The sequence below is a fragment of the Lissotriton helveticus genome, chromosome 4_1 (assembly GCF_964261635.1).
Source record: "Lissotriton helveticus chromosome 4_1, aLisHel1.1, whole genome shotgun sequence".
Classification (NCBI taxonomy): Eukaryota; Metazoa; Chordata; class Amphibia; order Caudata; family Salamandridae; genus Lissotriton; species Lissotriton helveticus.
The window spans coordinates 1,599,023,900-1,599,095,988 of NC_136063.1; positions in this window are offsets into that span (position 1 = coordinate 1,599,023,900).

Here is a 72,089-nt window from a genome sequence, read left to right on the forward strand (position 1 = left end):
CTTACTGGTCCAACATCATCAACACCTCCTTCTCCACAGGTTGTGTCCCAAACTCTCTTCAACTTGGTCAAATCACGCCTATCCCTAAAAATTCCACCTCAGACCCTATCTCTAACCTACCTCTTCTTTCCAGAGCCCTGGAAAAATGTGCTGTGCTTCAATTAGATAAACACATTAACAACTTCAACCTTCTTGACCCCTTGCAATCTGGCTTCAGAAAAGGCTGCAGCACGGAAACCGCCATGCTAAATATAATCAATGACATTCATGCTTCCCTTGACAACGGTGAATCCTGCCTACTCATTCTCCTCAACCTCTCGACTGCCTTTGATACAGTCAACCCCAACTCCCTTCTCAACTCACTCAAGTCCCGCTTTGGCCTTAATGGTCAGGTCCTTAAATTGTGCACCTCATTTCTCCAACACAGAACACAAGTCAAAATAAACGACTGTCTATCCAGCCCCTCTCCGGTTTCCCTAGGCATCCCCCAAGGTTCTATTCTCTCCCCTTCACTCTTTAACCTCTTTATGGAACCTCTTACCCTCATCCTGAAACAAGCAGGAATCAACTACCACCTCTATGCCGACGACACACAACTGTACTATAAGATTTGTTCCCACAGTGATGTACTTCATCTTAACCATACCTTAAACAAGATCCAACACTTGTTCCACTCCAACCAACCCAAACTCAATCCCAAGAAACAACGGACTCCCCGTCCAAACCTGGATCTCTGATCTCAATGCACTCAACTACTCGCTCTCTTTGTCCAACTCTGTAAAATCTCTTGGTTTTACCATTGACAAAAATCTAACCCTCAAAGACCACATAAAAAACTCTGCTAAAGGAGCTCTCTTCACTCTCCGTCACCTGAAGAAAATCAAACCCTTCATCCCACCTGAAGACTTCAAATGGGTTGTCCAATCCCTGGTATCCTCAAAAATCAACTATGGGAACGCTATCCTCACAGGAACCCTCAAAGTCCACCTAGCCCCACTCAGATCTGTGCTCCACCTAGCAGCCAGGTTCATCACTGGCTACAAATGCTTTGATCACATCTCCCCTGCCCTGAAGGCTCTCAACTGGCTGCCCGTTGATGGTAGATACTCCTATAAAACAGCATGCATCACACATAAAGTCCTGCACCAGAATGCCCCACTGTACCTCACAAACAAACTTGAATAAGCGGGCAGCTCCAAAACGATGAGGAGCACAAACACTTTCCTCCTCATCCCTCCCTTATTCAAAAAGAAAACCGCTCAATCGCCCTCCTTCTTTGGAAATGCGCCGATCGTCTAAAATGCCCTCCCTAAGGAATTGCGCTGCAACCCCTCCTTCATTGCCTTAAAAAAATACCTTAAACTGCACCTCCAAAGCAAATACTGGGGTCCTTAAATAATACCTCTGACCTCTGATGACCCTATCCTCCTCTACTTCACTTCCTCCCCTCATCTCTCCCCTCCCCCTTCTATCTCCCCCATCCTATGTAAAAATGTATGTAAATGTATCTGCTCTTGCTATGTCTCTGTTTATTAGACCTCAATGGAACGTTTGTTTTTATTTATTGTTTCATACTGTGCTTTTTTGAGCAACTCCTGCAATCTTGTTTTTCGCACATGTAAAGCACTCAGATACCCCCGGGTCTAGCCAACGCTATATAAAACCTTTCAAATGAATAAATATCATCCAGATAGGCGGATGCAAAAGATCGGTGTTCGCGGAGCACCATATTTATGAGGCGCTGGAAAGTAGCCGGTGCCCCGTGGAGGCCGAATGGGAGAACGGTGAACTCAAATAGCCCATCCGGTGTGGCGAATGCTGTTTTCTTCCTGTCTGCCTCTTTTTGGGGGACCTGCCAATAACCCTTCATGAGATATAGCGTGTGGATGTAGGCTGCCTCCCCCAGCTGTTCTATCAGCTCATCAACTCAGGGTATTGGATAGGCATCAAAGGTGGATATAGCATTAAGAGCAAGGAAGTCCATGGAAAACCTAGTGGAGCCATCTGGTTTGGGGACCATTACTATGGTCGCTGACCATTCGCTCTTGGATGGTCAGATGACCCCCATTTCTAGCATGTTTTGTACTTCCTTCCGGATGGACTGTCTTTTGGCTGCTGGTATGAGATATGGCCTTTGTTTTATGACTTTCCCCGGAATGGTCAAATTGGCATGTTCGGTTAGGGTCGTCCTTCCGGGGTTGTCAGAAAACAATGCCGTGAAAAGATGTAAGACGGAGTCAAGGGTGTGTTGTTGTTCTTCAGACAGCTCACTATTAACTACCAATTGGTCTAATGTCTGGGACAGATTCTGATGGGATGGTACATTAGATTAAGATAGGCAGCAGTAGGTATGGGACGTAGCCATTTTGTTAAGAGGTTGATGTGATATGTCTGCGTGCGTGAGGGCTTAACCTGTACCTCGTAGCTGGTGTTTCCTACCGTACCCACGATCTTATACGGACCCAACCACTCTGATTTGAGTTTACTAGTCGAAGAGGGCACTAATACCAAAACCCAATCGTTAACGGTCAGGGGCCTCCACTTCTTCCCTTTGTTGTAAAACTACTTTTGTTTCACCTGTCTCCTTTCCATGTTTGAATATGCAAGATCTCTTAACTTTCCTATTTTGCTCTTCAGATTCTGTGTGTACTCCAGGAAACCCCTGGTTTCCTCTGCCTCTTCCCTTTCCCACGCCCTCCTTGGTCATTTCTAGGAGTGACCTAGGTTGTTGTTCATAAAGCATCTCAAATGAAGAACACCCTAGGAAACTCTGGACTTGGCTCCTGACTACATAAAGGGCGAAAGGGAGAAGTGGGTTCCACTCATTCCCTTCATTCTGCAGCATTTTCTTCAGTATCATCTTCAGGGTCCCGTTGTGCCTCTCTACCAAACCATCATTTTGAGGGTGGTACACCGAGGTCTTTATGTGGCGAAAATTCAGGGTCTTACATACCTCTTTCATAAGGCGTGATACAAATGGGGTGCCTTGATCAGTCAAAATCTCCAGAGGGAACCCCACCCTAGAAAAGAGCTCAATGAGCTTCTCGGCTATGTTGATTGTAGTGGGGGCCCGGAGAGGAAAAGCCTGGGAGTATCTGGTCGAATAATCTACGATCACCAACGCATATAGGTGACCTTTCTTGGTTTTTGGTAGGGGCCCAATGAGGTCCATTCCCACCCTCTCGAAAGGGGTACCAATCATTGGAAGGGGTTGTAGGGGCACTGGAGGAGGACAATATGTTTTCTTCCTATGATAGGTGTCACACTCTGAACAATGCTTTTTTATATCCCCATATACGCCAGGCCAATAGAAGTGTCGCAACACGTTTTGTGTAGTTTTTTCAGCCCTTATGTGTCCTGCCCTAAGGTGAGAATGGGAAAAAAAAGAATCTGGTCCCTAAAAGCCATAGGAACAAGTGGCTGTGGTCCACTGTCCTTGGCGCTAATCCTGTACAACAAGCCTTTCTCAACTGAAAAATGAGGGTATAAGGGTGATGTGTTTGGGTGTCGGGCACTCTGCCATGCATTTTGTAGGGTTGGGTCATTCATCTGTGCAAACTTAAAGCTTCTATCTAGGATCAATGGTTCCGGGGAGATAAGAGCAGGTGCAGGGTTTTGTTTTTCTCCTCTATACTCTGCCCTATCCCGGGGCCTTTGCACAGTTTCAAGAAACAGGTCTAAGAAACCTGGGTTGTCTGTTCCAATTATCAGTTCCTATGGTAATTCTGACAACACCCCCACCCTCACTGCGTAGGACTTCCCTGTGTTAGGGGTGTAGATGATAACTGCCACCGTATAGGGTTTTACATCGCCGTGTACCCATCTGATATGTACTAGGACCTCCAGGATTATCTGGGTGGGTTTCACGAAGTCCCCCTGTATAACGGATTTCCTACACCCTGAATCCAAAAGGGCTTTCACTGTCCTCCCATTCACCTCCTTACTTACATAAAAGGCACTTCCCAACTCGGCCGTATACAGGATCTTGGGATATATCCCACTTTCATGGGTTCCTCCAAGGTCTGCTTTAGGGGACACACATGGGCTATGTGGCCCCATTCGCCACAGTCGAAGCACTGTGCCCCTTTGTACAGTGGTCCTTCAGGTTTCAGAGGCCTGGGGTGCATTGCATCCATGGGAGGTCTATAGGTTTTTTTTCCGTTCTTTGCTGTGGCTGTTCTATTTAGTTTCTCTGATTCTGACAGAACAGTTCGGGGTTGAGCACGAGAAAAAGTGGTGGCCATTTTGACCGCTTGCTCTTTGGTTATGTGAATGTGCTGCCGAAGCCATCAATGGGTGTTGTATAGCAAGGCCTCTAAATATTGCTCGAGATATATCTTGTCCATTATCTCATCCTTAGTTCTCTCGTCAGGTTTCAACCACTTATCCGCTGTGGACTTCAGGCGGAAGAACATGGTTTTGGGGTTCTCCCCAGGAGCACCTCTTTCCTTCCTGAACCATACGCGAAATGCCTCTGTGTCCAGTCCCAAATGGTCTAGGATAACTTCCTTGATTACTGCATATGGGGAGTTGCCGTTTGTGTTCGCTACCTGGTATGCGGCTTGTGCTTCGCCAGTCAGTATGGGGGCTAAGAAAAAAGGCCATTACTCAATCGGCCACCCACAGGCTCGGGCAGCCCTCTCGAAATTAAGAAGAAAGGCATTGGGGTCTTCTCCTGCTATGAATTTCTGTAATGCCACCCCAGAGCGCCCTTGGGGTTCCCTCATAGGCCTCGGGTTGACAGGTGTTCTGCCATCATTTTCTGGAGGATTTCTATCTGTGAGGCCATGGAGTCCTTTAAAGATCTCCCTCTGCTTGGGCCGAGGACGACTGATGTTCCACAGCCCATCCTAGTTTCTCTTGTCCTTGCACAAGTTGTTGGATGAGGGTGTCCATTATTGTGGTACTAACGGACAATGTGCCCGCATTCTCCACCACTTGTAAACTAGGGGAAGGATCGAGATCTAGAGCACATCGTGTTAGAGAAGGTTTTATTCGGCAATAACTTCTTCTTCTAACACAGGCCAGTGTTAACAGTCAGGGATAATCGTCGTATCCTGTTTTGGCTGGATGCGTCGCTCCTTCCTCTTCAGGTTGTAGAGCTCCCTCTCTTGGATGCATCTCTCTGGCACATAGAGAAAAGGGAGAACAGTGTCACTGCCTCAGAAATCAAGTGTAACGGGGTAGGGAGTGAGGGAACACCCGCGATGTGCTATAAATAACCGGAAGGTGTACTCGTGTAAGGAAAACGGGTGACCGGGGAACACAAAGACTGAGAAGAAGGAGCGCGGCTGGGCGAAGCAAGGAAACGTTGGCCTCCGGGTGTATCCAACGTCCTTGGGTCTTCTCCGGTTCTTCCCACTATCAGCGGTAGCGTCCGGTATTCCCTCTTTGGCATTCTCCTCGTCTCCACTCTCTTTTCTTCCTGGGTGATCACACACCCGTACAGTGGACTCGCAGAGTCTTATTGGTCCTGGGGCGATGACGTCTACACTGTGGATGGCGTTGGGGATGTCCGTCTTCCAGTTAAAGGAGCCCTATCCCATGCAAAATGTGTCTGCTACTTACGTGTTGTCAGGCGTAGGAGCCCAGTCGTTCTGCTCCTCTGGTCAGCTGTCTTGCTGTGGGGAAAGAAGAGGACTGTTGAGTGGAAGTACGTTCCACCAGGAGTCAGTTTGTTCACACCCCTCCCGTTCTAGAGGGGAATCGTGACAGTAATACTCGGTCATTAGTTAGAAATATAGAGAGTAGAAAGTATTCTGCAATTAATCATTATTTGTTTTCTTTTTTCAGGTTAACTTCTCCTTTCTGTTCCTGTCCTAATACCCTTTCCCTCACTTGCTCACCCTAATACGCTGTGGAATAATAGTTATCAGAATTGGGGAGGTGAATCACTTTGTGCATTGCCCTGATCCCGAGGAGTTCCTTTTCTCACGTCAATGAAAACCTCACAAATATGCCTTCGAGCAAATCAGTGTTGGTTGCGCTGTGCAAGGATAGTGCCTAATGGGCTAGTATCAACAACTACTTCTGTATAAGGCTTTGGATTGAAGTATGCCATTTCTGTAGCATTCTCAAAGGCTTGTTTGACTTTTTTCAAACTTTTCTTACATTCATGTGACCAATGAAATGAAACATTCTTTTCCACCAAGTCTCTCAATCGAGCAATTACAGTGCAAAGTCTTGTATATATCTGGAACAGTAACTAGACATGTCAAGAAATGAACACACCATAGAAACATTTTGCGGGGGTCAGCATTTCACAGCACTTGTACTTTAGCAGGGTTGTGTGTTATGCCCCATCAGAAAAGATATGGCCTAAGAATTTTAGCTGTGTCTTATGGAACTCACACTTGTCTACATTCAAAGTCAAACCTGCATCCAAAAGTAAACAACATACTTGTGTGAGAGCTTTATCATGCTCTTTTTGGGTAGTACATTCATGACAGGCAGTCTGATACATCGCATGACATCTTGAAAACATTCTGCCGCCGATGACACACCAAAACCTAGGGCCTGATTACGAGTTTGGTGGACAGGGTTTCTCTGTCACAAACGTGACAGACATCCTGTCCACCAAATTACAATTCCATTATGTCCTATGGAACTTGAAATACGGCGGACGGGATGTCCATCACGTTTGTGATGGAGTATCCACATACGCCAAACTCATAATCAGTTCCTTAGTCTTTTGTATTGAATTACAACATGTGTATAGAAGGTTGTAATGTACCTGCAATTTCCAACTGATGAAAACCTTTATTCAAATTAAGGCGAAAAAAGACCTTTGCACCATTTAATTGTGTTATCAAGTCGGCAATGTGTTAACATAGATGTCGATTTCGTTCAATTGCTTTGTTTGCTTGACACATGTCAACACATATGTGTAAAGATCCTTCACTGTCCTTTTTGGGCACTATGGAAGCAACCCATGGCGTTGGACCAGCAGAATGCTTAATGATATTGTGCATAACTTGTGATTAAAATTCTTTTTTAACAGCTTCTTGTAAATCAAAAGCAGTTCAAACAATTTATTTATTTATTTATTTATTTTTGAGATTTTTATTGCGCAAACAAATACCCTGGGGTGTCTCGGCGCATGTGTGAGCTAACAGGACCATGATAGTAGAATTCACTGGTCAAACAACCATGTCTTTACGAGCCTCCGGAAGCTCATCAGGTTGGGGGCATTTTTGATATTTAATGGAAGAAGGTTCCAGAGTTTTGGTGTGGCCACTAAAAAGCGACGGTCTCCCCAAGTTGCCGTTCTGGTGCGGGGTACAGGAAGAAGGCAAGTGTTGGCAGATCTCAACAGTCTTTTGGGGGTGTACAGCTGGAGTGCCTCAGTCAGGAATTTTGGTCCTGTTCCATGCACTGCCTTATAGGCAATGCAGAGGGCCTTGAACTTAATACGGCTCTCTACTCTGAGCCAGTGAAGCTGGCGGATGGCAAGAGTGGTAGGCTGGCGGCGAGGGATGTTTAAAAGAGTTCTAGCAGCCGCATTCTGCACCGACTGTAGCTTTGACAGCACCGATTTCTGGGTATTAAGGAAGAGGGCGTTTCCATAATCCATTTTGGAAAATACCAGAGTGGTAACTAAAGTCTTCCCGGCAGAGGAGGGGAGATAAGGCAGCAGTTTCTTTATTTTCTTTAGCATGAAGAAGGCAGAAGAGACAACCTTATTAACATGAAGGTTGAAGGTTAGTTTGCTATCGAAGATGACTCCCAAGTTCCTCGCTTTTACCACTGGGACAGGTGGGGAGCCCAGTTGTTTGGGCCACCAGATGGAAGACCATTGTGGGGCGAGGTTGCCAAAGGTCATAACCTCGGTTTTATCCGAGTTGAGCCTTAGGCAGTTGGAGGACATCCACGTGCTGACAGCAAGCATTGCTTCCTGAAAATTGGCTGCCACTGCTGTGCCGTTCTTTTGGATCGCCAGCACCAGTTGGGTATCGTCTGCGTAGGAAGTTAATCGCACCCCATAGGCCTTTATTACCCTCGCTAAGTCCGCTACGTAGATGTTGAATAACGTGGGACTTAGCGAGGAGCCCTGTGGTAGGCCACATGGTAGTGCAGAGACGGGAGAGTAGAAATTACCCAACTTGACTGTCTGAGTGCGGTCGGCCAGAAAAGATGAAATAACGTCTCTAGCCGAACCGTCAATCCCCAGAGCTGTGACACGGTCGACCAAAATAGCATGGTCGACCGTGTCAAATGCGGCGGACAGATCCAGAAGAATTAAAATGGCCGTTCCTCCCTGATCCATGATGGTTCTGATTTCATCAGAGGCTTTTATTAAAGCAGTCTCCGTCCCGTGTCCCTTCCTAAAGCCAAACTGCGTTTCGTCTAAGAGTTGGTACGTGTCGACGAACTCTGAGAGCTGTATATTCATCAGAGCTTCGCAAATTTTGGCCGGGAAGGGGAGACAGGCAATTGGTCTATAGCTGACCGGGGCGGAGGGATCCAGAGAGGGCTTCTTCAGAAGAGGCTTAATCACTGCCTTCTTCCACGGAGCTGGATAACATCCGGTTTGAAAGGCAGTGTTACAGATTTCCATGAGTGGGTGGGAAATCACCTCACTTAAATTAGCCATCACTGAGGGAGGGCATGGGTCCAGAGGAGATCCGGACTTGGTGATGGAAATAAGCCTGCTAATTTGATCTTCAGAGGTGTTAGCAAAAGAGGAGAGATGGTCATGGTTATTATGGGGAAGTTCCTTGTTGCTAGCAGTAGATCTAGCCCCTGTATCTCCAACAAAGGATGCATAGATATCTGCCACTTTAGTAGTAAAAAAGGTGGACAGTGCGTTACAGAACAGTTGGGAGGGTTCTGCTCCGAGACCCAATGGAGGTGTAGATAAGGAGTTGACCACTGAGAACAGTTCTCTGGCTGAATTCCTAGCGTTGTTTATTTGGCTCGAGAAAAAGATCATTTTCCGAGTGGTGATGGCCTTTTTGTATATGGTTAAGGCATCTTTATAAGACTGCTTAGCGGTGGGGCAATAGGATTTCCTCCAGTGTCTTTCTAAGTTCCGACAATGTTGTCGGTGAAGTCTCAGCTCTTCTGTATACCATGCCGCCGAAGGCGACCTTCTATTAGGTTGGATGGACTTTTCTGGAGCAACCTGATCAGCAGCATTCCTGATCCAATCTTGGAAATCAGAAGCTGAAGGGACAGGATTGGACCCTATAATAGGGGAGGATTTTGTCAAGATGTTTGCCATTTGAGGGATGTCAGCATTCTTCCAGGCACGAATTGCTGCCCTGGTAGAAGGTCTAGAAGCGGGGGGGCTGACTAGGCAAGTATCAATACCAAATATAATGGCCCTGTGGTCGGTCCAGGTAAGAGGCAAGGTGTCTAATATTGTAATAAGAGAATTGTTCGTGAACACGCCATCTAGAGTATGTCCCGCCTGGTGAGTAGGACCGTTTACCAATTGTTGGAGTCCTAGAGTAAGGAAATCAGCAGTGAGTTGGGCAGTGTCGTGATTTCCCTGTTCTTCCAAAGGGAAATTAAAATCTCCTAATACTGTGTAATCAGCAGAGCTTATTATGTAGTCATTTAGCTCAGAAAGGAACCCAAGAAAGGAGTTCCGAGGTCCAGAAGGTCGGTAGAGCAAAATGCCTTTAAAGGTTTGTTTGCAGTTAATGTTGATTGCAAAAGTTGCAGCTTCACAGTGGGTGGATGTAATGGGAACAAGCGTGGTATAATACTGATTCTTATAAATTATGGCGGAAAGGAATTAACTTATTATTTCATGTTGAGCATTCATGTTGTAGTTTACCGAAATCAGTCTCATACCAGCAGCTGTGCTGAAACTGAGGAGACAGGCACTTGAGGCTGTAACTTTAAGCTCTTGGATAGGTGCTTGTACCTTCGTTGTCTTGGGTTTCATTGTCACTACAAATGCACTATGACTTTTTAAGGGTGTTGATGAAGCCAATGTATACACTTTGGTTTTCGATTGCGTTAGCTGCAGTAATGGAGACAATTCATTATATTTGTTCTCAGGCATAATGTTGATCGATGCACTACTGTCAATAATGAAATGTATTGAACAACCATTTATTTTCAGTACAATCTTTGGACAGTGTTTAAATGACTTTGGTGCTCTGGCATGTCGACTTTCCTTTACTGACATTTTTCCTCACATGCGGCCAGTCCAACATGCACAGGCTTTTCTGAGGTAAACATCAACATGGCACAACCATCTTTTTCAATTTCACTTGGTACTTATACGGAAGAACTGTTTAACAATGGTTTAGATGGCAATCAACTTCGTCCAGTGTCAATTTGTCTTGACTGATTTCACTGCTTTGCTTTGTGGGTGTGCGTCAAACGCTGGTTCTGGAACGTTCCTTGGCCCTTTTGTCTTCACGGCATGATGCACTTGCTTTTACATTCGCTATGCAAACTGTCACAAAATGGTTCTCCTTCCCACAGCCTTTACATATCTGTCCAATGGCGGGACATTTACCTCCGTGTGGAAATAAAAATCCACATCTAAAATGCAACTTCTTTTTGTTTGTAGTCATCTCTTTGTGTCCTTTAGTTTTGTGCTTTGGCTTACTTTTCACACTCATTACTGATTTATTCTGGGCACCTACTGCCTCCAAGTCACCAGCTTGTGTATCTGCACACTTTTCAGCTATGGCAGCCATTAACACTCACTCCAGACTAAGACCTTCTCTCAGCATGTGTTGGTGTTGAATGAAACTGACAAGCATCCATCAATAACACTAAGATGTATAGCTTCTTCATCATTAAATTAATTGAATACTGTGTTTAATAAGTGTCAAGTCTCTCCTGAATTTCATCAATGGTTTTTCTAAATTTCAGTCATTCTTGATTACAAATGTATCTTTTATAATCAACATTGCTCATTGGATTATACTTGAGATTCCAAGCTTCTTTAATCTGATGGTATGTGAGTTATTTGTCATTTCGCAGCATTTGCTTTATGGTTTTTTTTACACCATCATCAGCAAAGATTTTTGGAAGTATTTGATAATCTTTTTGCTATCAGTCTCTTCAAGTGCATTAATGTAATCATCAAATGTCTGCATTCAAACATTACATATATCGCCAACATTTTGCTTTTTGGTGGCATCTAAAGGTGGTGGGGGTTTCAGGAACACAGCAGTGTTGTAGACTAGTGTGGAACTTAATGACACTGTTTACGGATCACCATGAATTGGTTTTTGCAAACCATCTGGTCACTGGATCATCTTTTATGTTAACTGGAAACATGACTATCTTCTTTGTCTCCATCAAAAAACCATCCTTTTGCTAATTTGAACACCTTGTTCGACTCTAATTCTTCTATGGCTCACAGTGTCATCCTGAACCCCACTCAGCATCATGCCACTTGGGGTATGTACTTCTCCATGAGCACATCCCTTGGCACTTCACCTTGAGCCCTGGACTTAGTGGTACGATGACTCTCTTTAATGAGTTTATTAAGTCACTTATAAATGTCAACTTGCACTTTCTGACACCTAGTTGATCTACGCCTTGTAGCGCTACTGTTTTCAGCGTTATTTTCTAGTTTTTGATCATCAATGACTGCACTTTAAAAACTTGGTTGTATACACCTTCAGTGTTAACACTCTGTATACTGTATAATTTAATCTTGAGTGGCAGTAGGGTACCTTTATGTATGGCCTGAGCAGCAGGTTCTCACCCAATGACATGTAGATTCTCGCTAATGCTTTAGTTACTTCAACTGCTTCACAGTGGCTGGAGCTGTGCTTTGACTCCACATGCATTATAAGTCGATTCCGTACTTCGATGACGGCACACATGGCATGCACAAGCAGTATGCTTGGGCCACAGCAAACTCTGCGGGACAAGCACTGTTGATCTTCGGGCTACTTATCCTCTATCTCGTCACCAGTTGTAGCATCCTCCTCAGCCTGTGTACCTACCAGTGACTATGCCACACATGGAGCTTAGTACTACACATCTTTATTCATGTGCGTGTAACTGCAAACTCAACATTGTAAACCAGCTTTCATTGAATTCCGCTCTAACACTTATGTGACAGCTCTGAGGAGTCCATCAGGAGCCAAAAGGGTTCAGTCATTGCTAACTCCCAAGACACTACAATAGTTATCTCAAGTAACTATAATTTCTGCCCTAAAGTAACTAGAACATGTCACTTTAGGGCATGTTTTATAGTTACTTGAGATAACTATAACTAGTTAATTTTAGCAATTTCGTTATTTTAAAACAGTATGTTTTAACTGGCATTTTCACCTCACTACAACGTCCTTTTAACCTTTGATATTTTGCAGTGCATTCTAAGTTTTTTTAATGGATAGTAAGATCTTTATTACCATTCTTGACTATAATATGACTTTAATCTTTGTTTATTCAATGATTTATTTATGTAAACAAAGATGTCCATCGCCGTGTGCACCATGGGATAGGGCACAGGGCCTGGCTTGTGGCCTGGCACTATGTCCATCCCCTGCTGCAGCCCACGGTTGGCTATGTCATGTTAAGGTTGTCATTTTATATAATGCAGACCTACTAGCTTTGTCAAAGTGTCAGAACATAAAAAAATAAAAAAAAGGCCTATTAGCTTAACAAGCGGTGAGCACATCAACGTATATGAAAGCAGACCTATAGGCTTTGTCAAAAAGTCACCAATAACTGTAATGAAATGAATATTTCATAAATTCACACATTGCATTGTTCAATAGTAGTGATTCACACAAAATATCTTCTATAAAGGAAAAGGAAAAAAATGTAGTTAAGTTGTTTTTTCTAACATTTTTCAGGCCACAGAATGCAGCCATAGTACTAACCAGAGGGGGTCCCAGCTGAAGAGCACACAGTTGTAGCTCTGAATACTTTGCAAATAATGTAACCTCTACTGGCAACATGGATTCAATGACACAGGAGACTTACTACAATTTTTGTTAAATCTTGGTGATGCTCCACCCCTTCTGGGGCACCACGAGCATCATTTATTTATTTATAAAGCCCTTGCAAGGCATATGGGGGTGGTCCCCGCCTGCAAAAGTGAATAAGAAATGAGTGGCTACTCCACTCATTTCATATTCACTGCTTTATTTTATATTTTATTATTTGAGGGGCATGCAAGCCCTTTCTCCGGCCCATTCTTTGGCCCTGCATGCCACCTCCAGAGCCCAATCACTTTTTAAAGGTGAGGGAATGTGTAGCCTCCTTCTCTGAGGCTTTTGTCACAGGCTTGGTGACCTCGTTCCCTGGGGCCTGATGTTTTATTTAATTTAGGGAGGAAGGCATGAAGCCCCCCTTTACGAGCCTAATCAAGGCTCATGGACCCCATCCATAACTTTGCCCCGTTTGACAAATCTTCATCAACCTTTTCCAAAAAAAAGGGAAATCCACCTCAACTCCTTCCTGAAAAGGTATGGGGGAATTCGTCAAGTGGCGGCCAAGAAAAAGGGGGTCCCTAAATGCCTTTTCCCAGGATGTTTGTTTCCGGTCCAGGGAAGATATGGCTTGGCAGTTCAGGCTGGACTGTTCCCATGAGGCACAGGGTCAGACTGATTTGCATATGGCCATGTTTGAACTGGGGTGGCGGAGTGAGCTAAATAATGGTGATGATTAAACCCAGATCAGTTGACTGGGGGTGAGTGTTTGATTTGCTCAAACGCTCCGTCCATCATCCCCTTTTGTATCGCTTTGTTCGTCATAAGTTGGCAGGGTATGCTCAGACGTGAGTCCCTTGCTCACTTTGCCACTGGATTCAAGATAGCCTGGCAGATGAGGATTATGAACCTGAAACCGGTTCCAGGATGCTTTTTTCCGGTCCAGGGAAGATATGGCTTGGCAGTTCGGGCTGGACTGTTCCTATGAGGCACACTGTCAGACTGATTTGCATATGGCCATGTTTGAACTGGGGTGGCAGAGTGAGCTAAAGAATGGTGATGGATTAAACCCAGATCAGTTGACTGGAGGTGAGTGTTTGATTTGCTCAAACGCTCCGTCCATCATCCCCTTTTGTATCGCTTTGTTCGCCATAAGTTGGAAGGGTATGCTCAGACGTGAGTCCCTTGCTCACTTTGCCACTGGATTCAAGATAGCCTGGCTGATGAGTATTATGAATCTGAAACCGGTCCCAGGATGCTTGTTTCCGGTCCAGGGAAGATATGGCTTGGCAGTTCGGGCTGGACTGTTCCCATGAGGCACAGGGTCAGACTGATTTGCATATGGCCATGTTTGAACTGGGGTAGCGGAGTGAGCTAAAGAATGGTGATGGATTAAACCCAGATCAGTTAACTGGGGGTGAGTGTTTGATTTGCTCAAACGCTCCGTCCATCATCCCCTTTTGTATCGCTTTGTTCGCCATAAGTTGGCAGGGTATGCTCAGACTTGAGTCCCTTGCTCACTTTGCCACTGGATTCAAGATAGTCTGGCTGATGAGGATTATGAATCCGAAACCGGTACCAAAATGCTTGTTTCCGGTCCAAGGAAGATATGGCTTGGCAGTTCGGGCTGGACTGTTCCCATGAGGCACAGGGTCAGACTGATTTGCATATGGCAAAGTTTGAACTGGGGTTGCGGAGTGAGCTAAAGAATGGTGATGGATTAAACCAAGATCAGTTGATTAGGGGTGAGTGTTGGATTTGCTCAAACGCTCCGTCCATCATCCCATATTGCTTTGTTCGCCATAAGTTGGTAGGGTATGCTCAGACGTGAGTCCCTTGCTCAATTTGCCACTGTATTCAAGATAGCCTGACTGATGAAGATTATGAATCCGAAACCGGTCCCAGGATGCTTGTTTCCGGTCCAGGGAAGATATGGCTTGGCAGTTCGGGCTGGACTGTTCCATGAGGCACAGGGTCAGACTGATTTGCATATGGCCATGTTTGAACTGGGGTGGCGGAGTGAGCTAAAGAATGGTGATGGATTAAACCCAGATCAGTTGACTGGGGGTGAGTGTTTTATTTGCTCAAACGCTCCGTCCATCATCCCCTTTTGTATTGCTTTGTTCGCCATAAATTGGCAGGGTATGCTCAGAAGTGAGTCCCTTGCTCACTTTGCCACTGGATTCAAGATAGCCTGGCTGATGAGGATTATGAATCCGAAACCGGTCCCAGGATGCTTGTTTCCGGTCCAGGGAAGATGTGGCTTGGCAGTTCGGGCTGGACTGTTCCCATGAGGCACAGGGTAAGACTGATTTGCATATGACCATGTTTGAACTGGGGTGGCGGAGTGAGCTAAAGAATGGTGATGGATTAAACCCAGATCAGATGACTGGGGGTGAGTGTTTGATTTGCTCAAACGCTCCGTCCATCATTCCCTTTTGTATCGCTTTGTTCGCCATAAGTTGGCAGGGTATGCTCAGACTTGAGTCCCTTGCTCACTTTGCCACTGGATTCAAGATAGCCTGGCTGATGAGGATTATGAATCCGAAACCGTTCCCAGGATGCTTGTTTCCGGTCCAGGGAAGATATGGCTTTGCAGTTCGAGCTGGACTGTTCCCATGAGGCACATGGTCAGACTGATTTGCATATGGCCATGTTTGAACTGGGGTGGCGGAGTGAGCTAAAGAATGGTGATGGATTAAACCCAGATCAGTTGACTGGGGGTGAGTGTTTTATTTGCTCAAACACTCCGTCCATAATCCCCTTTTGTATTGCTTTGTTCGCCATAAATTGGCAGGGCATGCTCAGACGTGAGTCCCTTGCTCACTTTGCCACTGGATTCAAGATAGCCTGGCTGATGAGGATTATGAATCCGAAACCGGTCCCAGGATGCTTGTTTCCGGTCCAGGGAAGATATGGCTTGGCAGTTCGGGCTGGACTGTTCCCATGAGGCACAGGGTCAGACTGATTTGCATATGGCCATGTTTGAACTGCGGTGGCGGGGTGAGCTAAAGAATGGTGATGGATTAAACCCAGGTCAGATGACTGGAGGTGAGTGTTTGATTTGCTCAAATGCTCCGTCCATCATCCCCTTTAGTATCACCGTGAGACATTCAGCAGTGCCTGCACATTGTCTGACAGTGAGGGTGCTGTTTTATTTTAGATTTCTTCTGGGCCCAAGACAAAAACCTGATTTAAAGGGCCATCAGCCTTCCTTTTGATCATATATCATCCTGGTTGGGAGCCATCTAGAGCGTGACACCTACATGCCAATGCAATGGAAGTAGATAAATGCACATAACATGTTGCCACTTCACAAGTACTTAAGAGAAACTATTGGAGGCCGGTTTTTAACTTTGCTCAGATCCCTATGTAAGAGATGTGCTTGCACTGTGACAATGCATGAATTATCTGTCTGCAAGTAATTACACTAATGTTGATATAAATGGCACTTACTATATTTTTTATTTAATTAATTTATGATGCAACTCATCCCAGTGTAGGACAAGACAAGGTAGGGATTATACAGCCTCACTACCTGAAATCGTCACATGCAATGTACTGTAATTACACATTGCCCACCTCAATGGCCAGATGCTAATTGACCAAACATAAACATAAATTAGATACAAATAGAGAGGCATTACAGTTAGTAAATGACATAAATTCAAAGAACAATAAGTACGGTTGCGGATCCTGGTTGATGAATTAATGAGGTTTTTTTTTATTGGATTACTTCTATTTTTCAAAAGGACGCAGCCAATGCGTTTCACCTTAAAAAGGCTTTATCAGGGCGAGAAATCGTAATCACTCTGCAAGAACAAAAAAATCTCTTCTGTGCATAGTCGGACATGTGACAAGCTTTCACTAGTCAGCTCGCAGATTTAACTTAAAGGTCTTTGGAAAAGTTCTGGTATACCAAGGACTTAGACAGCGTTTCGCCCGTGTGTGTTGTCACATTCCCAAAGAAATCAACAAATGTAAGTCACTTCTCTTGATAGGTAAGAGCAAATATTCCTGGGACCAGCATGTGCAAATATAGCGTGTCGATAGTCAGTTGTGAGGTTCCTATTCACAAGCCCTGTTGAACTTTATGCATGAGTTGTGTTCCAACTCAATGCACTCAGGATATTCTTCCACACATTGTTGGGTGTCAAAGTGCTTTATATCACACACAGGGATAATACATCATTCACGTGTGTAAACAATGTACAGGACATTTTACATAAAGATAATGAGGGTTATAAGCTGTAGGAAATACGGATCATCCATATATGTGGACTTTATATGTAAAGAGTGAATGGTCACAAAAAAACACACAGTCAGGACGTAAAATGTAACATAGTGATCGTGGTTGTCTGTACTAACAAGACGTTATACTTGCCAAAGGAGCCCTTTTTTGCCATCTTAGAATAACAACAGTTCGAGAAAAAACAATAAGGATCTAAAACCATGCCTTACAGTTTTCATACAGCTCCTTGATGCCGGTAAATAGAGCACTGTGATATATTAGAAGGCTTGCAACTTATGAACTGTATTTAACAAAATGATCTCAGTGTCAAAAGCAGTAACCCACTTAAATCTCTAAATAAAATAAAAATGTGTGAATTGCATGTTACACGATGTGCAGGTATATTAACCGCCTATGCTATTTTAGGAGTCAAAACCGTGACTGAATAAAACACAGAACGTTCCCAGAACTGTATTAACCACTAGATATGTCTTACCACTAATATAATCCCTTCAGAATTGCTGAGCACACAATGATCTCTGCAGCAGGTGTCTTAATCCTGTAAGATATATATATATTTTTTTTAATTGTTTTAAGTGTTGTTTTTAATATCAATGTAAAAAATATTGATGTAGCAAATATCATTGGTAATATTATTGTTTTTAGTGTAAAATAGTATGTATGTGTTTATATATTTTTTTTAATTGAAAGTCTGTTTTCTTTTTCGACTTGAAGAAAACAGAATGGAGGTCTAATTGTACGCAGCGTTAAGCCCACAACCCTATATAGGGCAGGCCGCGTTTGCATGAGTTTCTCTCTAAGCATATAAAGAAGTAACTTACGGGACACGTATAAAAACAGCATGTCGCCTACAACCCCTGAGGGCCGGCCGCGTAGTACATTATATAGCGCTTAATCGAATCGGTGCGAGATGGTACAAGACCTCTGAAGAACTATAACTTGATATCACGGGCAACGAGCCCAAGAGAGAAAGAGAAAGAGAAGTGGACAGAAAGACGTTGAAAGGAGAGAAAGTAAAGGAAAGGACAGGAAGATATCAGCAAGAGTACGAGTGATGTGCGTGGCAGGGATGGATCGGCACATATTAGTGAAAGGCCTGTATCCCTCGAGGAAGGATTACACATTTAGATGATTTGGCTATGGAAGCAATCTGCCGGGGTCATGCGGGATCGTGGCATCTTCAAAGAGGCGCAGCGTTCTAAGCGTGTTGAGCATGTAACGTGCATGCTCCATTGCGCAGAGGTATTTAATCAGAGGTTACCAGACAGCTTTATAGCGAGTGTCGCGCACCTGCAGCCGCGCTGTAAAGAGTTCCATAGTTACGACATGCCATAAGCGCACATACCAAGCAGCGATTGGAGGGGTCTCCGCTTTCTTCCAGTACAATGATATGCGGGTAAGCGCCTTTAAGCTGGCAGGCTTAATGCCCAAAAGGATTGTGCTCGTGGCTTCAGGCATGGGGAACCCCAACACCCTTTTAATATGGCTGAGGACCTCCTTCCAGAACAGGGTCAGGAGTGGGCAAGCCCACCAGATGTGTATAAAATCTCCAGATGCAGTCAAACACCTCCAGCACAGGGGGGAGGGGACAGGGAACATCCTATGCAGCCGCGCTGGTGTGTAATACCATTGCGTCATAATTTTGTATGCATTTTTTTCCGCTGCGGGATACTACGATAGACCTTAGTGATATCCTGCCATAAACGGTTTCACTGCTTGGGCGTGATTTCCACAGCGGACATCAACTGCCATTGTCGCTGGTACGGGTGGGAAGGCGTTTTCAGGGGATATTGTAGGATCTGGTAAATCCGAGAAATGAGGCCCTTCGATTCATCAAAGGAGCGGACCAGCCGCTCAAAGAGGGTGAATGGGCAGGTAGCCGCCTGTTGCATTTCCGACGAAGAAACCCAATGCCGCAGTTGCGCGTATTGCATTCTCGCTTCCTGCGGTAGGCGAAACTCTTCTCTGCACTGATCAAATGACTTAAGCGTACCTCCCTCGTACAGATCGCCAATCACTCTGCACCCCCTTGCACCCATTTAGCAAAGGCTTGTGTGCGGTAAGCCAGAGGGAATAATGTATTACCTTCGATGGGAGTATGCGGCGAGGGGAATGTCGTGAGACCTCTGCTTACAGCCACCTTATCCCAGATTTCCAGGACAGTTCTAGTAGGCACCGCTATATTGGCGCTCCTGGAGCGTGCCGCACGATGGAGCCATGTGAGGTCCCAAATGGTATGCCCAGTGACCATCCTGTCCATGTGCAGCCAGATCTTTTCACTCTCAGTTGTCGCCCATTCCGCCACAAAACGGAGATTGGAGGCCCAGTAGTAGTCCATGAGATTGGGACAGGCCAGTCCGCCGCTGTCCCGCAGTGACATGAGAATTTTATGAAAGAATCGCGGTTTACGCCTGCCCCATATAAATGTGGTGAGCTCACGCTGGAGGCCCTGTATTTGATGCTGTGGAATAGGAGTGGGAAGGGATTGGAATAGATATAAAATTTTTGGGAGAACCGACATCTTGATGCCATTAATTCTGCCCAGCCATGACATTGTCAAGTGCTTCCACCCCCTCAGTTCTTCTATGACAGACCTCCTACATTCTCGCCAGTTTACCTGGGTCCATGTGTCCAGAGAGGGAGCCAGCTGAAGGCCAAGGTACAGAATGTGGTCAGTGGCCCAATGATATGGGGCGAGTTCTCTAAAATTGGTATCTCCTCCTGAGGAATTGTAAGGTTGAGGGCCCAAGATTTGTTATGGTTGATTTTAAGGCCCGAGGCCCTCTCAAAAATCTGCAGAAGAGAGTGAAGCACCGGGAGGGACACTTGGGGGCGCGATACTGTGAGGATGAGGTTGTCCGCAAAGAGCGCTACCTTATTCTGCCGGCCCCCGAGAGAGATGCCGTGTATGTCCGCTGTCTGCCTAATCAGCTCTGCCAGGGGTTCTACTATGAGGGCGAATAACAGGGGGGACAGGGGGCACCCCTGCGAGGTACCCCTATGGATGGAGAAGGGTTCAGTAAGTTGCCCGTTCACCCTAATCCTCACTTGCGGGGCAAGATATGGGGCCATGATCATAGATATCATATTCCGGCCTAGCCCAACTCTTTACAGCACCGCCCGGAGGAAGGTCCAGTCCACCCGATCGAATGCCTTCTCCATGTCAAGCGACAGAAGGCAGGCAGGTATGTCCTAGTCGTGCGTTTTCTCCACCAAATGCCCAATTCTGCGCACATTATCTGGTCCCTGAGGGTTGCGGATGAAAACAACTTGGTCCGGGTCCACAAGACCAGGCATTTGGGGATCCAGACGTTTCGCAAGTATTTTAGTATAGATTTTCATGTCAGCATTTAACAGGGCAATGGGGCGGTAGGAGGCATAAAGCGTGAGATCCTTCCCTGGTTTGGGTACAAGAGCTATCTCTGCCATACCCATGGAGAGCGTTGCTCCGTCCGTATCTGAGAAGGAGTTGTACAGCTGCAAGAGTTAAGGCCGGAGTTGCATTTGAAACATGCAATAGAAGGACAGGAGCAGGCCATCCGGGCCGCGGGTCTTTCCAAAAGGGAGGTCCATAAGGGCTGCTGTGAATTTTTCTGCAGTAAGGGGTCCTTCAAGGGTCCTGGCGTGGTAGGGGTGAATAGGTGTCCAGGTGCACCGGTTCAGAGCATCCGCTATGAGGTCCGGCGACAGCTCCTCCGCCGAATAGAGGGTGGCATACTAGGCCCTAAAAGCCTCACATTTCGCCCGCTCTGCGGTAACCCTCATTTCATCCGGCATTTTTATATTGGCTATGTGAGCCTTTGCTGCCCGCTCACTCAGACGTTTCGCCAGTAGCCTGTCCACCTTATCCATCCTTCAAAGTATCTCTGTTTCAAAGCTAATAGGGAATTCTCAGCCCTATTAGTACGCAGGATGCAAAGTTGCCCCGGAGGTTCGCGAGCTGCCGCCGAGACGCAAGCGAGGAATGTTCCTGGTCCTGTTTTTCTATTAGTTTTATGTCCTTGAAGAGGTTGTCCTCAAATGCCGAGTCTCCCGCACCCGCGCTATCGAAAGAGACGTGATGTGTCCATGGATCGTTGCCTTAAAGGCATCCCACACCACAGGGAAAGGCGTCTCCGGGATGTCATTACTGACAAAGTAGGAGTCAATGGCAGTCCGTATGCTTTCCACATCAGCTGGATCCCGGAGGACGCTCGGCGGCAAGTGCCACCGCGGAACAAGGGCGGCGGAAGCGACCGGGTCCTGGAGGAGAAGCTCTATATGGGCATGGTCAGAGAGTGATATGGCAGACATAGTTGCCGCCAACATGTCCCGTATCAGGGCATGAGATACAAACAGTTAATCGATGTGCGAGTATGATCGGTGGACGTGAGTATAATACAAGTAGTCCCGCACCTCTGGAGGATGATATCGCCATGTGTCCAGCAGGCCAAGGTCAGTAATTTGCTTCTGGCAGGTTTGAGGACATGGCCCCCGTCCCACTCAAAGAGGCCTCGCTGCGATCTACTCTAGGATCCCACACCAGGTTAAAATCTCCCCCTAAGATCATGGAGGGGTCATCTTGTGGCACGTGGTCCTGCAGAAGCGCCCGGAGGTAGTTGTCCTGCAAACAGTTTGACACGTAAACGTTACACAATGTGAAGAGGCGTCTCCTAATCCCAACACTCGCTCTAATGAAGCGTCCATCTGAGCTCTGATAGGGTTTAGCCTCCCCCGCCTAATGCAACTTCTGCACAAGATCGCCACTCCCGCTGTTTTGGTGTCTGCCGGGCCCAGAATTGAAGGGGGTATTTAGGATGTGCCATGCGCGGTACATCAACTTTTAAGAGGTGGGTTTCTTGGAGGAATATGATGTCAGGGTTGTGCTGGAGAAGATATCGCCACGTTTGCCGCCGCTTAGTGTGAGAATTGAGGCCCTTAACATTGAGTGATAGGACTTTCAAGGGGCTAGGGAGATTCACAGCCATGTCGGATTCCAAGTTAGTTCGCCCTGTCACTCTATAAATGAGCTAGGAGTAGGGGAAGGGGCTCGTGAGGGCCTATCTCTTCCGACCAAGAGGATGCGCTTCAGCCAGAAGGCCACCACACCCAGGATATAAGAAAAGGTAGAGAAGTAAAGCTAGAATGGGAAGAAGGAATAGAAACAAGAAGAAAGTACCAACAGTGGCCAACTGGGCCACAGTGTCCTGTTCCAGGGACGGTACATCCTACACCACTAGGTTTGGATAGTCCCAGATATGTCACTCTCACAAGAACAGTAGGGGGTAGGTCAGCAACCGCTTTCAGGTTCATCCATGAGAGGAGCTCTGGCACCACCTACGTTGCCATCGGGTGGCTAGAGCAATGTCTGAATCGCCAGTGCCATCTTCCAACCCGGCAAGGGAGGGAGTGGTCCAGGAAGCAGGTCGTAGATTGGAGTGTTGATTCAGGAGGTGGTTATGAGGGGGTTGGTGAACGCTGAGCAGGGCCTTATGCGACCCCTCTAAGGGCCAGATGTAGGTAGGCGTTTACCGGGTGGTAACGGCCGAATTCGGCCGTTACCGACCGGTAAAAGCAATTTGACATGTAGGTAGCTGTATTTTACAGACTCTGTAAATTTACCGAGTCTGTAAAATACCGAGTCGGTATCATTACGGATTCCGGTAAATTGGTATGTAGGTGGGACTCTTCTGAGTCCCACAAGCAGTACAAAATCGGAATTTTACCATCAAATACTACTTGATGGTAAAATACCGATTCTGGTGTGCATGCACATGTGTGCATGCACACCTATGCCATATGACAGGCAGACCTGCCCTTAGGGCAGGTATGCCTGCCACATGGCACCGAGCCTCTTTTGGGGGTGCCAGAGGGTGTCAAAGTGACACCCCCTGCACCCTTGTGACAGTCGGTATTTTCCGATGCGGTAAATACCGACCGGTAAATGCCCAATCAATCCTATGGGCTTCAAAGCCCATAGGAATGAATGGGCATTAACTGGTCGGTATTTACCGCATCGGAAAATACCGACTGTTTCCGATTCGGTAATTGCACATCTGCATTTACCTACATCTCGGTATTTTTATTTTACCACCTCTGAAATACCGAGTCGGTATGACTCGGTATTTAAGAGGTCGGAAAATAAAATTTACCTACATCTGGCCCATAGGACCTAACATGTTCTATAATGTCCTGCTTGTCCTGCAATGTTGATTGCTCGTCAAGGGGCAGGGAGCGTCAGCGGCGTCGTACAGTGGACCATGTCAGCTTGGCAGGTACCCGCTCCAAAGGCGGGGGTCGGGTGGGGCTGGCAGGCGGCGAGGACGGGAGCCCAAGTTCTTGAGCCTCCTCTCTGTAAGACCGCATCACCCTACGCTTAGACTCCCACGGAAAGATGAGGGTAAACGTATGTCCCCATTGATAAGGAATGTCCATGTTCCACAGCTTGTCTGTTATGGGCTGAGTGTTGGGTGCCAGGTCCTGGAAAATCTGGATCCTGTGACCGTCATATGTGAGGTCCTGCTTAGTTCACGCCGCCTTGAGGATGGCCTCCTTTTCTGTAAAGAAGTGTACTCTGATGAGGATGTACGGGAGAACCCCCAGGCGCCCCGTGGGCCCAGACACCCGATGAGCCCGATCCAAGGTCGGTGGAGAGGCATCCTCGTCCCCCCATACTTCATGGAGGAGCTGTGCCACGTATGTCATGATGTCCTTCCTTCTGCTCCGAGAGGAACCCCCAGATTCGGAGGTTGTTCCGGCGGCTTCGATTCTCCAAATACTCCTGCTTTAGTTGCAGTTCTATGTGCTGCTTTTCTAAGGTGGCCAAGTGTTGCAAAAGTTGCTCCTGGTCCTCCGTACGGGCGTCAACACTTCTTTCCAGTCCATCCACCCATTCACCCAGGTCTGTTACTTCCTTTTGAAGTTCCCAGACACAGAAGTGCAGCTCCGAGTGTAGGGAGCCAATTTCTGTCTTCAGCTCTGACATAAAGGAGGCCATTAATGCCTGCGTTACCGGCGGTGAGTGCCCCCCAGGTGGCGGGGCTACTTCAGTCGGGGTGGACACTTTCGCCTTGCCCCACATTGTTGTAACTGAGTTGCCTTTGTGGGTCGCTCCCAGGGCGTCCTTGCTCCCTTTGGAGCGTGTCATCATGGGTTAGTAGGCTTCCTTCAGCGTGCCAGTGATCAGAGGCGGCTAGGATCCACAACAGTGCTTACAGGAATGGGTGGTAGCACAGGAGTTTGTGAGGTATCCAACGCAGGGGTCACCAGGTGGTGTCACAACAGCCAAGGTGTCCGTTGCCCAGTCCCCCCACCGGTCTGAGACGTTCTCCATTGATGAAAAGTCCAATGCCCAGGGCGGACGCAGAACATCCCGTTCCTACAAGGGGGCACGGCCCAGACTTGATGCTTCAATAGGTGGGGGCGTGTGAATTATGTCCCCCCCCGTGAGTTTGCCTACTGTCCACTCCACAGGATCCTCAGCGAGCGAGCGGGGCTCCGGGCGTCGAGGCCAGGCACAAGGAAACCGCAATTCAGGCCAGGTTAGAGGTAGCACCCACCACAGTGGCCCACCACAGCCCAGTGAGGACCACACAGGCCACGCACCCACCAAATGACTCAGGGCAACCGTCAGCAGTCCTCGCCCCCCAGGGCCAGTCCCCCGCACTCACCACTAAGGCCCCCCTGGCCGTCTGTCATCACACTGGGCGGTCCGCTGTCCCCCCGGCAGGCTGGGTCGCACAAGTGTGGGGAGGCCCAGCCCCACCGTCCTCCAAACTGTGCAAATGCTTCTGCGCTACCTGCAGGGACTTCTCTGGCTCGCCACTCCTGTTTCGGACCCTCCGGACCTTGTGATCACCACTAAGCCTCTTTGGGGGCAAATACAGGCAGTGTCATGTGCCCAGGGCCCCCCCACTCCAAGGATACGTGATGGCGGGCGGGTGTCCTTGTTTAGCAATGGAAAGCCCCTCCATGTCATCAGCAATGCCAGCCCCTACTCGCATGGCTCCCCCTCCCTGGGGCTGGCGGCATCCGGGATGTCTGGCAAGTCAGGTGGGAGCAGGGATCAGGGAGGCCTGCAGGAGGTGTCACGGAGAGCTTGGGGTCACAGGGCCGAGGGTCCAAGGAAGCAAAACCACGCCGGGCGTCCCCGCCAATCCAGGGGCTCGCTAAGTGCCGTGCAAGGCCCGCGCCCCGTGGTTTGAGTCAGTAATATCTGTTAAGTGAGGAGCCAGCAATCCAAGCCCCCCGAGGAGGCAGTTGCAGTCCCCCACAGCCCCCTGTACCCCGACCACAGGGCTCACCGGGAGGCAACCCGGGTATCCAATACGATCAGGGCAGTGGGGCCAAAGCTGTGACAATGTCCGCCTCTCCGGGGCGACAGCGGCCCGGAGAGACAAAATGGCGGGCGCGCATGCAGGCGATCAGGTGCCCTCCCGCCAACGCTTCACCTGAAGACTCCTGCCAGCCTCTATGTCGTCGCACCTCCTGGCCTGTCAGAGGCCGCCAACACTTCAGGAGCAGCGTCGATAAGGCCTGGGAATCCCAGCCATGCACAGGGGATCCCCGCCGGATCGCAGCCCCACCGGCCCGGCCCGGCGTGGTGCTGGGCCCGCTGCAGAGGCTCCAGATGGAGTTCAGGTAGGGCGGCCACTCGCTGTTATCATCTTGGGGCTGGCGCCAAAGGCTCCCGGTGCCTGCGCAGCTCCCACACTGCCTGCGATAGACCCCTTCCCTCCACCAGGTGGGCGACGCGAGGCACCAGAGATGCCCACTCGCACCAGGGCACAGGAGGTCCCAAACACCAAGATGGCGGCCCGGGTCCTGCGGGGTGCCGCTCTCGCCCACCAACTCCAATTCCTCCTCCACCTGCTGGTTCCGCGGGTCAGCGAGTCGTAGCTCTCTCGCCCAGATACTTCTGCCACTCGGGGATCCCAACTGTAGCTGTATTTAGCTGCTAATAATTGCTAAAAATGCTATCAGCGGCCCGGAGCTCCAACAGCGCGCGTCCTACGGCATTGCCAGTTAGACCACGCCCCCAATCCTGTAAGATATTTTAAAATGCAGCCTCTTCGTAGCCAATTAGGTAATTTTGAATATATTTAGTTACATATCTCATTGTTGGCACTTTGCAGCAGAGGAATAAATGTATATATCCACTGATTTTCAAGTTCTGACCCTTGTGACTCCACCCCCCTTTCTCTGCCACACCGTGACCCTCAATTTTTTAGTTCCTTAAGTACATATTTTTAAAGTCCATCACTGGATGCAATGCAAATATTCATCACAAATGAAAGTACCTTCAAATATCCATTCAGTATGTGCGCTGCACAAAATCCTCTTGTGTGTTGATTTAATAGACTATAATGTTGCTTCATATATCATAAGAACTTAGAGTAGATATTGGGTGAACAAGACAACTGACTTGCCTCTTGGTTTACAATTGCTTCTGGACTTGTTTACATGTGTGGTAGTGGCAAGATTCTTGAGGTCTGTTATCACTAAAAATAGTTTTTAACTGCTGTATTTTAAATCGGCAAGTGTTTTTACTGTACCTGTTTTTTAATGAATTGAATAACTTCTCATTTTTAAATTTGTACTGAACTGTAAGCTTTTATGATTCTTTGTTTGAATTGAATAAAGTTGATTTGATGATGGCCTCTTGATTTGTTGTAAGATTGAGAGGCGGAATGTGTTCATTAAAAAAAGTATCAATTTTTATAAATGCCTCCTAGGGGGTCATTAGGATTGGAGTCAGAAGAGTGTCCGGCCACCATCATATTGGGATTGGGACTGCCCGATAAGTAGTCGGCAGTCCCACCCACCAGATTTTGACGTGGTCTCCGTGTAGGCAATTGGAAGCATCCCCTTTTTCTATTGCGGCTTGTGCTACAGCCTTGAAAAGGGCCGCAGCACAATCGCAACTGAAAAAAGGGATGTATTTAAACATCCATGCACTGTGTGCCAGGCACCTTAGATGTTTGGGGAGGCACCACATGCATCCGCTTGGCCCCATAAAAGAGCCCTACTTGTGCATCAAACTGTGGGATCCGCCTTTTGCTTCTCTCAGAATCCTCTCCCGCCTCAATGCTCATATCACACAGTTTGCTCCCATCACAGGGCAGAGCATGTCTGGCCCCCTTCCTAGCTGGGTTCCTCTATCTTCCTTGGAGTGCCGTTCAACAACAGACATAATGCCTTTCACATATGCACCTTTTAAAAGAGATGCATCTACACCAAATTGATACTTGTTTTCGGATCGGCCTGCACGCTCCGTAAAATACTCAAGGCACTTCGATGAAGCAAGGTACGCACACTCACACATCCTAAAGGGAACATTGCTTGTGATATATTAAATGACATCAAGGTATAGTAAGCTAAGTGAGCTACAACTGGTGGATTTCAGATGTTAATTAGTTTTTATTTGTTTTAAACATCTTTTTATTAACAAAATATAGCTTTCCATGTAAGGAGACAATACACATAGCAGTGTGTCGGCCGAGTAGTGATAGTACAATATACAGCAAATGCCACACCCCTAAGCATGTTAATTGATTTTAAAACAGTTGCCTCTAGGTGTGTTTGCTACTAACTTTGGTGCTGTTTGAAGAATCTTCACAACACTTTCCCAAATAAAGGCAAATTCACTTTAGTTCTTCCCTGAAAAGATTTGGGGTGATCCATCAAGCAGGGGCTGAGAAAAACGGGGTGCCCAAAAGCATTTTCCATGGACTCCATTAGACAGTGCTACCGCAAAAACTGCTGAACAGATTTGCAACAAATTTGACAGGAAGCCATATGTTGGTTTGCAGATTGTGAGTTTTGTGATTTGTTGCATACCCATTCAGTAGTTTTTGAGAAATTAAGGTTAAAAAATATTTGTATACCTGGACGGTTGGGTCCGTGGGAGTCTCCTCGGAGCGCCAATTTAAAAATAGACAGTTCTTATTGGCCCAGGGAGCTTTTTTATTTCCCTTGGGCCATCTCGTTCCTGCGTGAGGTAGACTCCTGTGGAAGTGAGCGCTGTGATTGACTGGCAGCAAAATGAGAAAAATGTTGCTGACAGCCATTATAGGACTAGGGGCCAGATGTAGGTAGGCATTTGCAGGTCGGTAACGGCCGAATTCGGCCGTTACCGACCGGTAAATGCAATTTGAGATGTAGGGCCCTGTATTTTACAGAATCGGTAAATTTACCGATCGGTAAATTTACCGATTCTGTAAAATACCGAGTCGGTATTTTTACCGATTCGGGAAAATTGATATGTAGGTGGGACTCTTCTGAGTCCCACAAGCATTAAAAAAATCGGTATTTTACCATCAAATCCTATTTGATGGTAAAATACCGATTCAGGTGTGCATGCACATGTGTGCATGCACACCTGTGCCATATGACAGGCAGACCTGCCCTTAGGGCAGGTATGCCTGCCACATGGCACCTGAACCCGTTTTGGGGGTGCTAGAGGGTGTCAAAGTGATACCCCCTGCACCCTTGTGAAAATCGGTAATTACCGATTCGGTAATTACCGAATCGGTAATGCCCAGTCATTCCTATGGGCTTCAAAGCCCATAGGAATGAATGGGCATTACCGGTCGGTATTTACCGAATCGGTAAATACCGATTTTTACCGATTCGGTAAATGCACATCTGTATTTACCTACATCTCGGTACTTATATTTTACCACTTCTTAAATACCGAATCGGTATGATTCGGTATTTAAGAGGTGGTAAAATAAAATTACCTACATCTGGCCCATGAAGCGCTAATCCCCTGTCCTGAAGTAAAAAACAAATAATAATTATATAAGGGGGCAGGGTAGGGATGCTCCACAGGGGGCTCTCATGGGATCACAGCAAAATAAAAAGAAAATAGGCCCCACCATTAAACAAAATATATATATATATAAATGGGGATGAGGCATCAGTAGGGCCCCCCTCACCTGACCATTTAGGCCACGGGGACCCCGTCCCCTGGACTGTGTATATTTAAAGGGAGGGGGATGTACAGCCCCCATTCCCTGATCCATTTTTAGCCTTGAGGTCTCCAGCCACTGAGGCCCAGAGTATTTTTTTAAGGGAGGGGATAGGCACCCCCTTCCCTGAGCTGTTTTTGGTCCCAGAGACCCCATCACCAGGACCCAAAGTTTTTTTAAGGAAAGAGGGACACATGGCCCCCCTCCTAGAGCCATTTATGGTCCCTGTGACTCCAACTCCTGGGGTACAAAGTCTTTTTTAAGGCTAGGGGGTTCTGCATGGCCTTAAAAAGGCCATAGGAACCCCATCCCCCTAGGCTGTAACCTAATGTTCAAAGGAGAGGCCATGCAGCCCCCCTCCATGAGCCTTTAATGGCCCGGGAGACCCTGGAGACCCCATCCCCCATGGCCGGTAGATTTGTTGTATTCCTTGGAGCCCATGATCCAGGATACAATAGTTTCCCTGAATACACACCGACAGGCTGGGAAACATGTTTGCTCCCATCTGGGGGAGAGCATTTGTTTTCCTGTCAAACGGGAGCAAACACTAAGGGCCCGATTATGAGTTTTGGCATTGCAGGGGCAGGCGGTATGCCTCTGCTGTGCCCTCGCATTGCTGAGACTTGCCCGGCCCACCGCCTGCCAAATTACGACTTAAAAGTGTTCTGGTGGGCAGGCAGCGTGATGTTCTGGCGGTGCTGCCTCTTTCAAAGGTGGCAGTGCCTTTGAAAAAGGCACCGCAGTTTGGGACTGCACAACCAGGTTACTGTACGGCATGAACTCGAAAGTCCATGCCGTGCAGGAACTACTGTCCATCTACATGCAGTGGGGGCACAGGGGGGCCATGTATTGCCTGCTTTGTTTCCTCTCTGCCATCGTGTTTAAGGAGGAGGACCTTCCATGGCACCGCTGGCAGAGAGAAACTTGTAATATGCATGGCATGACAGCAGCGGTCCTGCCAAACATATTGCGGGCTCTGGCTGCCACAAAACTGACAGGGAATGGCTTTTTCCTGGCAGCATCAGTGGTCCCAGGGCAGTCCAACCGCCCCAATCATAATGGGGTAGTCGGACCACCAGTACGGTGATGACTGGACTGCCACTGCCGTGCCCCTGTGAGTCTGGCAAACTCATAATCGGGCCATACATATTCTCCCAGCCGGCGGGAGCTTTAAAAATGCTCCAGCAGGCTGGGAGCAAACTACTATTCTGTTCCCCTTCCGCACTGTGCACCAGGTACTAACCTATGTACACATACTTCTTTTGCTTCAGAAGATGGGTTATCTGTAAAGTTTTCACCACAGTATGAACGCTGCAGGCAGTATGATCTTAGCACCTTGCGACCATGGTCATTTTAAATGAATAGTGTATTTTTTTACAAGTGTTGCATAGAGTGTACAATGTTCTTGGTAGATACTTTTTAATACTCTGTGGTGTATTTCTCATGAGAGTTTCACTGTCTGCAAACACTGTGGTACAGAGTAAACTCTCTCCATAGCACTCTTGAGTACCCACTTTTCTACACATATCCAAATAATTTCTAAATGTAGGTTTGGTGATGGTGAGAGGTTTGAGACAGAAAAAAGCTGCTGTATTAGTGCATTCATTTTGGAAAGACCTATAGAGGCTTATTTACAAGAAACTGATGCATCTGTATAGATGCATCTGTTTCCCTGCGTGTGGAAATATCGAAGGAAGGTGAATTATGGCACTTAGCCTTAAATGAATATGTACTTCGGTGACATTATATAGCTAACCTTTTGAAATATAATGCACTATGTGACGGTCCAAGCAACATTGTGTTGTTTAGGAAAAACAATTTTCCTTTCAGAACCGCCTTTTGTATATAAACCTTCTATGATTTTTCGATTTTTCCTTTACAAATTGAAGAGAAAGTATCATTAACAGAAAGACAATATGTATGTTTCTGTAATGTAAGAACGTTTAATTTGTGTCAATTTGGTTGCAAAACTACATCTCCCATGATGCTTCATTATGAGTTGATTGGGAGTTAGACTATAAAAATGAAAAGAGAAAATGGACTAGTGGTAAACACTGTGATCAAGACCTGCGGTCGAAATGCGTAGGTGAATGGGGCTCCTTGAGTCTCTTGAATAAAACCCCTTAAAGAAGCAATTGGACGTGTGCAGACAATATTCATTTTTTGGTGAGATATATATATATATATATATATATATATATATATATATATATATATATATATATATATATATATATATATATATATATATATATATATATATATTCATTTCCACTTCCTCCAAATTTCACCGGGACACCATGACAGTGGTGCATCACAGGGTTAGAGGTTGCCCTGTTACATATATAAAGTTTCACCCAGCACAACGATAGATGCGCCAATGCACTCCAGTCCAAGCAAAAATTCTCACTTCCAATTGCGTGGTCCAAGAATTATTTATTCAATTTAATTCCAGCATGTTAAATCAGAAAATGGAACAACAGCCGCTGCACCGTGCGTGGACCGCGGCTCAAAAAGACAAAAAAGAAATACATTAAAATAACAAGCTTGAGTGTTTAGATGTTGGTTGAGTGCAACATTGAGTGATGACCACACATTGAGAAAGGAAGGAATCATGTGAACAAATCTGTTTCTGCTTTCCTGAAAGAGTACAGTATGGATTCAATATACCACAATAACTTGCATTACAACATACAAGGTTGTTGTGGTATATACAACCCATTCCATAGTCTCTCATGTATGCAGAAACAGATTTATTTACATGTTTCCTTGCTTTCTCAATCTGTGGACAAAATTGATTGGACCAATTCCATTTTTGCCTTTGGCATATATTGGAATAGACAAAGGCAGTTTGAGGAAAAAGTGACATCAATTGTCCAAAGATGTCCTTCAATAGCATTTCCAGACCAACCCCAGTCAAAGTGCATAAGTCATTTCCACCACAGTGCACCATTATGAGGTCAGGATGTGGGAGATGCATGAAGGATTTCACCAATGGTATCAATTGGTGACATCTCAATCCTCTCTGGCCAATCCATAAAATATCCACATTTGGTAAATCAAGGTTTAAAATTCCTCTGTTTGTTGCATACCTTTTATACCAGAATACAAAACTGTGTCCTACAAACCATACTGAAGGCATCTTCAAGGCAGGTTTGGTTGTACTCAGATGAGGGCTGTAAATGAAATGGCAGTTGGAAAGCTTGCAGTTTAGAAGAAAAAGAGGAGGACATTCACTGCACTTGAAGCGTAAGAAATGATTGGTGCTTTCTGAAAATGGAAAAGAGCATATTAGGGTGCATAGTTTTGTTTTTTAAAAGAAGCAATTCTATTGGTTCAGAAAAGGTCATTGAAAGGAACATTGCACATGATTAGCTGTTATTTTGAAAGCTCTAATAACCTTGGTGGATTCATTTGCAACATAGTATAATGAACTTTTAAACGCTGTTCTACCTTAGGTGGGAGTTACCATGGTGACAGGTTGAATGAGCACTAGGGGGATGGGTAAATATTATGTGAGTTTGAAAGTGTGGGAATGTAGAACCAATTGAAATGTTATTTTAGTTTTGAAATAGTGTGGGAAGAGATTTCATTGGTTAAGACCTGAAATATGTGTGAAGTGAAGAATGAGTGGGAAAGTGTGCAATTTCTGGTTGCTTAAGACAATCTGCTGTGTGTTTGACACTGTTCTATATTTTCAAAAGCGATTTTAAAGGTGAGTAATATAGAGAGAGTGCTGTTTGCAGTATTGGGAAGCATAACAAGCATATTGGGCTTCATTCCTGTTGTATTTTGAAAATGAGTCCGGTTTCTGCATTGTAGTGTAGTGTTCATTTAATTGGGTTGTGCTCTGTGTGTAAAATGATTTACCATGCTAAATGTTTTTTGATAACACATGTGATGCTTAAAGATTTTTGACAAGGATCACAGTGAGTGTCTGTGTGAATTAAGGAATTATATTTTTACTTTTTTCCATAATGTTAGCTGTGTGTGCTTACAGTTTGTATTTTTTAGTTCATAAGGTAGACTTCTTTTTAAATTGTTTTTTATGCTTGGATTCAATGCTGGTATAGAGATAGTGTAATGGTTTCATTGGACTTGTAAATATGCTCCTTTTTTAGAAGCGCCTTGTGCAACCTTTAACATGGGTGGAAGCAGTGAATGTATGGAGAGGGATAGGAATAGCAGATAGAAAACCATATGAAATGGTGTGGGAGATGCATAAAGGATTTCACTAATGGCATCAATTGAGATGGAATATAAGATAAAGAGGGGCATATTTACAAACCCATTGTGCAATGTTTGACATGGGTGCAAGCAGAAAATGCATGCAGAGTAATAAAATTGGCACACAGACAAGAATATGAAATGCCGTGAGAGATGCTTAAAGGGTTTTTCTAAAGGCATAAATTGAGATAGAATATACAAAAAAATAGGCATATTTACAAGCCCCTTGCGCAATTTTTGACGTTAATGCTGGTATAGAGATAGTGTAATGGTTTCATTGGCATATTTACAAGCCCCTTGCGCAATGTTTGACATTAATGCTGGTATAGAGATAGTGTAATGGTTTCATTGGCATATTTACAAGCCCCTTGCGCAATGTTTGACATTAATGCTGGTATAGAGATAGTGTAATGGTTTCATTGGCATATTTACAAGCCCCTTGCGCAATGTTTGACATTAATGCTGGTATAGAGATAGTGTAATGGTTTCATTGGCATATTTACAAGCCCCTTGCGCAATGTTTGACATTAATGCTGGTATAGAGGTAGTGTAATGGTTTCATTGGCATATTTACAAGCCCCTTGCGCAATGTTTAACATTAATGCTGGTATAGAGGTAGTGTAATGGTTTCATTGGCATATTTACAAGCCCCTTGCGCAATGTTTAACATTAATGCTGGTATAGAGATAGTGTAATGGTTTCATTGGCATATTTACAAGTCTACCCTGTAAGCTAAAAGATACAAATTGTGAGCACACACAGCTAACATTATGGAAAAAGATGAAAATATAATTCCTTAATTCACATACACACTCAGTGTGTTCCTTGTCAAAAAACTTAAAGCCAGTCATTTCAGCAAAAAACATTTAGCATGTTAAATCGTTTTAGGCACAGAAAGTGAGATGAGACACACTCACAAACAGACAGATGGTGTAGGCAGAGATTGAGATGACACACACATACAAACAGAGAGATGGTGGAAGGAGAGAGTGAGATGAGGCATGCAAGGCATGGTGCAGGCAGAGAGTGATATGAGATACACAAAGAGAGATGTGAACTAGTGTTTATAATGTTTAGTTAATGTAATTGCTATGTGCTATGTTAGTAGTGGTCTATAATATGTCACATTTTTCTTTTCAACAGATTGTAAATATCTACAGAGTCATAATAGATTATGCCTACGAAAGACCGCCAAAAAAGAGTTAATAAGAAAGTTTTATCGACCAAGAGGACTCAATTAGAAGATTCATGCAAAGGACAATCTTCAGAGAAAAGCAAAAATGCTCCTGGTAAGCAAACCAAGGATTTTTTAAGGAAATTGTTAAAATGCAGAAAAAGTCAAGAAAGTGTTTCTACGGAAAAAAAACCAAAGTGTACTAGAAAGAAAAAGCAGAGGTCACCAAAAAATGGTATAATGGCACTAGGAGATCATAGTGTGTCTGGTAATCGTAGGACAAATCAGTTTATTGACATTCGTAGAGGAATGTTTCGTAACAGAGTAGTTTTGAATTTATTAAAAATGTTAAGAAATATAATAGGACAACAACTTTTTACAAGAAAAAGAAAAGAATAGAAAAGTTTGTTGATCAGGCTTTTGAAGTGAAGAGAAAGCAGTATATTTTAGTAATCAATAGAGTTCGTACACTAGATAAGGCAAGAGTAATCAATCAAACTAATTTTTGTGAGGTTTTTTCGGGAGAATGGAAGCATAGTTCAAGTAGTGAGCCATTTGTTAATGAAGAGAGTTACTTTCAAGGTAATGTTTTGGTGCATGCAGTTGACATCAGTGGTCGAGCATATGAGGTGAAGGACGGTTGTCCAGTTGAAAAAGAAAAAATGGTGCCTAGAAATGCAGATGAGGTGTTAGCTGATGAAGTTTTAGGGAGAAGTGCTAAGACTCCGATGTATACTTGGAATTGTAGTAGTATTTGTAGTGTGCGACAGGATTCTATTAATTTGTTTTGCAATTTCTTACGTACATATAGTAAGAAAAGTCTAAAACAAAAGTTTAAGATGTTACAAGACTTAGATCCTTGCAGAGTGAGGGAGAAAACAGGTTTGCATGGTCATTCACTGGCTTGTCTTTCTAGAAAAGTATGTCAGAGTACTTTTCACCATTTTAGGATGTTAGGAGTGCATCAAACTAAAGTGAGGAAAATTGTGAGAAGGTTGTATTATGCAAAAAGTCCAGCACTTAGGCTAAAACAGTTAAACAGTGCTCTTTTGCATGGATCTGAATTAGATGTGAAGAAGATTTGCTTAAGAAATAGGGTTTTGTTATTTTGGTGAAAAAGAAGACACTGCCGAAAATTATACAGTAATAGAAAGTAATGTGGAAGAGAATGTACAGATTGTAAGTACTCAAAATTTTGATCATGAAATTACAAAGTTTAAGGTCAAGTGAAAGGCCACATTTTTCTTGTGTTTGTTGTCGACGAACTCATTATAAGAATCAGACTCGGTTAGTTGATTTATATGTTAAAAGTGAAATGGAAAATAATAATGAATGGAAGGATTTTGCAACGTATTTGTTGGTTGAGAATTGTTTTGATTTGGGTTCTTATCTGCGTATTTGTAAATATTGTTATAATAAATTAAATGAAAACAGAATGCCTGCTAGAGCTGTACATAATAATCTTGAGTTGGTAAAGATTCCGTCTGAATTGATGGTTTAAAATACCTATGAGTGTATTCTGATTCAATGTGTGCATCCTTTTCAGGCTATTGTTCGCTTGGAGCCTAAGAGAGGGAAATTGCCTCCTTCAGATTTACAGAGAGGATTAAAGGGAAGAGTTGTTTATTTGCCTTTAGATTTAAAGAAAAATATTGACACCATTGGCGTAGAAAAAGTGGAAGAGGAACCTCTAGTTATTCTAGTTAATGGCGTTACTACAAAGAGTAAGAAAATCTGGCAGGAATTAGTGGATGTTAGGAAAGTCAAAAAGGCAACGTTGCATTTAGTAAAAAACAATCAGTACTACAAAAATGTATATGTAGGAGAAGAGGAAACAACTGTAGAAGAGGACAGTGATTCATCAGCTGGACAGATTGAAAAAGTAGATGTGTCTAGAAGTGAACAGATTTATGAGCATTATAGTGTTCATCCTCTGCATTCCAAAGAAGTAATGGGGAATGCTATTGAGTTGTTCCAATTGAAAGAAGCCAAAGGAAGTCCCATAAGTGTATGGGAAGAAAGCTTGGAAGCTCGTTGTTTTCCTCAATTGTTTCCAACAGGTCAAGGTGGAAGATATGATGACCGACCTGTTCAAATTCCTGCATCGGAATACCAGACTTTAAGATTACATGCAGAAGATCCAAGATTTCGTCAATGCATTCCATATTTGTTCCATCTTCTGTTTGAGAGTGACTTCTCTGGACTATCTTATGCTGTGAACCATATACTGAAATCTGGAGTACATCTTCAAAATGTTTCGGCAAGGGACTTTATGGATAAAGTCCAAGTGGAAGACAGTATTTTGGAATCTCACCTAATCAATCTCATGGCATGTCAGCGTGGTACGAATGAGTATTGGTACCGTCGTCATGGGGAATTGAAATGTATGCTAAGAAACTTAGGAACTCCTACATGGTTCCTCACTCTTAGCTGTGCTGAGTATGCCTGGGAAGACTTACTTGAATTTCTTTGAGAGGCCCATGGAAACATAGAAAATATAGAATTCAAGACACCTGGAGAACTGTGCTCTTTGCATCCAGTTAATGTTTGTAGGTATTTTAATCATCGATTTGAAGCATGATGTCTTTCATCACAAACAAAAAAAATCCTCCACTTGGAGAGGTTTGGATTTCTTTTGGAGAAAGGAGTATCAAGCAAGAGGTGCTCCTCACATACATATGCTGCTATGGATCAAAGATGCTCCCAAATTTGGAACAGATTCGGATGACACAGTGATGAGTTTTATTGAACAATATTCCACATGTGTTGTTCCGAAAAGTACAGAAGAAGACAATTTACGACATCAAGTCTTACGCTTTCAAACCCATCGCTGTGGAAAGTACTGTCGTTGAAAGTTCAAATCCAAGGAGAAGTTCTACACAAAATGTCGTTTTGGATTTCCACGACCAGTAATATGTAAAGGAAGAGTGAACAATTTTATGTCTTCACTGCGACACACTGTGACAAGAAAATCACCGAAAAATACGTACAACTTGAAAAGAAATGTGGAGTCCAAATACATAAATGACTACAACCCAGTGATTTTGTCCATGTGGAATGCTAACATGGATATTCAATATGCTGCTGACAACTCTATTGCTGTAGCTCGATATGTAACGTCTTACATCACAAAATCAGAAAAGACGGAACTGAAGGAAATGTGGGATGATATTTCGCATGAAAAGAGCCTAAGTAAGAAATTGTACAGTTACAGTCTGAAGATGTTGTCGCATCGATAAATTGGAGTATATGAATGTTCAGATCGGTTATCATCAGCAAGTCTGTATGCCAAATCGAGATCCATCATTTGGGTAAGTCTAGGTCTTGCTGCAACACGAAACCGAGTTTTGAAGTCTACTCTGCACAAGAAATTGATTATTTGGCGGAGTTTCAACCAAACAGTACAGATATTTTGAAGACAAACATGTTGGATACATATTATCCAAATAGAAGTAGTCATCTTGAGAACATTTGTCTCTATGAAGTACTGCAAAGCTATACTTTTAAGAGGAATATGACAGAAGATATCAATAAAGGAGTATATGCTTTAATTGGATATGAAGGATGTCTGGTGAAACAAAGAAAAGGACATTTGATTAATCATCGTAAATTGAGTTGCGAATCTCCTGATAAAAGGGAATTTTACTATTTAGCTCTTTTGCAACTCTTTAAGCCATGGCGTTCAGAAGAGGAGCTACTTGGAGATTTTCTCAGTTTTGAAGATTCTTTCAATGCAACTAAGGATACCATAGAATGTCCTGTTTTTTAAAATTATCTGCAAATGTTGAACGATGAAATACAGCAAGAAGCAATCATTGCAGTAGAGATTGCAAGAGATGCACTGGGACAGGAACAGACTAATTTGCATATAGCCAAGTTCTGAGCTGGGATGGTGCAGTGAGCTAAAAAACTGTGATGGATCAAGCCCTGATCTTTGGACTGGGTAAGAGTGGTCTGCTTAATTCAGGCACTCTGTTCATCACCACCCCCTTTTCTGAATCATTTTGTCCACCATATGCGTGGAAGGGTATACTCAGATGTGAGTCCCTTGCTCATTGCACCATCAGGATTCAAGCAAGCCGGGCCGACGACGCCTGAAATGGCAGAAACCGGTCCCCGGAAGCTTGTTTCCTTCCCAGTATAAGAATTGGCTTGGTAGTTTGGTTTACCCTGTTCCCATCATGCACTGGGACAGGAACAGACTAATTTGCATATAGCCAAGTTCTGAGTTGGGATGGTGCAGTGAGCTAAAAAACGGTGATGGATCAAGCCCTGATCTTTGGACTGGGTAAGAGTGGTCTGCTTAATTCAGGCACTCTGTTCATCACCACCCCCTTTTCTGAATCATTTTGTCCACCATATGCGTGGAAGGGTATACTCCGATGTGAGTCCCTTGCTCATTGCACCATCAGGATTCAAGCAAGCCGGGCCGACGACGCCTGAAATGGCAGAAACCGGTCCCCGGAAGCTTGTTTCCTTCCCAGTATAAGAATTGGATTGGTAGTTTGGTTTGCCCTGTTCCCATCATGCACTGGGACAGGAACAGACTAATTTGCATATAGCCAAGTTCTGAGCTGGGATGGTGCAGTGAGCTAAAAAACGGTGATGGATCAAGCCCTGATCTTTGGACTGGGTAAGAGTGGTCTGCTTAATTCAGGCACTCTGTTCATCACCACCCCCTTTTCTGAATCATTTTGTCCACCATATGCGTGGAAGGGTATACTCAGATGTGAGTCCCTTGCTCATTGCACCATCAGGATTCAAGCAAGCCGGGCCGACGACGCCTGAAATGGCAGAAACCGGTCCCCGGAAGCTTGTTTCCTTCCCAGTATAAGAATTGGCTTGGTGGTTTGGTTTGCCCTGTTCCCATCATGCACTGGGACAGGAACAGACTAATTTGCATATAGCCAAGTTCTGAGCTGGGATGGTGCAGTGAGCTAAAAAACGGTGATGGATCAAGCCCTGATCTTTGGACTGGGTAAGAGTGGTCTGCTTAATTCAGGCACTCTGTTCATCACCACCCCCTTTTCTGAATCATTTTGTCCACCATATGCGTGGAAGGGTATACTCAGATGTGAGTCCCTTGCTCATTGCACCATCAGGATTCAAGCAAGCCGGGCCGACGACGCCAGAAATGGCAGAAACCGGTCCCCGGAAGCTTGTTTCCTTCCCAGTATAAGAATTGGCTTGGTAGTTTGGTTTGCCCTGTTCCCATCATGCACTGGGACAGGAACAGACTAATTTGCATATAGCCAAGTTCTGAGCTGGGATGGTGCAGTGAGCTAAAAAACGGTGATGGATCAAGCCCTGATCTTTGGACTGGGTAAGAGTGGTCTGCTTAATTCAGGCACTCTGTTCATCACCACCCCCTTTTCTGAATCATTTTGTCCACCATATGCGTGGAAGGGTATACTCAGATGTGAGTCCCTTGCTCATTGCACCATCAGGATTCAAGCAAGCCGGGCCGACGACGCCTGAAATGGCAGAAACCGGTCCCCGGAAGCTTGTTTCCTTCCCAGTATAAGAATTGGCTTGGTAGTTTGGTTTGCCCTGTTCCCATCATGCACTGGGACAGGAACAGACTAATTTGCATATAGCCAAGTTCTGAGCTGGGATGGTGCAGTGAGCTAAAAAACGGTGATGGATCAAGCCCTGATCTTTGGACTGGGTAAGAGTGGTCTGCTTAATTCAGGCACTCTGTTCATCACCACCCCCTTTTCTGAACCAACTGGGTTGGCAGCACATAACATTAAAGGGATTACTTTACATCGTTTATTGATGCTGCCAGTAGAGCATGATAATAAATTACAATACCACAAGCTATCTGGAGAAGCTTGTTGTGAAGTTGGTAGAGTCCTGAAGAAAATGAAACTTCTTATCATTGATGAGGTAAGCATGGTTTCAAATGTGATGCTTGCTTTTGTGCATTTAAGAATGCAACAAATTCTTAAAACAGAGTATGATGTGTTATTTGTAGGCAAACACATCATTGTTTTTGGAGATCTACTGCAGCTAACTCCAGTGAAAGGACAACCAGTGTTTAAGATGCTTAAGCATGAAGATACCAGGAAGTGCTTAGGAAGCATTGGAAATGTGAATATCTGGTTATATTTTAAATATGCAGAACTGCTTCAAAACATGCGACAGGCAAAGGATGAAGATTATAAAAATATTCTACAAGATGTAAGAATTGGAAAAGTAACTGAACATGGCAAAGAAGCTTTACAGTCACGATTAATTTCAAATTTGTTTCCAAAGGAAAATATTCTCCCAGAGATTATTTATCAGAAAGTTGCTGAAAACAAAACTGTAATATGCTTGATGCCAACTCTTCTAGAATGTTCAGTCTTCAACAACAAAATGTTAGAGTTAGAACATCAAGAGATTGTGAAACTGGAAGCTATTGATAAAATAGAGCACGAAGGAGTTACTATTGTTTTTTCAGAAAAGTTGAAATCATAGTTGGATTCTTTAGAGAAGACAATTTCTAAAACTGCTGGTTTTGAAAAGACTCTATATGTATGTTTAAATTGTCGTATAATTTTATGACGAAATTTAAATGTGGAAAGAGGTTTAGTAAATGGAGCAATGGGTCATGTTGTTGATTTTGTGAATTACCGAAATAGAGAGGGAATTGAATTTTTGAAAATTAAATTTGATGGAATTGAAGAAGTACAACAGTTTAGTCATTGTTCTGTTCGATTTTTGCTTGTGAACGATTTATATGTCTGCCGAAAACAGTTTCCTGTTTGTTCGTCAAATGCAGTAACTATTCATAAATCTCAAGGTTTAAGTGTAGATAGTGCTTTGATGAATATTGGAAGTTCTGTCTTCAAGGAGGGTATGTCATATGTTTTTTTTTCTCTCGAGTAAGAACTTTATCTGGATTGTACTTGATTGATTTTGATGAGACAAAGATTAGTGGAGATCTAAATTGTGTAAAGGAATATAATAGGTTAAGAAGAGAGTATGCTCCAAATTTACCTCAATATCCTCTATATGAAAAGCGTGTAGTAGGCCGAAAAAAGAAGAAATGAGAAAAATTGTAGCAAGGCTGTAGCAAAAAAAAGAAAACTAGATGAACCAGTAATTGTAAGCAGAAACAAAGAGGATTCTGTTAAAGATATTGTTGGATTTCAGTTTGAGGACAGTTCTGGTGTCAACTGCTATGCTAATGTAGTGGTTAATGTTGTTTTTTTCCTCCAAAGTTTGCAAGGACAGATTGTTGAAAACCGGGATCAAAGTTTTTGTTGTTTGTTGAATACTGTGTTTGAGAAATGTAGCAGTGATAGAACAAATATAGAAAGTGTTTCTGATATTCGAAATGATTTAGACATATGTTCTGGTATAACTCAATTTTCTCAGGATATTCAGCAAGATTGTCAGGAATTTCTAATGTACATGCTTGTTGTATTGCAAGATGAAGGTATAGATGTTGAAAATCTTTTTGGCCTTTCTTATAAATGGCAACATGTCTGCGATAATTGTTCCTTTTCAAGTAGTACAACAGTAGATACCGAAATATTTATATATTTGACTTTACCAGACTGCAAATCAGTGTCTTCTAATAATCTAGTTAGAGCATCTGATCAAAACATGGTTTGTACCCAATGTAACTGTGCAATGCTATCAACATTATTTATACAAAGTTATGGGCAGTATGTAATTTTAATGTTCCAACGATGTAGACCTGATGGAACTAAATGAACATTTTTAATGAAAAAATGTGTGGCTTCTCAATTATCAATTTCAGGAAGAACCTTTGTAACAGTAGCAATTATTTTCCATGATGGTCCTTCAACAACATCTGGACATTATACAGCTTATTTAAAATGTCAAAACGGTTGGACTTATTGTAATGATACTGTTTTGACTTTCAAAAAACGTTTGCCTTTTGACTAAAAAAATTCTTACCTAGTGTTTTACAACCTAAATTTTAGGAAAAGTAATTGGCCTAGAAAGATTGGAGCAATTAATAAAAGTTAGTCATCAGGATACTATATGATGTTCAGATTCTGATAGTTTACTGGTTGTTTAAGGTTTTATGGACATGATACACATCCTTGGGTGGAGATATAAATATTGTTAGGTGTTACGAAAGACGTTGGAGCTTTTCATGCAGAAGGTCGGGAAATTGAAGGTCAAGAGTATTATTAAGTATTTTCCAAACCAAGGAATTTTTACGTACTATTTGGCCATGTGGGAAAGTATATCAATGAAAAATGAGTTTCTCAGGTAAATGTTGATAATATATGTTTTTACATAAGTTTGTAATGATACTCAATTGATTTTCAAACAACGTTTGCCTTTTGACTTAACAAATTCTTACCTAGTGTTTTTAGAACCGAAATTTTAGTGAAAGTAATTGGACAATGAAGATTGGAGCAGTTAATAAAAGTAAGTGTATTGTTCAAAATTAGTTTGTGAGTGAAAGTGATCAAGATAATTAGTAAACTGGTCGTTGTCATAGACATAGTGTAAGTGTATCACATAGTGAGTGATATCAGTATTATAGGAAATGTTTATCAAGAGTAAGTCAGAGGTGCAAATATAATTATTGTTAGATGATGAAATAGATGTTGGACTTTTCATTCAGAAAGTCGGGTAAATGGAAGTTTAAAACTACTATTAAGTAATTTCCAAAAAGAGGACTTTCTGTATACCATTTGGCCATGTGGAAAGGTATGTAAATGAAGAATACGTATTTCGGGTAAATGTGGTTAATATATGTTTCTATATAACTTTAGTTTGAGAGTATAATAATGAGATACTGTATCTTAGAAATTGCTGTTTGGAAGAAAACATTTAAGATATGTTTTTTCTAAGTTTTATGGTTTTTTTTAAACACAATCATTTTGATTGTGGTTTTTTTTGCCCGCTATGATATGATGAATAGTATTGAACTCACTGTTTTTAGTGAAAATCAATATATTCTGAGAACAGCAAAAATAAACCATAAAACATGTTGTACAAGTTAATTTGCATTTTGTATTGTGAAATATATATTATAACTGATTTCTTTACTCTCTTCTACAGATATTACATTTATAAGGTAAGTACGACTAATAAAAAATACATTTTCATTACTTTTTTATTTCTGTTTCTCTCTATCCTTCCCTTACTGCCTCTCTCTTAACCTCACTGCTTTCATCCCTTCAGTTTCTCACTCCCTTTCTCTTATGTTCACTCCCTTTAACTCGTCCACATTTTGTCACTGACTTTTTTTTGCTCCTTTACTCAGTCCCCTTCTCTCACTCTTTCCTTCACTCCCTCTATTTCCTCACTCTTTTACTCATCTTGTCTCACGCTCACTCACCTTTATTCATCCTCTATCACCTCTGTTTCGTCAAACTTACTGTCATTCTTTTACCCTACGTCAACCCTGTCCCTTTATTTTGCTTCCCTTACTATTCCTCATTCCCTATACTTCACTCCCCTTCTTCTTAGTCTTCTCACCCACTCATGTTAAGTCAGTCCCTCGGTTTCACTCCCCTTCACCTCTCTTTTCTTCCTTTGCTCACTCACTAATTCCCCTTCTGTCACTCACCTGACTGCACTTCAAACACACCTTCATAAAACTCCCTGTGTCCTCTTACTTTCTATGTACTCTTCTATCACTCCCTCTCTCTTAGACTCACTGTTGTTAATGCACCTGCACTAATCCCCCCTTCCCTCTCCCTCATTTTCCTTCCCTAACTCCTCTTTCCTTTTTCTCCTGTTTTGTCTCTTGAATTGTGAATAATGTATTATAACTGATTTGTTTTTTCATTTCCACAGATATTTCATTTATAAGGTAAGTACGACTGACCCCAAAAACTTTTTTATTTCTCTTTTTGTCTATCCTTCCATCGCTCTCTGTCTCTTAGCGTGCCTCTCTTCATCACCTCATTCTGTCACTTCTTTTCCCTCACCTACACTACCTAATTTTCCGTTCTTTGATCCCTCACTGAGTCTCCTTCTATCACTCCTTCCTTCACTCCCTATGTGTAGTCAATCACTCAGTCCCATTGTCTCACGCTCATTCGACTTTATCCACCCTCTATCATTTGTCTTTCTTCAACTTCACTGTCCTTCTCTCACTCACCCTTGTTTTGTTAGGCTGCTTCTGTCAGTACCCTTTATTCCTATCCTTAACTACCCTTCTCCTTTCTTGTTTCCCTCACTTACCTTTTCTCAGTTCATCTGATTTACTCCCCTTCACCTCTCTTTCCTTCTTTTGCTCCCTTACTCATTAACCTTCCCTCACTCACCTTACTCCACTTCACTTACTCCTTCTGTCACTCCCTTTGAACTCTGACATCCTCACTTCTCTTTCTTCACTGTCTCTCTGTTAGCCTTACTTCCTCTTCCCTTCACTGTGTCACTGCCCTTCCCTTACACTCACTCTCTTTAACTCACCCACACTCCATCACTTGTCTTTCTTTGCTCCCTCACTCAGTCCCCTTCTCTCACTCTTTCCTTCACTCCCTCTGTGTCCTCACTCCCCTTGTCTCACGCTCATTCGCCATCTCTCTTTTGACTGTGCTATGTCTTCCTTTGCTTGTTCCATGTTTCTCTGTGTGTGTGCCATCTTACCCTCTGTCTGCACAATATATGCATGTGCATGTGTCATCTTACCCTTTGCTTGCACCATCTCACCCTCTACTTGTTCTATCTCACTCTCTGCCTGCACCATCTTACTCTCTACCTGTGGCATGTGTCCCTCTGCATGTGCCATCTATCTTTCTTAACTCTTAATCTCCTTCCTTCTCTCTTGTATTGTGAAATATACATTGTATGCATTATAATGTATTTGTTTCTTGTGTTTTACAGATGTTATATTTTTAAAAAATAATTTCTTTACGTTTTTTTATATCTTAGAAGGTAAGTATAAGAAATAAAAAACTTTTTTCGCATCAGTGTCTAAGTTTTCATTATTTATAAGGTAAGTATGAGAATCAAAAATAAGTTTGTTATCACTCTCTTATTGTGACAGAATAACTGCCTCACTCTTTCTCAGTCTCTTGCTCCCTCTCTCTCTACATGTGTCTCCCTTACAGTTAATCTTCTTTGCTCTCTCTTTCTACCACTCCTCCTCTTTACCTCAGTCAGTTTCCCTCTTTCTTTATTTTGTTAGGTGTGATCTTATTCTCCTTCCTTCACTCTGTTATCCATTTTATACCTGTTAGTAAACCTTCATTTATTGGCACTGCACTTCCTCCAGTGCACTTCCTTCTCTCTGTTTCTCACACCTCTTCCCTTTTGTGTTCACTTTTGTTTACACTTCTTTGTTTTGAAAACAGTGCCACAGGCCCTTAAATATCCGTTAGTTACCACCGAATACTATACGGCCTCAAGGCTCATAGGAATCAATGGCAATTACCGAATCGGTAAATACTGATTCGGTAAAATGACTGAATTATACAGATTTGGTAATTTCAAAAGACAAATTACATACATCTCATTTACCTACTCTTAAATATTGAAGTGGTATGATTTGGGACGCGATGTAGGTAGGCATTTACCGGTGGGTAACGGCTGAATTTGGCTGTTACCGACCGGTAAATGCCTTTTTCTATGTAGGAGGCATTTATTTACAGATTTGGTATTTTTACCGATTCTGTATTTACCGAATCGGTAAAATTACCGAATCGGTAAATACAGACTCAGTAAAAATTCTAAATCTGTCAATTCTAATGTAGGTTGCACTGTTGATAGTGCTAGAGGCATCTAAGAATTCGTTATTTACCACTCAATACAATTGGGTGGTAAATAAGGAATTCCTGTGTACATGCACATCTGTGCATGTACACCTGTGCCATGTGGCACACATACATTTCTTAAGGGCATGTATGTGTGTCATATTGCACACAAGCCAAAAACAGGGGTGCTACAGGGTGTCAAAGTGACACCCTGTTCCCCCTGGCAGGATTCGGTATTTACCGATTCGGTAATTACCGAATCGGTATTTGCCATTGATTCCTATGGGCTTTAAAGCCCATAGGAATCAATGGCAAATACAGATTCGGTAATTATCGAATCGGTAATTACCGAATTTCACCGAATCGGTAATTAATTCGGTAAAAATACCTACATCCCCATTGCCAGTTCCTAAATACCGAATTGGTATGATTCGGTATTTAAGAAGTGGTATTCTGGGATTACCTACATTGGGCCCTTGGTATTTATGAGTAGGTAAATCGAGATTACGTACATCTGGCCCATTGAGTTGTAACATATTTATATACATATGTTACATTTCAGTGCTTTGGAAGTAGTACAGTATACTATAGGTAAACACCTTATAGGTTTATGCTGTACCATATTCTTATAGTTTTGCACTTTGACATTCACTATGACAAACTTTTACATACAAACATAGAAATTTAGTTCTTTCTTTAACCAGTAGAGGTAGTTCTAAAAAGAACTGGTTTTTTTTTGTTTGTGTTTGTTTTGCTTGAAAAATGATGTAAAGAAATAAACTTTTTAAGGCAGATAATTGTTCAACCGGAACAAACTATGAAAAATAAAGAAAATAATTATGGGATGCACCTGTGACTCCTGTTTTTTTGAAGAATAACTTGAATGGACTCTTGTCCAAAGGCTATTAGTTTCTGGCAACAAATGCATTGCATCCTCAAATTCTTAAGTTCTGGTTGGATAATTGCAATCGTTAATGCTTGCATTGGTGGTGCTGTTGATTGAGAAGAAGTGCTGGGAGCAGAGCCCTGCTCCTCTAATGATCTTTTCATTACAGCATTACACCAATTGTTTGGGTGTATATTCTTGACATGGCGTTCCATGCTATAAGTTCCAAAGCTGTACTTCTTCTGTGGATCCCCTCTGGAAAGTACCGTGTCACAGATTTTACATGTGGCAAAAGGTGCATTTACCTTTTTCTGTCCATCTGGGAATTGAAAAAAATGTCCAAACTATGGACTCTTTCGGTGATCTAGGGGTTTCAGGAACAAACTCATCTGAAGATGAACTAGAAGAATTCTCAAGTTCCTGGTGTTCAGAATGCTCAGGTTCCTCATGTTCTGAATGCTCAGGTTGCTGCTGTTCAGACATTTCAATAGATTTTTCAGGAGCAAAGTGCTGATGAAAAAAGGTGTTTCTTCCTCGAAAGCCAAAGAAGAATGATGAAGATGGGAGGGGTCTTTCAAGAATTGGAGTAGGAAGTATTATAAACCAATAGAATCTTTTGTTCTGAGGTCACATGGTTGGACGTAAGCTTAAGAAGCGTTTACGGAGCGTTTACGGAGCGCTTACGTAAGCTTACGTTGCGTTTACGTAAGCTTATGTTCCGTTTACGGAGCACTTATGTCTTCTTACGATGCGCTTACGTAGTACGCACCCTCGCGAGATTTATAATTGCTTAAATAAAGTTATATATGGTGTGTAAAAGTTTATATTAACATGTTCTTTATTATCCCAGATAATGTGTATCTTTACATTGTGCAATGAATACGTAGATATAACGATTTAAAGTTTATAACACTTTCGGGGGTAAGAGCTCGAAGCTTTTACGTTGTGCGGACGGAGCTCTTACGTTGCGTGCACGTGCGACGTACCCTCGCGAGATTTATTACTACTTCAAAAAATAATATACTGTTGTTAAAAGTGTAAAAAAATAAATTTCTATATTAAAGTAGATATTGTCTACCTTTAAAATGTACGTTAAAAACGTAGATATTATGTTTTAGAAATGTAAAAAATTTGTCGGGGTAAGAGCTCGGAGCGTTTTTGGTGTGCTTACGGAGCGCTCACGGAGCGCGGACCCTGTAATCATATAAAAAAAAACTTGAAAATAAAAATTATATATATATTATATTAAATATATATATATTCACTGAAAAAACCATAGGTTTCAAGCCTTACATAGTTAGGTATTAGCAATTAAAAAACCTTGCAAATTCACTTAAAAAACCATAGGTTTCAGGTCATATATAGTTAGGAATTAGCATTTAAAAAACCTTGCAAATTCACTGAAAAAACCATAGGTTTCAGGTCATATATAGTTAGGTATTAGCGTTTAAAAAACCGTGCAAATTCACTGAAAAAAACATAGGTTTCAAGTCATATATAGTTAGGAATTAGCATTTAAAAAACCATTGAAATTGCTCCTATATAGTTAGTTGTACTAACTATATTTCGCGCACCCGCAATCCACTGCTGATGATGTCAAATATTACATCATTCATGACATGGTCAGTGACATCACTGATGACATTACTGATGACATCTCAAATGATATCACTGATGACATCACTGATGACATCTCAATTGACATCACTGATCACATCACTGATGATATCATTCATGTGATAATACGATGCACTTCTTCACACTCTAATATAACCTTTGATACACCCAGTGTTAAACACAGACTACCATTCTTGAAACCATTGACACACCAATACCAGTTACTACATACGCACACACTGATTGCTAGGTCTATACACACATCCAATCATTTACCCATACAATCACTCATACATACAGTCACTCATCAATACAACACTATCATCTGCACTCAAACACCTATACAGACACTCACACTCTGGCACTCATCCATGGAGTTACTCACACATCTAGTCAGTCATGCAAAGAATCAATCACACTTTCATTTCCTCAACTATACAGCTATACACACAACACCTTACTTATTCAAACATATACTAACACATACTTACTTTGTTGTACAATTACTGATACAAGTACACAATGATCCATACAGCCACTCGCACAATCAGTGGCTCTTATGTATAGTCATTTATATATGCCAGCTACCCACACACACACTCAGTCTCCCATACAAATACTCGGGCAACCAATCAATAACACATATAGCCACTCATATAGCTACTGATCAACACATGCAGTTGCTTACACGACAACAAACATACTGATGCACACATTCAGACAGTTTAGTCACTAACCCATGCATTCAGTAAGACACATTTAATCACTCACTCATACATTCAGTCATGTACCTACTAAATATTTCATCCAGACACTTATACATCCAGTCATTCTTCAATATGTAAAACATATTTAAACTTTACAGAAACACACAGTCACTGGATGATGTCATCAGTGATGTCATTTGAGATGTCATCAGTGATGTCATCAGTGATGTCACTGACCATGTCATGAATGATGTAATATGTGACATCATCAGCAGTGGATTGCGGGTGCGCGAAATATAGTTAGTACAACTAGTACAACTAACTATATAGGAGCAATTTTAATGGTTTTTTAAATGCTAATTCCTAACTATATATGACCTGAAACCTATGGTTTTTTTCAGTACATTGCACGGTTTTTTAAATGCTAATACCTAACTGTATATGGCCTGATACCTATGGCTTTTTCAGTGAATATATATCTATATATATATATATATATTCACTGAAAAAACCATAGGTTATAGACCATATATAGTTAGGAATTAGCATTTAAAAAACCTTATTTTACTCACACAAAACCATTGAAATTCCATATATAGTTAGTTGCACTAACTATATATCGCGCACCCGCAATCCACTGCTGATGATGTCACATATTACATCATTCATGACATGGTCAGTGACATCACTGATGACATCACTGATGACATCTCAAATGACATCACTGATGACATCACTGATGACAACATCCAGTAACTGTATGTTTCTGTAAAGTTAAAATATGTCTTACATATTGAAGAATGAGTGGATGTATAAGTGTCTGGATGAAGGATTTATTAGGTGCATGATTGACTGTATGAGTGAGTGAATAAATGTGTGTCAATGAGTGCATGAGTTAGTGACTAAACTGTCTTAATTTGTGCATCATTATGTCTGTTGTTCTGTAAACTGCTGCATGTGTTGATCAGTAGCTATATGAGTAAGTATATGGGTTATTGATTGGTTGCCCAAGTATTTGTATGGGAGACTGAGTGTGTGTGTGTGGGTGGCTGAGAGGTGTATGACTCTGTGCATAGATGTGTGAGCAGTTGATTCACTAGATGTATGGGTTCAAAAGTGCATGTGGAAACACCTGTATGGGCGGTTGACTGAGTGCATTGGTGAGTGAATGGATATCTCAGTGCTACATGTCAAAGTAAGTACATATGTAAAACACAGTACATGTGACATTTGACATATATAAATAACTGTGCATAAGAGCCAGTGAATGTGTGAGTGGCTGTATGGATCATTGTGTACTTGTATCAGGCATTGTAAAAGAGAGTAAATATGTGTTAGTATATGTTTGAATAAGTAAGGTGTGTATAACTGTATAGTTGAGGAAATGGAGGTGTGAATGATTCTTTGCATGACTGACTAAGTGTGTGAGTAACTCCATGGATGAGTGACAGTCTGTGAGTGTCTGTTTACACTGAGTGTATCTAAGGTTATATTAGAGTCTGAAGAGGTTCATCGTATTATCACATGAATGATGTCATCAGTGATGTGATCAGTAATGTCAAATGAGATGTCATCAGTGATGTCATTTGAGATGTCATCAGTGATGTCATCAGTGATGTCATTTGAGATGTCATCAGTGATGTCATCAGTGATGTCACTGACCATGTCATGAATGATGTAATATGTGACATCATCAGCAGTGGATTGCGGGTGCACGATATATAGTTAGTGCAACTAACTATATATGGAATTTCAATGGTTTTGTGTGAGTAAAATAAGGTTTTTTAAATGCTAATTCCTAACTATATATGGTCTATAACCTATGGTTTTTTCAGTGAATTTTCAAGGTTTTGTAAATGCTAATTCCTAACTATATATGGTCTATAACCTATGGTTTTTTCAGTGAATTTCATTGGTTTTTTAAAAGCTAATATCTGTAGCTGTAAAATGTATTCTTCTTTAAATCAAAAAATATATTTTATATGTTTATTAATAAATTTTTTTTAAATATTTTTTTGTTTCGCTCCCGGTCCGCGAACCGGTTAGCTTTCCGTTAGCTCAATTTAATGCCGCAATCCGGTCCGCGAACCAGTAAACGTTCCGTTTGCGCAACTGTCACGTTAGAAAACAACATCGTGACGCGTCGCGACAGCCTGACGTATCGCGTTGTTGCGTGATACGTCATATGACGCGCCGCGTTAGCGTACCCGGAAGTGAACCAGTACGCGAAGCGGGTCGCTCCCCGGGAAGCGCACCATCAAAAAAGGTGGGAAAGTAATTTACAGAAAAGCGACTGGAGACACTTTCACCAAATATAAATTAGCTCATACTACATACCAATCCCTACCATTTTCACAAATTTGATTGAAATTCCATTTAGCCATTTAGCCTGTAGACCTCTCTAAATACCGTGAGGTAAATTACTTCACAAAACACATCTGTAGTGTTGGAATTGACAACCAATGAAAATGTTACTTTCATTTTCAATTTTTTTTACCAGACATTTGATTGGTTATATACCTGAATTTACATAAAGGAAGAGAAGGAAACACAGCCATTTTGACTACTACTTCCTGGTATACATTTCAATAGGATTTTCACTAATAACTTCAACTTCTTTGTAAAGGTAAGTTGTTATTTTAAAAACTGAAGTATATTGTGCACTTTAAGTTAATATGGTAAACTTTTTCTGATAGTTATATACTATCCCTCTGTAGTAGTTATAGATTTAGATAGACTTCTCTGTTATAGTTATGGATGGAGTTAGGTTTCTCTTGTATAATTATGATTTTACTTACGTTAAATCACATACACTTTTTTATATTCCTACTTCCACTCTGATACTATACACTGCCCAAAGATAAATTCACTGATAAAAACTGCCTATCTAAAATTAATCCCAACAGTGCCCTATCTGTACTAATATATTTTTTTTTATCCAAATTTCAGGCAACATGGAAGGCGAACAGAAAGTTTCATTTCAAATTGTCCTGCAAGAGAGCAACCAAGAAATAATTGATCCAAATTATATAGAATTTATGGATGAAACTTGGGACCAAGAACTACTGCAATGTGTGCAAGCAGTAGATGTCCTCCTTGAAAATGAGGACATTTTACACACTCAAACATTACAAGCTATGTTCAATGAAAATAACGACATTTCAGACAGTGAAATGTTAGACATTTTATTACATTTTGAAACACAATCACAATAATAAATAATTGTTTAAAAAATAAATAAATAAAAAAAATCAACAAAACAAACAATCAATTAACATACAATATTAGAAAAGTCTATCATTCTTTTTTCCTTTTAGTACGCTCCCCAGAACGCTTCCCGGTTCGCGGACCGGGCGCTCCCCACGCAAAAAAAAATTATTTTTTTTTGTTTGTTTTGCCCTGCGGGGCCCTTTTAAAGCCTCTACATCAAACCTAGGGGGTCAGGGAGGATCTACTATGCCCCCTTATGGTAATTTCCCCCTTTGTTTTGGCCTCCTCTTGTCTCTCGATCCTACCGAGAGACAAGATGGCGGCCGCTCCGGACTGTTTAGAATGTTGACAGACACCGGAGAGCCAATCAGCTTCGCTACGCGAAGTTCCGTTACGCGTCAAGTACGCGAACCGGGGCGCTGCCCGGAGCGCTGTTACAGATATATATCTTTTTTTGAACGTTAATTTCTCAAAATCCACTGGAGCACATATATTGAGACCTAGCAAAGGCACATCGGGCTAACAGTCCCTACAATTTTGCCAAGTTTCGTGCAAATCCATTCAGCCGTTCGGCCTAAAAGTGAGGCCAACCGCCCTATGGAAATTAACATGGGAAAAACGCGTTTTGGGACCCCCCTTTTTTCTCAGCCCCCCCTTGACAAACACCCCCCAAATTTTCAGTGGCTGCTCAGAAACAAAATGTTCAATTTTCCTGAGAATTTCAGCCAATTCCGTCCACAAACGCCAAAGTTATTTGACATAGAATTTTCAAAAATCCCATAGGGAAAAAATCCTAACTATATATATCTACTGGCGACCGCCAGTAGGTAATATGTATATATGTATATATATAATATATACATATTACCTACTGGCGGTCGCCAGTAGGTATATATAGTTAGGATTTTTTCCCTATGGGATTTTTGAAAATTCTATGTCAAATAACTTTGGCGTTTGTGGACGGAATTGGCTGAAATTTTCAGGAAAATGGCACATTTTGTTTCTGAGCAGCCCCTGAAAATTGGGGGGCGGGTTCGTCCAGGGGGGGTCGAGAAAAAAGGGGGGTCCCAAAACGTGTTTTTAACATTGAGTTTTCCATAGGGCGGTTGGCCTCACTTTTAGCCCGAACGGCTGAATGGATTTGCACGAAACTTGGCAAAATTGTAGGGACTGGTAGCCCGATGTGCCTTTTGTAGGTCTCAATATATGTGCTCCAGTGGATTTTGAGAAATTAACGTTTAAAAAAAGATATATATCTGTAACAGCGGACCGGGCAGCGGTCCGGTTCGCGGACTTTTCGCGCAACGGAGCTTTGTGAAGCGAAGCTGATTGGTTCTCCGGCGTCTGTAAACATTCCAAACAGTCCGTAGCGGCCGCCATCTTGTCTCTCGGTAGGATCGAGAGACAAGCGGAGGCCAAACCGAAGGGGCAAATGACCATAAGGGGGCATAGTAGATCCTCCCTGACCGTTTAGGTTTGATGTGGAGGTTTTAAAAGGGCCCCGCGGGGCAAAAAAAAAATAATAATAATAATCGAACAGCTGAATGCATTTGCACGAAACTTGGCAAAATTGTAGGGACTGGTAGCCCGATGTGCCTTTGCTAGATCTCAATATATGTGCTCCAGTGGATTTTGAGAAATTAACGTTCAAAAAAAGATATATATCTGTAACAGCGCACCGCTTCGCGTACTTTTCGCGTTACGGAGCTTTGCGAAGCGAAGCTGATTGGCTCTCCGGTGTCTGTAAACATTCCAAACAGTCCGTAGCGGCCGCCATCTTGTCTCTCGGTAGGATCGAGAGACAAGAGGAGGCCAAAGCGAAGGGGCAAATGACCATAAGGGGGCATAGTAGATCCTCCTTGACCTCTTAGGTTTGATGTGGAGGTTTTAAAAGGGCCCCGCGGGGCAAAAAAAAAATAATAATAATAATCGAACGGCTGAATGGATTTGCACGAAACTTGGCAAAATTGTAGGGACTGGTAGCTCGATGTGCCTTTGCTAGGTCTCAATATATGTGCTTCAGTGCATTTTGAGAAATTAACGTTCAAAAACAAGATATATATCTGTAACAGCGCTCCGCTTCGCGGAGATAAAATTATATCTGTATTACCTAGCTGTTGCTAACACCAGTTAGCGACGGCTAGTAGGAGATAGCGACCATCTTGGGCCCCACTTTGCATGTGAGTGATATTTATCACTAATGACATGCAAAGTGGGCATGCCAAGATGTTAGCGACTGGAAACAGTCGCTAACATCGCTATCTCCTATTATCAACTTTTGGAAATATTCGAGATAATCGCGAATATCTCCAAAAGCTAGCACCTGCCTTGAGCAGTTCTTAGCCATGTTATCCAATGGGAGGTGGATAACATGGCTAAGAGCATTAGCTCGGTAATGCATGAATATCGCTGAGTTTTCAGCGATATTAATGCATTGCGGTCGTTTTTTATCGTATTTGCGATAAACCTTGATAATAGCAAGGTTTATCTGCGATAATTTCTGACGATGCTTAGCGGTAAAAAAATCGTTGCTAAGCATCGTTAGGGATAAATATCGCTTAACTTTGGTAATATGCCCCAACGTCTGTTAACGTTCGATTAGAAGGAAATCAGGAAGTGTTGAAAAACATTGTCTGCGCCATCTTGTCTTTTTTCAAATGCCACACTTTTGTCGTGCACGGCAGCCATTTTAGATGCCTTGACCAGACCCACTCTGTGCACGCTGTCGATCCTTAGCATGGCTCCCCACCCTCGCAAGCATCTCCCCCAGGCAGTGGTCACCCCCGCTCTCTGTCTTATGCATGGGTAATAAACCTCCCCCCATCTGCGCTGCTCTTCCCTGAGAATCACACCCTGTGCCTGCCCGACACCTCCCTTTCGCCCTATTCACTACCGCACCCTCTGACACTCCTTTTCCTCTGTGTCCGATTGTCCAGGCTGGTCCTAGGGTATCAGCTAGCCCTGCAGATGTAGTTTATGGCCCCAGCTGTAAAGAATCACCCCTCTTCAAAGGAGTTATAGTAGATCAAGGCCCACACTCGATGAGATCCGTCACAGCAGAAGCGTTGCTTTTATCTGAAAACCATCCTGTATTGTGATTGGGGAGGGGACCGAGCCTGAAGCGGAAGATTCCAGGGATGACTCTTTGTACATCAAAGTTTTTACAATTATGTGTCACATTAAAAATATATAGCACTCCGACAAAGTAGTAAGATTATAAAACTTTAATAATTTATAAATATATACAAGAAAACAAAAATAGTAATAACATATAAACATTTTCAGGGAAAAACAACGAAGTAGCGGTCGGCTGTGCGAATAGTCCCAACGCAGCACAACGTCCAGATTTCCGGCGTGGGGCGTCGCGGGGGGTGGGTCATCAGTAGCAAACTGTTGTGCGAATAGTTCCAAGGCAGCAGAACGATGGCACCAAGGTGATGTCCAGTAAGTTGCCGCACTGGTTTTGGTATCCTACAATGCTGCTCCGAATAACGGCGTGGGGCGCCCCGGGGGAGGCGGCGTGAACGGGCCTCTCCAGGTGGAGTGTCATCTGTTGTAGTGGGGCGCCCGTTTACCGTTTCACTTGCCATTCCGTCCGTTTTTGGTCCACTGTGTCAAAAGCCGCAATTCAGCTGAGTTGCGCCCACTCTTGCGGTGCAGCGATAGGCGGCTGTCACAGGACTCTCAAAATGGCGGCAGGCTCTTTCCTTTTTGGGCCTGGTCCACTGAAATGGCCCTGGGACACCTTGGAAATCGGACGCTTGTCTGCTAGGTCTTGGACCCCATTCTCGAAAGCGTCCCCTCCGCCTTGAGAATTCATCAAAAGTTTTGGGGGCCCCGACTCCTGCAGGCTTCTGGTGGGGAGCGGCTGCCATGATTGCTCGCGGAATGACCACGACGGAGCTACGAGATGGTGGTGCTCTCATGCTGACGCCAGCTTCAGTCTGAAACATCCAGAAACAAGGTGGGGCTTTCATCGTTTGGGAAAAAAAAAAGTTTTCATCCAATGAAAAGTGTTGTTTTTAGGTCATATGATCAAGCCTTCCATCATTAGGAAACCAAAAGTAAAATGAACCAATGAAAAGTTTTATAAACAAGTCACATGACCTGTTATGCGGCATAGGGTATAAAATGCGGAGAAAATACGTTGGCACGTGAGGCGGCGTCAGTAGCGGACCGATGTGCGAATAGGCCGAAGGCAATACAACGCGCCAAGATCCGGATGGCACCGAGGTGGTGTCCAGCAAGTTGCAGCACTGGTGTGGCCATCCTACAATGCTGAAAGTCGGCGTGGGGCGCCCCGTTGGCCTGTGAGTTTGCGTCAGTAGCGGACCGATGTGCGAATAGGCCGAAGGCAGCACAACGCGCCAAGATCCGGATGGCACCGAGGTGGTGTCTAGTAAGTTGCCGCACTGGTGTGGCCATCCTACAATGCTGAAAGTCGGCGTGGGGCGCCCCGTTGGCCTGTGAGATGGCGTCAGTAGCGGACCGATGTGCGAATGGGGCCAAAGGCAGCGCAACAATATTTTCTGATTTGAAGACACCACAAGGCGCTGAGATGCCAAGATCCGGATGGCACCGAGGTGGTGTCTAGCAAGTTGTGGCACTGGTGTGGCCATCGTACAATGGTAAAAGTCGGCGTGGGGCGCCCTGTTGGCCTGTGAGATGGTGTCAGTAGCGGACTGATGTGCGAATGGGGCCAAAGGCAGCGCAACAATATTTTCTGACTGACACCACAAGGCGCTGAGATGCCAAGATCCGGATGGCACCGAGGTGATGTCTAAGTTGCGGACTGATGTGCGAATGGGGCCAAAGGCAGCGTAACAATATTTTCTGTATGGAAGATACCACTAGGCGTTGAGATGCCAAGATTCGGATGGCACCGAGGTGATGTCTAGCAAGTTGCGGTACTGGTGTGGTCATCCTACAATGCTGAAACTCGGCGTGGGTCGCCCCATTAGCCTGTGAGATGGCGTCAGTAGCGGACCGATGTGCGAATAGGCCGAAGGCAGCACAACGCGCCAAGATCCGGATTTCACCGTGGTGGTTTCATAGTTGAGAGGCACTTCATCTGCAGTGGGGCGCCGAGATCCGGATGGCACCTAGGTGATGTCTAGCAAGTTGCTGTACTGGTGTGGTCATCCTACAATGCTGAAAGTCGGCGTGGGGCGCCCCATTAGCCTGTGAGATGGCGTCAGTAGCGGACCGATGTGCGAATGGGGCCAAAGGCAGCGCAACAATATTTTCTGAAGAGAAGACACCAAAAGGCGCTGAGATTCTAAGATCCGGATGGCACCGAGGTGGTGTCTAGCAAGCTATGCAGTTGAGTTGTGTGCGCACTTGCGGCGAATAGGTCGAAGGCAGCATAACAATGTTTTCTGAATAGAAGACACCACAAGGCGTTGAGATTCGGTTACCACCGAGGTGATGTCTAGCAAGTTGCCGCACTGGTGTGGCCATCCTACAATACTGCTCCGAATAACGGCGTGGGGTGCCCGAAGGGGGGGGGGGGGAGAGGCGGCGTGAACGGGCCTTCCTAGGTGGAGGCTCGTCTGCTGTAGTGGGGCGCCCCTTTACCGTTTCAGTTGCCATTCAGCTGAGTTTCGGCTGCTTTTGATGCTACAGCGACAGGCGGCTGCAAGAGGACTCTCAAAATGGCGGCCTGTTCTTTGGATTTGGGCCTGGTCCACTAAAATGGCCCTGGGACACCTTAGAACTCGGACGCTCGATTTTTTTTTCCTTTCCTGTACATGCAAAAAAAGGTAAATGCCCGGTACGTTACACGCTTCATCTGCCACGATGAACTCTCCAGAGGAACCGAAAAAATATATAGTTGTGGTAACTATACCATGCATCGTCATATGGAGAGGTGGCACCAATTAATTATAGTGCTGCATAAAAGAGAGATTTGGAGGAGAACCCCTGACCTGCTAGTACATTCATCAAAGAAGTGGCACTGAGAGCTTCAGAGGCAAGGGAAACGGTCCCAAATATTTAGAAGAACTTTGGAAAGATTAAAATGACATGTTTAGATTGTGGCAAATTAATTTCATGTGGACAGATGAGTGTTACTCTAATAAATACAGCATATGAACATCATCATAGTCGATGGTTGGTAGAGACATTTTGACTATATCCTGGACCTGCCCGTCCTCGCCCAAAATGGCGCCGGAATAAATGGGACTCGTAACTCCTTGTTGTGTACTGGTTGCAGAACCTTGAAATCACCAGATACGTATGCAGTTTTGAAGCACATGGCGGGCGGGGACGAGAATTGATTGAATATTTCGACATCCCTATTGATATTAAGTTCTGATGTGTTATTGATTACTGTACTGTTGAAAGTTCGAATTAACGTCACCCATGGTACTTGCCCGCAAATGTATATCTAGATAATTTTATTGTAACTGGCCCTGTCGTATTTTAATTATAAAATGTACGTCCACCGATTCCGTAACTGTTAGACACCTTAGTTCTTGCAACCTAATGGCCCGCCCGTTACGTTCCTCTACAGTGTAAATGTCTATTCATCATATACGATTACAGTTTGCTCCGTGGCAGGCCCACGTGGTTATAGGCTCGTATTTGTATAATGAAATTTTCACAATAAAGGTTTTTAAAAGAAAACATGGTAGTAGTATATACATTGGTAAAGTTTTTAATAATAGTCACTGTTTTAGAATCATTAAAAGGCAAGTGAAATAAAGCAGACCAATTACATGAAGGGTAAAAGGTATAATACGAAGGAACGCAGTAAAGATAAATGGTCAAGGGCTGTTGTGTTTTCTATTCCTGCAACATAAAGTGATCGATAAGAATCCAACACATGCAGTAGCCGTCGCACATTAAGCGCCGTGTTGCGGGCCGGGATGAAGCCGGACTGGTCCGCGCGGATCAGCGAGGCCATGTGGGGGAGCAGGCGCGTCGCTAAGATCTTACTCAAGATCTTGTAATCTAGGTTGAGCATGGACAACGGGCGATATGCTGTCCTGTCCCACGGCTGCTTTCCCGGTTTCAGTAGGGGGACTATGAGTGCTTCGCCAGCGGTCGTCGGTAGGCTGCCCAGCCTCTGCGCCTCATTGTAGACCATTGTCAGTTTAGGCGCCAGGAGGTCGATATACGTGATATAAAACTCCGTTGGGAGTCCGTCTGAGCCCGGCGTCTTGTTCCTTGCCATGCTCTTAATGGCGACCCTCACCTCCCTCTCCTCGATTTTGCCCCCGAGCAGCTTTGCGTCCTCTCTATCCAGCTCAGGCAAGTCCAGGCCTTCTACAAAACCCTGGAATTCCTCCGCTGATGGTAGTATCCTACTGCGGTAGAGCTCCGTGTAGTAATCGTAGAACACACCATTGATCCCCTCCTGATCAAACCGCGCCACTCCCGAGTGGTCCCTGAGCTCAAGAATGATCGAGCTCCGACGAGCCGGATTGGCCAGCCAGGCCAGAAGAGCTCCCGACTTGTCACGTTCCGAGTGCGCGCGTGTGAGGTAGGCCTTATAGTCGAAGCACCTTTAGGCACTCTACTGTCGCCGCCACTGCTTCCCGCGCCTCCAAGAGTGCCCCATGTGTGTCCGGTCGCTCAGGTCTCGCTCTCTCCAGGTCTCGCAATTTCCCGTCTTCCTTCGTGATGTCAGCTAGCAATGTTCTCCGAACACCCGACGCTGCCGCAATGCATTGGCCCCTTACCACCGTCTTGAAGGCGTCCCATTCTATCGTGACCGAGCCCGCTGTGCCCGCATTGGTCTGAAAGTAGTCCTCGATGTTCGAGGCTATTGTTGTGCGGAAGAGACGGTCTTCCAGCACCTCCGGGCGTAGTTTCCAGGCAGGAATTCGCGGGCGGTATTGGGACCAGCCCAAGTGCAACAGCAACGGGTTGTGATCCGAGATCGTGCGCGTGAGGTATTCGCTGTGGCACACCTCTGTATGTACGCCCTGAGAGCACAGGAAGGCATCGATGCGAACGTGTAGCTCATGGAGAGCGGAAAAGAACGAATAGTCCCTGTCCGAGGGATGGTTAGCCCTCCATGAGTCGACCAGGCCCCAACGGTTCTGCCAAGCAGTGCGCTAGTTTGCCAGCCGGTGCATTGGGCAGGGGGGGGTGCGACCTGTCCAGGGTGGTGTCGGTTACGCTATTAAAATCCCCTCCAAGGAGCAAGGGCTCCACCAGAAACGGGGCCAGTTTTCTGGACAATAAGGAGAGAAACGCAGGTTGGTCCACGTTCGGGGCGTATAGACAACCCAGAGTAAGGTCCCTTCCATCTAGTTTGCCCCTTACCATGACATACCTCCCCTCCGGATCTATCAGGTGTTGTGTACATTGGAAAGGTACCCCCGCCCGTATCCAGATGGCCACCCCCCTGGCATATGCGGAATATCCAGTCTGGTAGACCTGTCCCCTCCACCTCTTTTGTAGCGCCTTACCCTCCTTGTCAAGCAGGTGTGTTTCCTGGAGGAAGGCGAAGTGAATACCCCGCCTGACTAAATAGGAGTGGATCTTGTGGCGCCGCTGCATCGTGTGCATCCCCCTTACATTCCACGTGAGACATTTGTAGCCTAGGTCGGGTCCCATTGCAGAGCCCATTGTGTTTCATCTACGCTCTCAGTGACCCCTCTGGCACGCCTGAATCCCACCCCCATACCCCCCTCAAACTTATCAAAGAAACTTCCCCAACTCCCACACCCCCGGACAGACATCCAACATGGAAACCTCATCCAAACTCAAGCAACGAAAGAGTACTTAAAGTGAATAGGGCTAGTGTGGTCAGTACGCCTACCTAAGCAGGTCCGAAGCCCCCCGCCCCCGCCCCGCACCCCTCGGAACGGTCAGGAGGAAACCCCCCCCGCTCTACCCCCCCCCCCACACACATCAGTGAGGAACCTTAGGCGGTCTCCGCATCTTACTGCATAGCGTCCGGAGGCTGCTCCCACCCATATCACAGTACCTTACAAATGTGTCCAACTGCTCGCCGTCCACATCAGCCAAAGATGCCGTCTGCCGTTTGGGGAGTCACCACCGTCATGTCCGTTTCTGAGAGATCTTGACCACTACTGGAGCCAGGACTGGGAGCGCTGATCTTCGATTGTTCCGATGTGCCGCTGGCGGGGCTGGCGCCTCCCTGGCTGATGGCCGCCACCGCCAGCACCGCCTTAGCTCTTTCCTGCTGCCATCTCGACGGGGAGCCAGATCTCCGCGGCGGCGTCGTCGCAGCGGAGCGTCTGCCAGGCGAGGTCGCTGGAGGGGCGCCCGCGTCCGACTCCCCCCTGGCATCCAACCAGCTCCAAGCCTCCTGCGGTGAGTTGAAGAAGTGGGAACGATCTCCAGTGATGACCCGCAGCCGAGCCGGGAACAACATGGCATAAAGCAGGTGCAGTGATCTAAGCTTCCGCTTGACCGCCAGGAAGGAGGCCCGTTGTTTTTGCACGTCTCTCGTGAAGTCCGGGAAGACCATGACCCTGCTATTATCTATTCTCAGGTCCGGCAGGTCTCTGGCTCTACGAAGGATGTGATCCCTATCTCGAAAGTGCAGGAGGCGCATCACGATTGGACGCGGCGGCCTCCCCGGCTCGGGAGGGCGCGCCGGGACCCTGTGAGCTCGTTCCAGGGCGAAAAACTGGGAAAGTCCCTCTGGTGCCACCTCGGCCCGCAGCCATCCCTCCAGGTAGGCGACCGCATCTTTTCCTTCGGCCTTTTCCGGAACCCCCACGAGGCGTAGGTTGTTACGTCTGGAGCGCCCTTCACTGTCCTCAGCCCTGAGTTCCAGCACCCGGACCTTCTGTGCCACCTCCGTCAATGACGCTCTCAGGGCAGCCACATCTCCCGGTAAATCTTTCAGGGTTGTCTCCGAGGTCGCTACCCTCTCCTTCAGTTTTCTGTGGTCAGCTTTCAATAGCGTCAGGTCCGTGCCAATGGTGTCCATACGCTTTTCGAGAGCTTCCCTTGACGCCACTATCGCCTGCATTATGTCGCTCAAGGATGGATCTCGCTGGCCGGTCGAGCTGCTCGCTCCAGACTTAGACGCATCCCCCTCCACTAGGTGACCCGGGTCGTCCAGTTTTAGCGCGTCGAAGCCCTTCTTTTTGCCTCCTCGCGCCATTCTGCCGGACGGGAATGTCCGTGTATCCCAGCGGTGGTCTTCAGTAAGTTAGAGCACTCCCAGGTCTCCTTCCGGTCTTGCCTCAGTCGGACGATCCCGTGCCCCCCAAGCCCTCGCCAGCCAGGGCTCCAGTCCGTCGCTCAGACCGGGCGTCTCAGGCCGGGTTCGCGCCCTCAAGCACCAAGGCCAGGTCAGTGTGCGGCGCGCAGGCGCCCCCCGGGCAGGAATCAGACCCCCACCGCTAGCTGTTCAGGTGATACTTTTCTTCAGCTCCGCCTGCGCCTCTAAGCCCCCACCAGGCGAGGTCCCAGTCCGTACGTGTCGCGCTCCCTCTCAGGCACTCCGGCGCCACCAGCTCTCTACCTCAGTACATGGAGTTATGGGTCACAGCCGCCATTTTGGGGCACTCACCACTCCGGTCGTCCCGCCTCGGGGCCAGTCGCCTCCAGCCCTCCAGTGACTCTTGTGCCGGTCTCCCGGGCTCGGGGCACCAGGGGGGGACCCCCACAGCAGCAGGGCAGTATCTCCGCTCAGTGTGGCCGCATCTCCGTTAGTGCCCCGTCACAATTGGGCCGCCATCTTGGGGTCAGGCAGCCCGTCGCGCTGTCGGCCACCAAACTCCCCGAATACCCCAACGCCGGGCGAAGCCCCCTGTCTCCTCCAGCACCGGGGGGCTCCCGCAGCGGCGCGGCTATGCGTCACCGACCTCCGGTGTTCCCCGCCGCCCGCAGGGTCCCGCAGTCTGGTTCAGCGGGCAGGGATCGCGGCCGCCATTTTGGGCGCCCGTGGCTCCGGCCACTCCTGGAAATGCGAGAGCGCTCGTCCTCGGCAGCCACGGGGACACCAGGGCCCGCAAAGTACGCCTCAGCGCTCACCAGACCCCCTCCTACGTGTCCGGGGGTCCGGCGGCCGAGCCCGGGGTCAGGATCTCCGGAGACTCGCTGCCAGCTACATCGGCGCCGTAGCCACGCCCCCCATATTCTGCCTCTCATGTAAGGGGGATGTCTTCCACGGCTTACACCACACTGAAATGTTTGGTTCTCATCATTCCTATCCCATGCACTTTATCCAATAGTCAACAGTCTATGTTGGCCACCAGAACCTATCCAAACCCCACCCCCACTGAAGAGTAGAATACATTCCTTGTCCCACTATCCCCCATGCATCTTTGAGGACTTCTCCCACTCCCTAGAGATTGCTGCATTGGATTGAGCATTACACTCCTACTATCTGTCCCATTACTGATTTATGTTTGGAGATAATGATCTTATGTGGTGGACTGTAATGGCTGCATTGTTGTTTCCTGCATTTGCCACTGTCCAGTTGTCTAGGCCTTGTCTACTTGATGATGATTTTACTTGGTTTAACCCCTTGGCCAATCAATAAAAACAAAATTGTTGTAAAAATCGGAGAGATGATGGTGTGTTGAGAGCACAAATGATGGATCTGGTAGAGAGTGATGTAATAATTAGCCTGGTGATGAGATGTAATAGTGCAGTGAGACCTAATTCAACTACTCTAGCATTAAAAGCATCACATGATGAGAAGGAATTTTGAAGGATATTTTTCTAATATTATCTTCATTCACTGGAGTGATTTGTGGTTTGGGGTGAGGATCTACAGACCAAGAGGCAGAGGAGGAGACCCTCTGATTTAGGTCTCTCTCTCTTAAAGGCCTAGTCCCTCTTGATTTATGCATACAGTACCTAGATTAACTTACCATAGCTGTTGAAATCATTGAAGTTATCCAGAGATCATCATTGCCCTGCACACTCCAGCAGAAGCAGTCCAATAAGTTGCACTTTTTCACCAGAAGCATCAACCAGCCTCTTAAACAATAACTTCCTGTCAATTTCATCCTCTCTGGAGACTGTGCAACCAGTAACATTAAGCAGGACGTCAACATGGTGAAGCCCACTAATATCAAACAAGTAATCACACTGCTAACACACGGCAAAGACTACATCTCTTCATTCATGCCTAAACTCATCTACCACACTCTGTGGCACATGGACTGAACCAGCCAAACCCCAAGTGCTTTTAGGCTACTCCTCTTCAGACTCACCAAGCATGGACTAATTAAGCCAATCAAAGATATATTTCACTAAACTATGGCAAGCCCTTTGTATAAGAATCTGAATTTCACACGAAGCATCATCAGATCAGGTTGCTAACGTCAACACATTTGTTTATTCCTCAAACAGATCCTCAGGCCCAGAGTAAATATTCAACGTGTTCTCTACAGTTTTCTAAATGTCAAACCCTCAGTCCCTTGAATTCCAAGCCCTCTGCTCTAATCTAAAGTCAAGAGTAAATAGATAACAACCATTTTATCTGATGTCAGTAGAAGTAGTTTCAACTACATGCATCGCTAAATGACCATTAACTCCTGAAAACGTATGTGCACTTTTTTAGGGCTTAATGGATTTTAGGAGGAAGATTCATAGGTTTTGACACACATGTTGTATATATTCTGCCAATATATATTGGCAGAGTACATGTTGTATATATTCTTGCTTGAAATTAAAAGAGTCTTTGTATCCAGGGATCTTGGGGTCTCAATAAGCCTGCATGGCAGCTTGAAGGTGACAAATCAGTGCCGGGCCGGCTTTAGGGCATTGCCACTGGTGCAGCTGCACAGGGCGCTGACCTGTTGAGGGAGGTGCTGTGACCTCAGGGGGGCGTGGTGTTTAGCAATATCTCATGATTGGAGCCGTGGGATGACGAGCTCGGGACCCCGCACCTGCATGCCTCTGTGTGGTACTATACCTGGTAATATTTGGCAGCACGCAGCAACCCCAGAAGATGGCCTAATCCCTGCTGACGAGGGGTAAATACCCCGAAACACGTGTACAGGGATGGCGAAGACTTGAAGATACTCGAGAATTCGAAAGAAGATGCATCGCAGAAAACGGAACTACAATTACCATGGTCCTTAGGGGCGATCCCGGTGGTGTATAAGCAGTGTGCGACCCCATCTTTCTAATGTTTATGCTCCTTGGAGCCGTGGGCTGACGAGCTCGGGACCCCGCACCTGCGTGCCTCTGTGTGGTACTATACCTGGTAATATTTGGCAGCACGCAGCAACCCCAGAAGATGGCCTAATTCCTACTGACGAGGGGTAAATACCCCGAAACACGTGTACAGGGATGGCGAAGACTTGAAGATACTCGAGAATTCGAAAGAAGATGCATCGCAGAAAACGGAACTACAATTACCATGGTCCTTAGGGGCGATCCTGGTGGTGTATAAGCAGTGTGCGACCCCATCTTTCTAATGTTTATGCTCCTTGGAGCCGTGGGCTGACGAGCTCGGGACCCCGCACCTGCGTGCCTCTGTGTGGTACTATACCTGGTAATATTTGGCAGCACGCAGCAACCCCAGAAGATGGCCTAATCCCTGCTGACGAGGGGTAAATACCCCGAAACACGTGTACAGGGATGGCGAAGACTTGAAGATACTCGAGAATTCGAAAGAAGATGCATCGCAGAAAACGGTACTACAATTACCATGGTCCTTAGGGGCGATCCCGCTGGTGTATAAGCAGTGTGCGACCCCATCTTTCTAATGTTTATGCTCCTTGGAGCCGTGGGCTGACGAGCTCGGGACCCCGCACCTGCGTGCCTCTGTGTGGTACTATACCTGGTAATATTTGGCAGCACGCAGCATCCCCAGAAGATGGCCTAATCCCTGCTGACGAGGGGTAAATACCCCGAAACACGTGTACAGGGATGGCGAAGATGTGAAGATACTCGAGAATTCGAAAGAAGATGCATCGCAGAAAACGGTACTACAATTACCATGGTGTATAAGCAGTGTGCGACCCCATCTTTCTACTGTCAGATTTAATAACCTAATTCCAATCCAACATCAGGGGAAGTGCATACATTTAGGGATGCATTTTATAATTCTGACTCCAGGCTGACAAATATTGGGGAATACCATATATTTAGGGGGAGGGGAGATTTGATATCCTATTCCTTTCTACCCTAACTCCAGACCAACTAACATGGTGGGGATAAGGTTAGGTTTACTAGGTCTGCTCAGTGGTTAATTTGAACTGCCGGTTGTAGGTGGTGGGTACCGGCACATATTTTTCCACATCATTTATTAAAGTACTACTGTAACTTCAATCCAGCAAACTTTAAGGAAACTACATAGATTGGGGGATACATTTATATTTAAATACCCATCCAACAACAATTAGGGAAAGTGCATTCGTTTTGTGGGGGGGTGGGGGTCACATTGACTAGTTTCAATCCAGTCCAACAAACATTGGAGAAATAGGATATTGAGAGGCTGAGCTTTACTATTTTAACTCCAGTTTAACTAACAATATGGAAAATGCATACATGTGGCCTGTCATATTTAATAAACTAACTCCAATCCAACATCAGGGAAAGTGCATACATTTAGGGATGCATATTTATAATTCTGACTCCAGGCTCACAAACATTGGGGAATACCATATATTTAGGGGGAGGGGAGATTTAATATCCTAATCCTTGCTACCCTAACTCCAGACCAACTAACATGGTGGGGATAAGGTTAGGTTTACTAGGTCTACTCAGTGGTTAATTTGAGCTGCCGGTTGTAGGTGGTGGGTACCGGCACTTATTTTTGGGGACCATCACATATTTTTTCACATTATTTATTAACCAAGCACAAAAGAGGGAAAATACACAAATTGAAAAGACGGAGGAAGGAAAGATGTCAAAGCAGCCACAAAAGGAGAAAGCAGGAACCAGCAGGAGTGAAATGAAGGGATCGAGAGTGTCATGTAGTGGATTAAAGAGTTATGAAGTGGTACCAGTCTTGGTATTCTGCATGCCGACATTTAATTGCACTATCCATTGGCTTCTGAGCAGAGTTTCGGGCTCTAGCACTCTTTCTTTCATAAATTAAGCACTGGAGTTTACTATTCCAATTTCAGTCCAACTAACAATGGGGAAGTGCATAGTTGTGGGGGATCAGATTTAATATGCAAAGTTCAGTCCAAATAACATATGAGAAAGTGAATATATTTGAGGGGATCAGAGTTACTATTCCAAATATAGTTCAACTAATTTATGGAAAAGAAAATATCTTTTGATGGGGGGAAGAGATTTACTATTCAAACTCCAGTTCAGTGGGGAAACAGCATATATTCAGTGGGATCAGATTTACTATTCTAAATCCAGAACAACTAACATTGGGACAAGTGCATATATTTGTGGTGGGAGGAGGGTTCAGATTTGCTAAATTAATGGCAGTCAAAAAAAATTCTTTTTTTTAATGCGCATTATAAATAAAGTGTAGGAAAACACGATGGGAGCACACTGCTAGCCTCTCCTCCGGATCGCCCCTCTGCATTATGGTATATGCAGTACGTCCAACTTGAAGAGTGTCGAAAAAAGTTTGAGTGTGATTCACCAAAGTTGGTGCAAGTAAGTACTTGAATTTTCAGCATCTTTTGACACGAGACTCTTCAAGTTATACGCACTGCATATACCACAATGCAGAGGGGCGATCCGGAGGAGAGGCTAGCAGTGTGCTCCCATTGTGGTTTTCCTGTTAAAGGGCTCCCGTGAGCCCCTAAGCTGACGAGCTTCTGGAGATGCACCTGCGCGCCTAAGAGGCATCGAGGCCTGTGGCCGTTGTTTGGCGGCCTTCTCAACCACCCCAGAACGATTCTCTACTGATGAGGGATACTATCCCGAAACACGAGCCATGACTCGTGTCTAGAGATGCTGGAAATTTAAGTACTTACTTGCACCAACTTTGGTGAATCACACACAAACTTTTTCGGAAACTCTTCAAGTTATACGCACTACATATACCACAATGCAGTGGGGCGATCCGGAGGAGAGGCTAGCAGTGTGCTCCCATCGTGGTTTTCCTGTTAAAGGGCTCCCAGGAGCCCCTAAGCTGACGAGCTTTTGGAGATGCACCTGCGCGCCTAAGAGGCATCGAGGACTGTGACGGTTGTTTGGCGGCCTTCTCAACCACCCCAGAACTTTTCTCTACTGATGAGGGATACTATCCCGAAACACGAGCCATGTCTCGTGTCTAGAGATGCTGGAAATTTAAGTACTTACTTGCACCAACTTTGGTGAATCACACACAAACTTTTTCCGAAACTCTTCAAGTTATACGCACTGCATATACCACAATGCAGAGGGGCGATCCGGAGGAGAGGCTAGCAGTGTGCTCCCATCGTGGTTTTCCTTTTTCTAAATCAAGTGTATTCTAAATAGTATTTTACACAATTAGCCCCACAGGCCTAAAGGATAAATAATCAAATAGCCTAAATATAAGTAAATAAATGAACAAACAAATAAATAAATACCAAATAAAAAATAACATAAAAAATATAATACTCAATATCACATGATATACATTGAAATACAGTACTCACCACACAATCCCACAATGTCCCACAGCTCAAATTTAAGAATATTAAAGTGCATACATAAATAATTACCAATGTAAATTATAAAATAATAAATAATCTGAATTAATGCATATCTTAATTAAAATACTGCCCACCCAATCTCCCAATAACCCCATAATACAAAAATTAAAAGAATTCAACACTTAAAAAGATAGTAAAACTTGTAAACAATAAGAAAAATTACAAAAAATGACATAATTTATATATGTATATGTTAACATTAATTAATATGTAATTAAATTAAATACAATCTCCTCTTTCCTCCATTTAACCCAAGAACAAAAAACAAAAATAGTCAGTAAAAAACATATAAATAGTCAAATTAACACTATAACAATTGCCATTATTAATCAAGTTATTAATTAACATCAATTGAAATATTTTACTTCAGATAGTACCCACCTACACCCAGAAAAATAATAAATGGAAAAACTGAGATATAAATAAATGTGGAAACAAGCAAACAACAATTTAAAACATACATAAATATATATTATTCAATTGACACTAATATGTAGTTTAAAACAAACTACACATCCAATTCCCCAATAAACCTAAACAGCCCAAAAATAAACATCACTATCAATTTAATTAAACGTTATTACAACTTAATTTCATAATACAATAATTAAAGAAATAAAATCATAATGTATTACACTAAAAGATTGTATTACTTTTTTTATAGTAAAAATATTTCCAGTAGCATTCCCCATCATTGGAGAGTGTCCCAAATGGGGTGTTCAGTCCAGTAATAAATTGCTCTTGACTCAAGTCTTCACTTATCAATCATTGAATGTATTAGTTTAACCAATCATAATATTGGATAGTGTTCATTCCTCCCAACTTGGTGTAGAATCACAAATAACAAATAAAGCCCATTATTCTATTCACATATGACAGCCATCCCAGCTATCCCATTTGGGATTAAGAAGCAGTGCAAGACGGGGATGCTCCCTGTGGTGGGGAACGCTACAGATGATATTCATTTGGCACACTCTGTGATGAGAGAGTGATACCCTGCTGCACACTAGAACTAAAATACACTAGCAACTTTTTGAGAAAAGAATCTGGAGTGCGTGATCCACATAACATTTAATAGTACAAATATTTCCCATTTTCATATTAGTGTATCAAACTGAAAAAATATATTGTTACCTTTGATAGGTTTGTCTATGATAGGTTTTGTAGTCACAATATATTTTCCACAATATTATGGTCAGATAATATTTTGGAGTCCATATAATGGTGTAATACTGCTACCTGTTGGACATTTATGCCAAATGAGAGAGATAAAATAGCAATCAAAGTTAAGCACCTAACAGGGCCTTTCAAAGACCCAGATTTTACTTTGTCCACCAATACTAAAACAGCAGTGTTGTATAGCTCCTATATATCCTTATATCGTGTTAAGTTAGCATAGGTACGTTTCAGATTTAAACGCCATTTTTCCTTTCTTGCAACTTCTGCACACGACCCTTAATTGTTGACTTAGCTTTCAACCTAGTGGTTTGCCGTGGTGTATGTGAGAATAATATGTTATTGCTCTGATATCAGTCTTGTTTAATAAACCATGTCTGCACGGAGAGTGCTGAAGTTTCAGGAGCAACACGATATGGAATTGTTATGAGGTCTGATCTCCACGCCTTCATAGTCATAACACAAGTGCAGCCTTTGCCAACTTGGGCTTGGGGCGGGATTGATATTGCTTTGCACGAGAATTGTTAACACACTTGATGCGGTGCACATGCAGAGAGAGCTGGTGTATGCTGATGTGATTCCTTCATGCTAGGACACTAAGGTATGGGCCCGCCCTAAAACAACCCAAAGAGACCTTCTTAGATAATAATATAATATATGTGTTAGGGAGGGTGAGATATAAGTGTTGTTAACTCTTATTCATTACAGCATGTTAACATGCTGTCACCATTCGCTTTTTATGTCTTAGTAACTATGCTGATAATTTTGCTACTGATAATAAGTATACTTGTATTATCAAAGATACTGCGCCTGAGAAGACGGCATTAGTAAATAAACATTTCAAATGCACATGTGTCTTCTTTACTCCATGTTCTGGTTTGTAATGATAATATAACGAAAGAGTGTTCATGAGTCCCACGTACCCTGAGGTACTGTAAGTTCATGTTCTGGTTTGTCTAAACATTGGGTGCATGATATGTCCAATGAGACACTGTAGCTAGCTCGGTAAGGGGTGAGTTGGTTGCTAAGGTAAGTTTTGGGACATCCTAATTTGCCGAGGTTCCACTCCTCTGTGCACAGTTCTGTGTGAGTACAGAAACCCTGCAACATGGCGCCCAACGGTTTCGGTGGTCTTATATCATGACACTCGAGTAGTTTATCGTTCATGCCTTAACCCCTTCACGTCCGTTTCCGGAAAACGGGGTGTCGGTGAAACCTACCTATTTTTTGAAATAGGTCTTTATTCAAGCTTGATTCTTTCTCAAACGGTTTCTTTGAATTACTACCCAGTTGTGCTACAAAGTATTCTTTGTTTTTTCTTGTTTCCAATTCTGTCATGGCGGCAGCGGTGGCTATTGCGCAGCATAGTCGCGTAGCGGTACGCAACCATCTTCAGACGTACCAGGTCCCAGTAGATGGGATGGCTGTGATTTTCGTGGTATGTGCAGATCCGGCGTTTCCTTACGAGTTGTTTTACTCTTGGGTTACGTTTCCGGCTGTGGACGCTAATTCTGGTTTGTTCCACTCCTACACCGCCTCGGATGTCCCGGCTGAATATACGCCGTACAGGGCATTGGAAATACCTATTGATCATTGGCAGCATCGAGTTTGGTTTGATGGCGCCCTCCCTCACTCTATGTCCCCTGCGAGGTTAGGCCCACTCTCAATTCCAGGTACTAATTGGCCTGCGTTGGGTGGCTTTACCCCGCACCCGAATCACGGGGCTTGCACCCTGGCAGAAATTCGCAGGCTGCATGTAGTTTCCATTTCCGTGATTCGTGCCTTAGTGCAATACATC